Genomic DNA, 72089 nt, shown 5'->3' with positions numbered 1-72089 from the left:
GGGTTATCATCAGTTGAGAATCCGAGAGGAGGACATTCCAAAGACGGCTTTCCGCACTAGGTATGGACATTACGAGTTTCTGGTTATGTCATTCGGACTAACCAATGCTCCTGCAGCATTCATGGACCTGATGAATAGAGTATTCAAGGATTTCCTCGATATCTGTGTGATTGTGTTTATCGACGACATCCTCGTGTACTCTCAATCAGAAGAGGAGCATGAGTTACATCTTCAGATGGTACTGCAACGACTTCGAGAACATAAGCTTTACGCCAAGTTCAAGAAATGTGAGTTCTGGTTGTCTCAGGTGTCCTTCCTAGGGCACATTGTGAGTAAAGATGGGATCAAGGTGGATCCCGAGAAGATTGAATCCGTCAGGGATTGGCCGAGACCGAAGACAAGGATGAGATCGAAGCTTCTTGGGATTGGCTGGGTACTACCGTAGGTTCGTGGAGGGGTTCTCCAAAATTTCAATGCCCCTAACCAAGCTTACAAAGAAGAATCAGCGGTTTATCTGGTCAGATAAATGTGAAGCTAGTTTTCAGGAGCTAAAGCAGAGGTTGATTACTGCTCCGTGCTAGCTTTGCCTTCTGGACAAGGAGAAGTTCGTAGTCTATCGTGACGCATCCAAACGGGGTTTGGGGTGTGTATTGATGCAAGCCGACCGGTTATCGCTTATGCCTCCCGTCAGTTAAAGGATTATGAACAGCGATACCCGACTCATGATCTAGAATTGGCCGCAGTGGTTTTTGCACTGAAGATTTGGCGGCATTACCTTTATGGGGAGAAGTGCGAGATCTATACCGACCATAAAAGTCTCAAGTATTTCTTTACTCATAAAGATTTGAACATGAGACAAAGGCGTTGGTTGGAATTAGTGAAGGATTATGACTGCGAGATCCTCTATCATCCCGGAAAAGCCAATGTAGTGGCCGATGCCCTGAGCAGAAAGGGTCCCGGGCAAGTAGCTAATATGATTCAGATCTCACCTCAGCTAGCAGAGGATATGGTTAGATCCAGCATTGAGTTTGTGGTAGGTCAGCTTCACAACTTAACGCTGCAATCTGATCTATTAGAAAGAATAAAGGTCGCTCAGATGACAGATCCGGAGTTAGTGAAAATCCGAGATGAGGTGTTGGCTGGTCAAGCCAAGGACTTTTCAGTGTCAGATAGTGAGATGCTTTTGTATAAAGCCAGGGTTTGTGTTCCGAGCAGTGTGGAACTTAGAAATGAGATCTTTGAGGAGGCTCATTCTACTCCGTATTCTCTGCATCCCGGCACCACCAAGATGTACCAAGATTTGAAACCGTACTTCTGGTGGAACGGTATGAAGAAGAATTTGGTAGAATTCGTATCGAGATGCCTCACATGTCAGCAGATTAAGGCTGAACATCAGAGACCAGCAGGGTTGTTGCAGCCTCTAACCCTACCAGAATGGAAATGGGAAGATATTACGATGGATTTTGTGGTCGGGTTACCTAGGACCACGGGTTTATTTGATTCCATCTGGGTAGTGGTGGATCGATTTACGAAATCTGCTCACTTTCTGCCGGTTAGAACAACATTTTCAGTGGATCAGTTGGCAGAACTGTACGTCAGAGAGATAGTGAGACTTCACGGGGTACCGAAGTCTATAGTTTCGGACAGGGATCCGAAATTCACCTCCAAATTTTGGCAAAGTTTGCAACGGGCAATGGGTACAAAGCTAAAATTCAGTACAGCATTCCATCCTCAGACAGATGGTCAGTCCGAAAGGACAATTCAGATATTGGAGGATATGTTGAGAGCCTGTGTTATGGACTTTGAAGGCTCATGGAGTAAGTATCTACCGTTGATAGAATTCTCTTACAACAACAGTTATCAGAGTACGATAGGGATGGCTCCCTATGAACTGTTGTACGGTAGGAAATGCAGATCCCCTATCCACTGGGATGAGACAGGGGAGAGGAAATACTTAGGTCCTGAGTCAGTACAGCGGACCAATGAGGCGATAGAGAAGATAAAAGCTAGAATGCTTGCCTCACAGAGCAGACAGAAGAGTTACGCAGATCCGAAACGCAGAGATGTTGAGTTCCAAGTAGGGGAACATGTGTTCTTACGAGTATCTCCGATGAAGGGGATTAAGCGTTTCGGGAAAAGAGGCAAGTTATGCCCTAGATTTACAGGACCTTTCGAGATTCTCGAGAAGATAGGTCAAGTGGCATATCGGTTAGCATTGCCTCCAGCCTTATCAGCAGTGCACAACGTATTCCATGTCTCAATGTTGAGAAAATACGTTTCAGACCCCTCTCATATACTCAGTTATGAGAGTCTTCAGCTTCAGCCAGACATGACCTATGAGGAACAGCCAATGCAGATCTTGGATAGAAAGGATAAAGTCCTTCGGAATAAGACCATAGCTTTGGTCAAAGTTCTCTGGAGAAACAGCAAGGTGGAGGAAGCCACCTGGGAGCTAGAGTCAGATATGAGAGCTCAATATCCAGAGTTATTCAGGTTAGATTTCGGGGACGAAATCCTTTTAAGGGGGGGATAGTTGTAAAGCCCGCTTAGTTAATTTGGAAATTAGCAGTTGTTTATGTTTAATTATGAAATTATTTATAGCTATTTAAATAATTTATTACTGTTATTTATGGAATTCAGAAATGCATGATTATGTCATTAGTAGTTTTTATATTTTGCATTTCCGGTGTCCGGTATTTTGGAACTCGGCGTTTGGCTCAGTAGAAATCACAACTTAGTATGTTAGTAATTTGGGGACGGGTTTTAGACATTGGGAATGTCGGGAATGGCCGGGAATTTAGAATGTCCCAAAAATACCCCTTTAGTATGATTTTCATGATTTTATGGTGGAGGGGCAAAATGGTCTTTTTGCCCCATTAGTGTTTTGTCTTTTAATGACTTTTTATTTGAAAATTTAAATGTTTAAGTGTTTAATTGTTGGCTGAATAAAATGGGATTTTATAGCTTTTATTTCATTTTTTCCCAAACTTAGAAAAAATTACATTTTCTCAAAGAAAACTCTCTCAACTCTCTCTCTCTCTTTTCGGCCATTTGAGGCAGCTTCAAGGGTGATTTTTCCTCTTCAATTTCAAGTAAATTTCAGCTAGTTAGTGTGTCTCTAATCAAGGTAATTCTTGTCTAGCTTTTTCTATTTAGTTTTCTTGAGATTTTTATGAAAATTGATGAAATGCATGCTTGAATAGTTGTTGTTGTTCTTTCTTTGAGAAATCTGGGTTGTTGTTTCCGAGTTTAAGCATGTTAGATTAGGGTTGTTTAAGTGATTTTGAAAGCATATTGGATAGATTGTTTAAAGCTTTGAATTTTCTATGCAAAAGTGTGGTTTTTGGAGGAAAATATAGTGATTCTGTTATTGTGTTGTTGTTGTAGTTTCTAATAGTTTTCAGAGGTGATTTCATGCATATTTGAGTAGAATTAACTAGGTTTGAATGCATGTTTGTGGGAATTGCTCAAGTTTGAGTTTAGAACTCAAAGCTTGAGCTTTAATGGTGATTTTTGATTCTGTGGTTTCTGGGTTAGTTTGAGGCCTTAGAAATGTTCTAGGGAAGGTATAGAGCAGTGTCCGGAAAGTTTGGAACCATTTGGGGTTGAATTGGTCGAGTTATGAAAAATTTGGTTTCTTTGCTGCGAGGAACCGGAATTCGGTTGTGCATCCGGAATTCTGATGAGGGTTCGGTAATTCCCGAACCGGAATTCGGTTGGGCAACCGGTCTCACGGTTGGGGAATTTTCGAACCCTAGTTTTCCTCGTTTTTATGTTTTTAGGGGTATTGCCATGCTTTTTATCGATAGGTAAACTTTTAGTTCCTAGTTTTAGTCCCCGGGATGTGATTGAGCGTGTCACTTATAGCGTTGTGATTTTTATGGTTTAGGAGCCGATGTCCGCCGCTCGGCCCAATCAATCGGGTTGACCGGCACACCCGAAATCGAATCCGGAGTAAGATTAGTATAACAAGATGCATATGTAGATTACATGTTTAGCGTGCATGTAGGAAGCCTGTTAGATTACATTAGTTATGTATATAGGCTTCGAACCATTCAACCTCCCGTCACGTCGGTACGAGTGGAGTATGACCAGCATGCGGAGTATGACCGGCTCGACCGATCAGCCGACATTTGGTTGGTGGTTCGATCTTATTGACCTATCCCGTCGGTACAGCCGGGAGTATGACCAAGAATGGAGTATGACCGGTTCGACCGATCAGGAGGATACTTGTCAATAGTACCGTCCCTGTGAACGTTCAAAACTCAGTACCATGTTGGACATGGCAGTAGTGGCTCAGTACCATGTTGGACATGGCAGTAGCGGGACTCAGTATCGTGTTGGACACGGCAGTTAGAATTATGTATGATATTATTATGCTTTTCTTACTGAGTCTGTCGACTCACAGTTTATGTTCATGTGTAGGTAAAGGCAAGGCTATAGCTGATGGACCGTGAGTGAGCTTATGAGATTGTACATGTCGGGGCGGTTAGGCCTGGAGCGTACGATCCTCGGGACAGCAAGGCTGAATTTTTGTAACTGGTCGTTAGACGACTTTTATTTTTATGTAATAGTTAAACAGTTAAACTTTTTGTAAATATTTTTATAATCGGGATCCCGAGTCTTTTGTAATATGGTTTTATAAGTTTAATTAAAAAGCAAAATTTTAATTAATCACGTTTTTCCATAAACCTCGTTGATTAGCAACGAGCTGCACAGTACGTTTAAAAATCACGTAATACGCCTAAGGTAGTTAGGGTGTTACATGAAGAATTTTCAGCAAGATGACATGCATATTTTACAGTGAAAACATCTGACTAATGCAACCCCAAATGAGGCAGTCATCTTTGGAACGATCACCCAAAGGCATGCTGAGAATAACATCATCAAAAACTTAGAAGGTTTATCTAGGTTCCCAACAACCATCTTTGTTGATAAAAAAATGAAACCTTATATATGATCGTCACCCACTGCTAAGGCTTCTCCCTCTCTCACAACGACTGCCTGAGCATCCGACGGAGGAGGAAGGTCCACGATGTTAGGGTTTTCACCATTGTTGCATGCCATTTGACCGACTGGTTGTACGATTGTGTTTCTTGTTGCTACAATATTTGTAAATGACAAAAATGGTGATGAATTTCTTCAGCTCTCAATGAAAATACTAAAATATTTACTAAGTTTTTCAAAACCAAATATAATGAAGATTAAGCTAAAAAATGTATGACTAGAAGAAAATAAGACAAAATTTTTATGTGGTTGGAGTGCTAATGAGCCTTAGTCTACGAGTCACTGTTATTGGGCTCTTGGTTATGGAGATTACAATATATTTTTTGGTTTTTAAAAACTAAAAATTCGTAACCCTTTGCATGCAAGTTTAATTCTAAATTTATAGGCATTTTTCCTAGATGGAGCGCACTAATCTAGACCCATTAGGGCTATTTTTGTGTAAAAAATCCACTGATAGGGTAACATACAATATAATTTGAGCTATTGGGTTGGATAGATGAAGCGCAAGTTAGTTTGAGCTACCTTGTTGTAATGTTGACAATGACAAGCGATGCATGTGTCATTGTGGGGAGGAAGGAATGTTAGAATAATGGGTGTTCACTTAAAAAACTAATTTTCTTTTTTACATTGTGCCTTTCCAAGGACTGATACATGGGACAAGCTGTTTAATTTCACAAGATCGTGTCAGAAAAGTGTCACATGGGATAGCTTTTGAGACACCAAGTGATCCCGGACACCCCTTAGTATTCCGTTCACGGATGACTCCTTCAGGGGTACCCTCCTCAGGTTCACATTGTTTGCATGCTAAATGTAGAATCATAATCCAACTCTTAATGTCCGAATTCGTTGCTAAGAAGCGATATCAATAACAAACCATATGTCTGGTTTTGCCTAATTAATAATTATTACTCTTGAAATTAACTCATACAAATTTGACAATAAACAAGACTGCCTCTAGTTGAAGAAGCTGATCCTTGTTTTGGAGCTTTCAGATTCATTGCAAGACATGATGTGATGAAGAGGGTGGTGTAACTGTCACGAGGAAGACCAATTATAAATGCCCCATATGTGGGACTCTCAAATAAAGAAAATGAATGCTTTGTATTCAGCTACCAAGAACTTGGCATAAGTGGTAATCACAACACAACATAGTTGAAAGTCTGTATTATTCTTTTTAGTTGATTGGGTTTCACATCTACTGTATGCAAGCGAAATTGACTGAAATATTGTGCAAAAATCTATATATAATATGGCAGGGTTAACGTTCACATTACCCAATTGCAACCGTGGAAATTTTTATGAACTAAATAGGAAGGAATTTACATTACATAATTTCAACCGTGGAAATTTTTATGAACTAAATATGATGGAGTTTACTTATATAGTACATATGACGTGTTTAACACCTACCAAATGTGTTCTTAAAGACATTTTTCCTTATGTACAATATATAATATATTTGACGTATCCGATGCTCGATTCTTGCCCTCATATGAATGAGAATGAGTACTTTGAGTTTGAGAGAGAAAAAAAATACCATTGAGAATGAGTCAAAATGGAATAGGCATTATGACTTTTTATAACTTTTAATTTTATTTTTAGTTTTATGTGTAGACTTTTGGTTTAGGCTCATGAGTGTAGTTTTTGGAAATGATTCCCTCAGATAAAAGCTACTATTGTACTTATAGGAGCAAATTGAAGTTTAAGTGTGAAGGAGAGATTAAATTCAATGTTAAAATTAGTAGGTGGTAGTGTTTTGGATTTTGGCTGTACAACATATAGGACAAGATCCGGACTTATCTTTGTGAGAATAAAATACAATTCTATATATTCCTTCGTTATTCCTTGCAATTATGGTCAATGCTTTAAGAAATTATTTATTTATTAAATTTTCTTTTTTAAAAGTTGACACTAGTAAAATCAACATTATCCTCACACCACCACATCAACAAGGTACCTCATTTTTTGGTTTTCCTTTTCAGAACAGGTACACAAAAGAGAATCTGGCCAAAATCGATTGTGACATCTGTCCTAATTATATTTATATGCTTAAAAAAAGATTAGGACTTAAGCACTTGTAATAGGAATTTGGAATACTGATACAATTTTGCAAAATATTATTTTAAAGCAAAATTATTATAGAGACAATCAATTTGATGCCACAACTTTTTGGGCTACAAAATATTTTAACTCGATGTTTTCACCCAAAATTAAATAAAAGAAATAGTTGATTATTATATATGTCTTTATTCTAATACTTTGAATCAATAATCTGTACTTTAACTATTATCATATAAGCCATATGGGCATTTTTTTAACCAGAAGTCTAAATATATTTCTATTTGAACATATAAATTACATAATGGTGCCTAATCTTTACTACTTTGAGAAGAACATTATGATTGAATACCCCCAAAACTACAACACATAATATGTAATATCTAAAAGGTGGTATAATCAAGTCAAAAACAAATAGGATGTATGATTTTTCTTTATTTCATTAGGTTTGACTATATTATGTGGTCTTCAAGCACTGCCTATTCGTCCAATTGTCTAAATTTGCTTAAGATTTTATTTCTTTACCTAACCAAGGCATATCCCACTAAGAAAACACAATCAGTTGTTATTATGTTTATCTGGATGCATGGCAAAACAGTCACTCTCACAAACAAAATAATGGAGAGAATCTTATAGACAATGTAAATCATTAAAGAGCCCACCCTTTGATGGCTCCATTGCAATATTTTTATGTGAATTGGTAATTGTTTGGTGACAGAGGTGAATGAAAATGATGGAACCCCTCATTAAATAACAAACGATATTTTTTCTTATCTTTTTAATCGTATTAATTATGATTCTACTTGTTGTTTTTTAGTACACTCTCACTGATTAGCTTTCAAATCTTATTAGGGGGAGTAATTCTTTTTCTTTTGTCGTTTTTATTAGTAGCATAGAGAATAGAATAACATGTGCATCTTCTAATTAATTTCATTGGCTAGTAGCAATAGTAGTAGTCACATGGCTTAGCTCAAAGCAACACAATAAGCACTTGGCCCCATCAAGTATAACCATTCCTGTTGAAGATTCCTTCATAGACAATGATACCTTTTGATGGGTGATGCTATAATTTGGAATTATTATAAAGGGGATGCATGCAATGTAATATTGCACATATTCTACAAAATATATATTTATTAGAGAGAGAGAGAGAAAAATAAACAACACACTGCACAACCCATTTGGTAGAAGGGGCCAAGCCAACAAATTACACCAACAACTAGATTTGATCCCGATTTAGATCTTTTTTGCTGACTTGTTTTTGTTTATCTAATTCCTAATTAATTGACATATTATAACCGAAATTGGCTCTACCATCTCTCCCTTGCAAATTTTTGTTTCAAAACAGTACTAATTTCGCCACAAAGTCTTCTGGAGTTAAGAAAAGAAGAATTTCCTGAATTCAATATTTCAGATAGTATTTGTTATTTTTTTTTTTAAAAAAAAAAAACAAAGAAATGCTTCCATTAGTATTCTAGGTGTAGCTTGTAAGATGGTTTAGAAAATCTTAAATAATCAAAATTCTAATAAGTCATGTTTAAAGAATTATGCTTGAGAAAGGCACATGGCTTAGAAATCAGATCTTGTAATGTAGACTACTAAATTAAATTCAATTTTTTTTTTTGACTTATTTGTACCGCAGATCCTTAAATTATATATCTTTTGGTAAGTTAGTTCTTAAACTTTATTTTTTTAAAAAAAAATTGCTTCCAATTTACATAAATTTTGGCAAATTGGCCCTCAAATTTTATTTTTTAAAAAATTGGTCCCCAAACTTTTATTTTCTTGGAACCATAAAATACTCACTCTTAAATGATGATATTTTATTATCTATATATTTTAAATCGTTTTATATTAATATATTATCAAATTAAATAAATATATTTTTTTTATTTATATGTATTTTTTTTAAATATGGCAAAATAAAAAAAAAACAATTGAAAAAATTTAAATAATAATATTATTATTTTTTTATAAACTATCAAAGTAAATTATATTCAAAAGTTTATTTTTAACTTATGCTCAGCGATCAATCCATAAAATTTTACTAATTTTGATGTAAAATTTAAATAATTAATAAATATATAGTTAAAAAATTATTAAAATTATAATACTATACATTCATAAATCAATAATAAATATAAATATAAAAATATAAAAATGTGAGGGACTAGCCATTAAATGAGTCCGCTACTGATTACACTTTTTTTTCTTATTAAAATATATTTTAAATATTTTTTTAAAAAAAAAATTAAATATTATAGTTATATATACTATATGAATATTTAAAAAAAAATAAAAGATATATTAATATAATTATTTTTTATCAAAGTATTGAAATTAAAAAAAATGAAGTTATTTGAATTTAACACAAAAAATAAATTAAAGTATGTAAAATAAAATAAACTAAATATTATCGTATTTTCACAACAAAAAATAGGAGATTTTGTCAAAAATATAACTTTTATAATAATAGTTTACAAAAATATGACTTATACTAATTGTTTATAAAAGGGAAATTTGCGGCAAAAGTCTCCAAAAAGTTCACGTTGATGCTGATTAGTCCCCAAGGTCCAAAAATAGCGGCAATAGTCCTCAAGGTCACACTTTTTATTTGTCCGTTGGTCTCCAAGTTAACAGATCTGTTAAACCCAATTCAAATGCCACGTGTCGAAATATTATTGGTGGGTATTATTATTTTAATTTAAAAAAATAAAAATAAAAATAAATAATTTTAAAAAAAAATTCCTTTTTCTTTTTTTTTTTCTTCCTTTTTTCTTTCTTTTCTTCTTCATCTTCTTCGTATTCTTCTTCTTCTTCTCTTCTCATTGCCAGCACCACCAACCACCAACCCCCAACTCTCAACCCCAAACCACCACCACCACCGCCCCAATCGTAGCCGACGAAATATTAGAATCCCCAAACCCCGACCGACGACTTACTGTGGATTTTTTCTTGCCGGAGATGAAGCCAGTGGTGGAGATGACAGTCGCCCAGTCGCAACCTATCAACCAGCCACCAAAAGCTCATCCTCTCGATCTCTAATTTGTGGGTTTTTCTGCTGTTTGTTTTTTTATTTTTATTTTGGCGATTCTTTGTGTGAATTTGGTGTTACAGATCTAACAATTTATGGGTTTTAATTTGGGGGTTTTGATTGAGGGTTTGTTGATGGAAAATAGAATGGGAACCTTAGATGTTACTGAAAGGGGTGGCTGGGAATGGGTGTTGGTCAGTTGAACGGGGGTGAGGGTGTGGTCGCAGATGAAGAAGACGAAGATGGTCAGAGAAGACTGGAGATGAGATTTTTTTAGTTTTGTTTTTTTAATTTAAATTATTTTTTGGGGTTTCGGGATTTTTTATTAATGCATTGGAAATTTATTAATGCATAGGAAATTATTTAGGGGTGGTGGTGGTGGTTTGGGGTTGAAAGTTGGGGGTTGGTGGTGCTGGCAGTGAGAAGAGAAGAAGAAGAATACGAAGAAGATGAAGAAGAAAAGAAAGAAAAAAGAAAAAGAAAAAGAAAAAAGAAATTAATTTTAAATTATTTATTTTTATTTTTATTTTTTTAAATTAAAATAATAATACCCACCAATAATATTTCGACACGTGGCATTTGAATTGGGTTTAACAGATCTGTTAACTTGGAGACCAACGGACAAATAAAAAGTATGACCTTGAGGACTATTGCCGCTATTTTTGGACCTTGGGGACTAATCAGCATCAACGTGAACTTTTTGGAGACTTTTGCCGCAAATTTCCCTTTATAAAAATATGATTTTTATAGTGATTGTTTACAAAAGTATAAGAGTTCAACTTTTTCCTTTTTTTTATAACTTTTTTTATTTGAAAATTTTTTAATAGATGTTTCATTAATTTTTCTTTCTATTTGTTATTTCTTTATTTTTTTTCTTTTTTATTTTTCTCCTGTTTTTTTTTATTATTATTTTACTATCATTTTATTTTTTATATATATTTTTTCATATGTATTTTTCCTCGTTATTTTTCTTTTATTTTTTTTTCCTCTCCTTTTATATTTTTTTTTTAATTTTTTTTTTTTGTTGTTAATCATCCACTCTTTGTAGTTTATTTATTTATTTATTTTTCTTTTATTTGTTTTCAAAATTTAATATTACATAGTTATATTAATATTTATTTTTTATTACTTTATTTTTTTTCTTATATTTGCTTAATTTTCATTAGAGATGCCTTTGATGCTATTCTAAAGATTCACTCATTGTAAAAGCTTCACCGTTCAGTATTAGTAGCTGGTTATTCAAAATATAAATAATTGATTACTTAAAATATTATAGTTACCCAAAATATGAGTATCTTGTTATCAAAAAATATAAGTAGCTGATTACCTAAATATAAGTAATCGATTACTTATGATAGTATAATTATCCAAAATAAAAGTATCTTGTTATCCAAATTATAAGTACCTAGCTACCTAAAATAAGAGTACTTAGTTACACAAAATATAAGTACCTAATTAGCCAAAGTATAAGTACCTAGTTACTCAAAATATAAGTAATTGATTATCTAAGATAGCACTTAAAAAAAGTACTTAGTTACCAAAACATATAAGTACCTATGTAATTCCCTATTATTTAGACACGCTACAGTGACTTTCTAATTACTGTGCTCACTTTTACTAATTAAAAAGTTTCTCGAAAAATGTATCAAATTTAAACTTTTTACTTAAACTTTAAATTTTTATAACTATATACTTATATTCATGTACAAAGTCAGGATCTCGCTTTTAAAACATTTATTCATATTTAGAATACTCTTTACAAAAATGTTGCTCAACGACTATAAATAGAAACCTAAGTCGTCCCGAGACCGAACTCTCCAGGTTAAACCATCTTGACATGTACAATCTGTTGGAAATTATTTTACCAGGATCTTAGATCTACACACAAGTATGTTTATTAACATCCTAAATATGAACTTTCTAAAACGATGAAATAAACACATATAAAGTTTAGGAAACCTTACATTGGTTGCAGCGGAACATAATGACTCCTTCCGTTCAGATATCTAGCCCTTGATTCCTTTCTGTAGCAGAGCATTATCAATATCTGAACCTGGATCTCTTTCTCTGAATCTTTGATGCTGAAACTCCTTTTGCTGAATGTCTTTCTTCACGATCTTCCTCACTATGATTGAGGTATTACTTGCTGTGTGTGGGCACTACTCTCACACTAAGATTTTCGAAATTGAAGAGGGAAGGAGAAAGAGAAGGGTCAGCCAAAGATAGGGAGAGAGAAGGCTCAGTTTTTTTTTTTGAATCAGAAGTGTAGAAATTTAAGTGTAAATTTCCTGAAGCCTTCACTATCTATTTATAGCATTCCATAGGGTTAGGTTTGAATTATTTGGCATTAAAATAATGAAAAAATCAGTTTAAATTTCCTACAAAAGTGGCTGGCCCTATACAAGTGGATTTGGGCCTCACTTTTTGCAATTTTGTAGTTTTATCTTTTCTGCATCTGATTTTCTCAAAAACGCCAATTTTCTAATTCAACCATTTAAATGCCAATTCTAACTATTTAATAACTATAAATAATTATTAAATAATATTGTCATTTATCATATTTATTAATTGAACCATACAAAGTATCATAATTAACAAATATGCCCCTATAAACTCTTTCTTTACAATTTCGCCCTTACTTAGTGAAAAATTCACAAATAGACATATTGATTAATCAAAACCAATTACATGAGTCTTACAAGCAATATTATCTCAACTAGTGGGGGGACCATGGGTCTATATAACCGAGATTCCAATAAGTAGATCAAGAATTTAGCACTAAAATTCACTAACTTATTAATTCTTCGTTGAATCCACGCATAGAACTTAGAATTGCACTCTCAGTATATAGAATTCTCTATATGTTCCACCATATAGACACATCATTAGTTATCCATTGTTATAATCCTAATGTGATCAATGATCCTCTATATGAATGATCTACATTGTAAAGGGATTAAATTACCGTACACCCTACAATGTATTTATTCCTTAAAACACATGACCCCGTATAAATGATATTTCAGCTTATGTGAAATGAGTACTCCACCATTTATGTTCGTTTGGTCAAGCTCGAAGGAGATCATCCTTTGCTTACTATTCGCCAGATAGAAGCTATAGATTCCATGTTTATGATAGCGCTCCCACTCAATTGCACTACCGTGTTCCCAAAATGTACGTATCACCCTGACCTAAAAGTAGGCTTAACTAACAAATCAAAGAACACGAATAGCCTTTCAAGATTGAGTCTAATCATATCAGGATTAAGATCATTTGATCTAGGATCAACTAGGTGATATTGACTTGAATAGATATTACGGTAAGTTTAATAAATCTAAGTCAAAGTTCAATATCGGTCCCTTCCGATGCATACTCCATGCATCCAACCTGAGCTTTGCTTTAACCAATACTCTGGAAAGAACATAGCACTTCTCCAAATGCAAGTAAACTCTGTTGTAGATTATCATATCAGTAAAACCCTATGTCTGATAAATCTAGGAAACTTTATTCACATAGTCATGTTTACTTTCCAATGTGTTGACGGCACAATAAACAGGATCAAGTATGTGAAAAGGGTTTCAAATGAATTTATACATTATGTACATATAATCATGAAATAAATCATGTGAACCATGCAACATTAAATGTTATTTCTGATCTATATTAATAAGTAAATCTGATTATATTGAAATGAGTTTTATTTAGGGCATAAAACCCAACACAATCATCCTCGAGCTCTGGACTCACTGCTGCTCAGCCTTAGTCTTTCCTTTACCAACACATGTAAACAATATCTGTTAGTCGACAGACTCAGTAAGAAAAGCATATAACACATAATATATTAGCGACTTATATTTAGGCGTCCATACACCTATTCACAAGGCTTAAAAGTGTTAGGATTTTATGCCCAAAATAAAACTTATTTCAATGTAATCAGATTTACTAATAAATAAAAGTCCAAAAATTATTTTATGTTGGATGTTTCACATGATTACTTTCATGATTATATGTTTAATATATAAAATCTATTAAATCCTTAACATATAGCTATTCATGATTATAGTGTTGTCTACACAGTAGAAAATAATCATGATTAATTATATGCTTCAAAGTACTTAGTCCCATGATTTATCAGTGTGATGACCGCATGATAGATTATGGATTAGCAAAGACAATTAGCATTAGTTATTGACATTTTATAATTATATATGATTTTATATTTGTTGTGGGCCTCATTTTTAGAAATGGGCATTAGAGTTATAATTTTTCAATTTTGGAGATTTAATTAAACTCTAAGAGTATTGTTTATGTTAATTATAAATTATGCAATTTTTATAATTTTTGCTCAACGACAATGGAAAATGTGATGGATGGCCATTAGAGTCACATGGGTATGTTCAGAACCTATTTCTTAGCAGGACAAACATAAAAGAATATTTTGAACGTCGGGTTTAGGCGAGGTTATAGTTATTGACCATTTTACCCCTAAGCCTATATGTTTCTTAAATTGGATGTAAGGGCATTTTGGGTATTTTATTTTGAAGTTTAGGTGGCTGGTTTGTAGCTTGACAACTGGCCATTAGGTGTATTTCAGCTTTGGTTTATTGAGTAACTAGGGAACTAAGCCGCGCTTCGCACGGTGTTGTTCATCTTTTATATTTTTTTTATTATATAGATATATTGTGCTTGATGAGATATAATTTAAAATATAGTATCTTCATATGTGTAAGTAACAGTATTGGAATTAGAAATATATTAATTTTAAAATCTATAGAAAGATAACACTTTGTGATAAATATTAAAAATAGTAAAATTAACAAAGAAATTGCATGTGTTATTATAAAAGAATAAATGAAAAAGAAAACTATTTTTAAATTTAATATATTGGATTTGTGAGTGATGATGTAGTTCTTTTTGAAAAACTATTTAGACCTATTTTTTTCTTTAATAGAAAGAAACAATATAACTATTATTTATGAAAGTTTTTATATTTTGTTTCATAAGATGACTACTGTAAAAAGGTTTTAAAAACAAAAAAAATATGCGGAATTTATATAAAAATATTAATGATAAAATTGGTCTATATGAAATATTTAATAAGAGAATTAATTTTAATAAATTATGTGGAGGTGAAATGTATGCCTTAAATTATAATGATGAAAAGGGAGGTCAAGATTGATATGACTAATTACTTCTATATAGAAATGTATATTTGTCTTGCTATTTTTTAATAATTAAGATAATAAATACAGTATGAAGTTAGTTGTGCAATCGCGTGATCATTATAATTATATAGTGCATTGTACAATCATTATAATCAATGAAAATCAAATTTAATAATGATTATTTTTTGTATTTTTTTATTTTAGAAATTCATATATTAAGTATTTTTTTTATTAAATGAGTATATAAATATATTAGATAAATATATATATATAGTTGATTTGAGAACTCAAAATATTAAAAAAAAAAATTATAACTAATTGGGCAATATCGAGTGATAAATTAGCCATGTACGAATTAAAATAAATATAAGAATACTTTATTTATAATTTAGAAGTATACTAATTATGTATTTTTTTTAATCTATGTGGGATTTTAATTACAAAGAAAGCAAAAGTTACTAAGAAGCCATATTTCTCAATATTTACAAAATAAAATATAACGATACACTGAGTCTAATTGTAATCATATATTTTACTCTAATTTTAAAACTTTTTCTTCCTAACCCTCATTAACAATTGTTACCCAATTTTTAATCTATCTTAATTGTAATTATTTTCACTAATATTAAGCTTATGATATTATTATATTTCATGTTGTAAAACATAGGGGCTAAATTATCATTTAACATTGGTCATAGACATAAGTTAGTTCCACTACACTCATACTAAAAAAGAAGATGCATCTTAAGTTCAAATACATACTTTGGGACAAATTAAAATAGCATGAGAAAAAATTATTTATAGTGTATATGTAATGTCCCACTATACTTTCTAAATAATGTGAGATTATTACAAAAAATAAATTGAATAATCATGTTTTCTTAGTACATTAACACGGTACTATCAAAAAAATAATAAATTATGAAGAAAAAAAATTATAAAAAGTCACCTACATTCTTGTGTGCTTTCCTTTATATTAATATATAGAAATCATGTGAAAAATAATATAAAATTCTCATAAAATTAAAAAAAATAAGATGAAAAATATATTTTATTTTTATATAAAATATAAAATGTATATTATTGTAATAATAGATTATAGAATAGATAATTTAATCAATAAATGAATAAACTAATTTAATCAATTAGTCAAGAAAAAAAATACATATTTTGAGACAAATTAAAAAAAAATTAATTATTGAATAAGACTAATTTAATCAATTAGTTAAGGAAAAAATACATATTTAGGGACAAATTAAAATGCTATGAGAAAAAATTTATTTATAGTGTATATGTAATGTGCCACTATACTTTCTAAACAATGTGGGATTATTATATGAAGTAAACTTAGTTGAATAATCATATTTTCTTCGTACATTAATATGGTACTCTCAAAAAATTTAAAAAAATATGAAGAAAAAACTTTTAGAAAGCTACTTGTGTGCTTTCTTTTATATTAATACAAGATTAGATTAAATAATAAAAATATTTTATTCCACCACTGCATAAAGTTAAAAAAACTCATTTTATTACAAATAAAAGTGAAGATTAATAGACCTTATTTATACTATATAGTATAACACCCAACATAATCCCTAAACAATGTGGGACTATTTTGAAAACATGTATCATTAAACTTTCTTCACAACATCCTAAATGAGTGAAAATAGAATGAAAATCATATAAAAGGCCACCTAATTTATTTTGTGTTTTCCTTTATATAAATATATAAATTTTTCTTAGTGTTTAACACACTTTTCTTAATACTAAGATTTTGACAAAATAATAAATAAAAAATTATAAATAATTAAGTTGATTAAAACTAATTTTATTACAAATAAAAGTGAAGATTATTAGACTTTCTTCATACTATATAGTATAACATCTAACATGATTCCTAAACAATGTGGGACTATTTTTAAAACATGTATCATCAAATTTTCTTCACAAAATAGTAAAGTCTCACAAATGAGTAAAAATAGAATGAAAATTATAAAATGCCACACAATTTCTTTTGTACTTTCCTTTATATAAATACATAGATTTTTTTAGTGTTTATCACACTTTTCTTAATGCTAAGATTTTGACAAAATAATAAATGAAAAATTATAACTAATTAAGCAAGATTATATTAAATAATAAAAATATTTTATTCAACTACTATGAAGGTTAAAAAAACTAATTTTATTACAAATAAAAGTGAAGATTATTAGACTTCATTTATACTATATAGTATAACACCCAACATGCTTCCTAAACAATGTGGGACTATTTTTAAAACATGTATCATCAAACTTTCTTCACAAAATAGAAAAGTCTTACAAATGAGTAAAAATAGAATGAAAATTATAAAATGCCATACCATTTCTTTTGTACTTTCCTTTATATAAATACATAGATTTTTTTAGTGTTTAACACACTTTTCTTAATGCTAAGATTTTAACAAAATAATAAATAAAAAATTATAACTAATTAAGCAAGATTATATTAAATAATAAAAATATTTTATTCAACCACCACATATGAAGGTTAAAAAAACTAATTTTATTACAAATAAAAGTGAAGATTATTAGACTTTATTTATACTATATAGTATAACACCCAACATGATTCCTAAACAATGTGGGACTATTCTTAAAACATGTATCATCAAACTTTCTTCACAAAATGAGAAAGTATCACAAATGAGTAAAAATAGAATAAAAATCATATAAAATGCCACATAATTTCTTTTGTGCTTTCCTTTATATAAATATAACACCCAACATGCTTCCTAAACAATGTGGGACTATTTTTAAAACATGTATCATCAAACTTTCTTCACAAAATAGAAAAGTCTTACAAATGAGTAAAAATAGAATGAAAATTATAAAATGCCATACCATTTCTTTTGTACTTTCCTTTATATAAATACATAGATTTTTTTAGTGTTTAACACACTTTTCTTAATGCTAAGATTTTAACAAAATAATAAATAAAAAATTATAACTAATTAAGCAAGATTATATTAAATAATAAAAATATTTTATTCAACCACCACATATGAAGGTTAAAAAAACTAATTTTATTACAAATAAAAGTGAAGATTATTAGACTTTATTTATACTATATAGTATAACACCCAACATGATTCCTAAACAATGTGGGACTATTCTTAAAACATGTATCATCAAACTTTCTTCACAAAATGAGAAAGTATCACAAATGAGTAAAAATAGAATAAAAATCATATAAAATGCCACATAATTTCTTTTGTGCTTTCCTTTATATAAATATATAGATTAGTGAAATTAGTTATTTAATAGAGAAAGGAAAAAAGCCCAATTTTTGCTCCTCCTCTCTTCCATTTTTGAACCTAGCTCAAACAGCAGCAACCCGGGATTTTTGTATGAATTTGAGGAGTTTTAACTGAAATCAAGTGGTGTAATTGTTACGAATTTTATGTTTATTACGCAAGTATACGCAATCAAGTAGTATCTCACGCAAGTGAGGTCGAACCACAGGGAATTGGATTAAGTACTACTAAACTATACTTATGATTCTATTTGGTAAAACAATAAGTTTGCAGTTTAAAAGTAAATAACTCAGAAAATTAAAGAGAAAATAAACGAAGATTAATCAAGATGAGAGGTTAGGGAGGTGAATCCTGTTGATAAGCTACCAATGTTAATACCTAATTGCTACCCTTATCTCAATGTGAATGACAGATTATAAATTAACCTAACTCTTTTCAGATCTTTTAGGTTCTAAATAATATGTTCTCTAATTAACTTCTTAATTAAATCAACACAAAATCAACATTAAGCAATAATCTATTCGTCACTGAGGCTATGTAAATACTTTCGTTTCACATCAAAACCTAGACTATCCAATTTTAGCATTCTCAATTCTCACTTTTCAGATTTCGAATTGAGATCATTAAACATGTAAAAGGTGATCAAGCTTGCACATGGAATTAAACACAAATATAGATAGTATTCACACATAAGATGAAGGAATGGCAATTATTTATTAACTAGGCATAAACTTAAACAACATTCATCATCCTCCCTTATTGGGAAATTTAGTTCATAATAACTCTAAAAACATCCATGATTAATTCAGAAACAAAACTAAACATAAAAGAAGAAATTAAGGGTAAAAAAAAGAAACTAGAAGGTCATATCGCTCTAGGTCTTCAAGATAGCTTCCTCTCCACTTGCATCCACTATTTAGGTCTATTTCTGCTTGCCTTGACCTTCAGTGTCATATTCCTTATATAGGGATGAGAGATGTGCCTCCAATTTGAGAAAAAAATCAAAAATTAGGTCAAATCTGCGATTTCCGTACCTAGTCGCGACTAGCACTTAAGCTGGTCGCGACTACAGGCAAAACTCGAAAAACCGAGTTTCTGCCAATTCTCGAAGTCGCGACCAGAGTCACAACCAGGAAAAAGGGTCGCGACCTGGCTTTCTGGAGGTCGCGACTACTGACGCGTCTGGAGCCGAATTTTCTAATTTTTTCCAAGTTTGTCCCAGTTTTTTGCCATTTGACTGAATTTGAACTTTAACACCCCGGGAACCTGAAATAATGAAAATCAAGCGTAAAACTGCTCCAAAAGACACCAATAGACGAGATAATGCTAACTTTAAAGACCCGAAACATAGGCTAAATATAACCTAACAGTAATTCAAAGGTAAGAATTGTTAGGCTAAAATTATTCTAAGTTTCGAGTCATATTTTCGATTAGTTTTCACTCTTTGTTTCTAGTTTTAGGGCTATTTTACGCTTGATTCTTTTGTTTCAGGTCCTCGGGTGTTTAAAGAAAGTATGTACAAGAATTGAGGACAATTGGTGAAGGAATTGAGAAGAAAAACCAAGAAAATGTGTGCTGCCTAATCCCGTCGCGACGGGAAATGTCCCAGTCACAACGGGGATTGGCAGAAAGAATTCGAAAAAAAAATGTTTAACCCCGTCGCGACGGGGGCATTGCCAGTCGCGACGGGGACCCAGTGGGGACCCAGTGACGGGATTTTTGGGCAGTTTCGTAATTTCACGAATTTTAAAGATGAGACTTGGTTTAAATAGAGAGAGTTCGTGAAAATTAGGGGGATTCAGACTAGGAGCCCTAGAAACAAAGGAGGAGGCTAGAAGAGCGGCTTGTGGCGACCCGGATCAATTGCTTCAACTAGTTCTTTCTCTTCTCTTTAATTTTCTATGTTATTTTCTGTTTCAATGTTAATTATGGATTTGATTATGGATGTTATGAACTAAACTCCTATTTAGAGAGGATGATGAATGTTGTTTTAAGTTTTGCCTAGTTAATGATTAATTGTCATTCCTTCAATCTTGATTTGTGAAATTATCTATATTTGTGCTTAATTCCATGTGTAAGCTTGATCACCTTCGACATGTTCTATGATCTCAATTCAAAATCTGAAAAGTGAGAATTGAGAATGCTAAAATTGGATAATCTAGGTTTTGATGTGAAACGAGAGTATTTGCATAGCCTTTGTGACAATTAGATTATTGCTTAATGCTGATTTCATGTTAGTTTAATTAAGAGATTAATTAGAGAACATGTGATTTAGAACCTAAAAGATCTGAAAAGAGTTAGGTTAATTTATATTCTGTCATTCACTTCAAGAAAATGATAGCAATTAGGCATTAACAATTGTGGTAAACTAACAACAGGATTCTCCTCCCTAATATCTCATCTTGATTAATATTCACTTGTTTCTTTAAGTTTCTTGAATTTCTTTCTTCCTTTTTCAATCATAAATACTTTTGATTTACCAAATATAATTATAAGTATAGTTTAGTAGTAATTAATCCAATTCCCTGTGGTTCGATCTCACTTGCGTGAGTATACTACTTGATTGCGTGCACTTGCGTAGTAATTAATAATTTTCGTAACAAGTTTTTGGCGCCATTGCCGGGGAATTGTATAAAGATTAATATTACATAAAATTATACTAACTTCTACTTTGGTTAATTCTTTTTTGCTTGTTTCTAATCTGTTTCTTTTAGATTAAATTTTGTAATATTATTAAAAATTAAATTTTGTTCTAATTTAGTTTTTCTTTTTAGTTTTAGTATTAATTTTGTTGTTTCAAATTTTTATCTTTTAATTACTAATTTAGTTTTATTATTTTTTTAATTTTACTAATGTAGTACTTATGAGTTTGACCTGTAAGATAAATCCAGAAGCTATATCTTGAGGATTTTGTCCAACAACACAATGAACCATTCTATTCTGCTTGGAGGAGATTTAAAGAGCTTGGAGAGAGATGTTATCACACTTTCTCAAGTGGATGTTTTACATGGCTCTTTTATAATGGACTTAACGATGAAACAAGAAGGTGGGTTGATTATGGAGCAGAGGCAACTGGAGCGCCTCTATTAATGAGAGGTTGTGATGTAATAAATCTGTTGAATTATATGGCAGATTTTGATTACGATTGGCATTGGGATCCATCACTTCAGGGTTGGAGTCACCAATACCCACCTTATTGCCCAAATTCATCCCAACAAACTGAAAAAGAGGAGCAACTACTATCACTTCTACAATCACTTCCAGGAGAGATTAATCGCTTAACTAACATGGTGAGATCCTTATGTGATAATTCAATGACTCATGATTCAGAATGTAATAACTCCAATGATGAAAGTTATGAGAGTTGTTGGTACAATGAAGAAGGGTCATTATTTGAGTACAAGAAAGATAATGAGCCTACAATTAAAGATCAAGATCCTTGTGAAGAGGAAATCATTGAATATGAAATCACAAGTGAGGGTATGGATAGCCAAGTGGAGAGTGAACAACAAGAAGAAGAGTTGTTAGATGAAAGTGTAGAAACTGTGACATTGGAGGATGAAGAAGAACATGGCATCATTGATTCGACTTCATCAATGATATTGACTGATAAACCACCAATGAATCCATATATTCCATCAACATCATATTATATCCTCTACGAGCTACGAAAGGCTTCTCCCCAAGCACATCATCCAAAGTCTTATGTTGTTGGTGCTGATTTTAGTTCAAACTCATCACTTGCCAAGCTTGAAGGCAAGTACAACAATAATTTTAAAGTTGTCTTGCATGACGCTTATTACGAGCGTCAACCGCTTGTTGATGTGGCGCTCAGGTAAGTATCTCTCAACTACAATTTTATTTTAACACATTGGGGACAATGTGCATCTTTAGTTTGGGGGGTGAGATTTAATTTTTTTCAGTTTCTTTCAGTTTTTTTTTCGTTTTTAGTTAGTCTTTGTTATCTTTAGTGTCATGTGTTGATAGCTAAGTTGGAAGATTGATTGAACCGCTGTTATTTACTTGTGCAGTGGATTGGAATCTTAACCGTGTGCTTGAGTCGTAACTCTTTGAATTAAATTGGATGTGTGTTAGAAGGTTGTTCATTTAGATGTAAAACATTTATTTTTGACGCGTATCACTTTTGTTCTATTTGGATTGTGGAATGATTGGCTTGACATGGAATAGAATTTGTTTGACATACTCTCTTGAAGCGAAGCTGTTGTTGATTTCTGTTTGGAAAGTGATTTAGGCAAGTTTTCTTTGGAACGATTGAGCCTTTCAAGCCTACCTAAAAAGTTTTATCCTTAGTTTACCCAAAGTTGAGCCTTAGCCTATTTTAAAAAAAGTTTCACCACTTAACTAAGCTTAATTCGCTATCTTTAAGTACTTTCATCCTCACGTACCTTATTATGCCATAAGATGTGTTGTGTATCGGAATGGTACGTTTTACATTTATCAACTCGCAAGCGCACGAATCTTTATTGTAGTATGGAGATTGTGAAGAACGAGGTCGAACCCATGAGAATTGCGTGAAATCAAAGAAAATACTTATTTAATCTAAGCTAATAAAACTCTAACCTAGTTCCGAAAATGGTGACGTTTTTGGTAACAAAATAAAATAAAGTGTTTAAATGATAAAAATGACAGTAACAGATATTTTCAGAAATATTTTGGGATATTATTAAGGGTTCAGAATCCACTTAAGTGTATATAAAAATATTTATGTTTATATTGATTCTCATAATTTAATCAGTAATCAAACCAATTATTTTCTAATAAAAAATAGATTTTCCTTCGCTTTAAAATTATAACTTCTAAGCATTAAATGTGAAACAATTTAATGTAAATACAAAAAATCAAAGAATATTATTTTTAATAAAATATGGAACCAAGCATAAATAATTTCTAACTATCAAAAATACTTGATATTAAAGATGAAAGAAATTATTTTAAGAAGCGAAAATCATAAGCATATATTGTACTGAGAATCAAAATAAAAATAAATACTTAATTAAATACACTAGGTTTCATCGTCATCCTTAATAATAAGGGAACTTAGAAAACCATAAGAAAATTAACTAAGAAAGCGGTAAACTAACACTGAGTGCTCTGAGCGTTTTCTCTGGATTTTTCTGTCTAAAACTGAAACTGTAACTGAATTCTAAAAACTTAAGCTTCTATTTATAGATGGGTAAAAGGACTAATACACAATTAAACTTATTACAAATTGCATGTGGGTAAAATTATAAATACAAAAAGTTAATTTCGGAGTGCCACGTGTCGCATTTTGATTGGCTGACTTGGGCAAGGCGGTGCCACGTGGCAAGCTTCTGTTGGCTGAAAAAATAGCAAATTGAGCCTTTGAGTGACACTTGGCGCATGCAGAAAAGAGGAGAAAGCTTCCTTTTTGAAGCTTGGTGACCAAGGTGGGACGAGGCCCACTCGCGCGCCTGGAAGGTGGCGCGCACGCACGGCCAAGGAGAAGCCGTGCGCATCACGCGCGCGTGTGAGCAGAGGGGCTGCTGGTGCTGGCGGTGGCAGCTGCGGGCGAATGGGAGGAGGCCACGTGGCTGCCTTGTCTGCTGGGAGAGAGGGATTTGGGCCGATTGGGCCTTGTTTCTTGGACTGTTTTGGCTCTTCAAAAATGCCATTTTTCATTGCTTTGGATCACATTTTTACTATTTTTCTTTTTCTTTTCCTTTCTTTTCACAAATGTCATTTTCTTAATAAACACAAATAAAATTAAATCCAAATAAAATATTTTCAACACAAAATATATCACAATAATTTAAATGAAAATATTCATTTAAGATCTAATTAATTTGTATTTCTTTAAATAAAAACAATGCATTTTCTTAATTTCTTTTTTTATTTATTTCTTTCTCTTATTTGTGTCATAAAATGTTATTTTCTTACAAAATTAACTCAACACTACAATATTTTCAAATAAAAATATATTACATTAATTTCATGAAAATATTATATAGAATTAATTTTATTTTGTATTTTTACACTAATAAATATGCATTTTTGACTACTTAACAAGATGTTAAGCAAGTTTGGAGGGGAATGAATTGTTGTAAGTGGGGGAGTAATTTTGAAAGTAAGAGATTGGAAAAAAAAAAATAGTTGTTATGTGTTGTGCCTCTATTGTAAAAAAAAAAAAGAAAGAAGAAAACAAAACAAAAGAAAAAAAAAATAAATGTGATAATTTCTTCTTGAGAATTAAATGTGAACAATGATATGGGCACATAGGAAAGAAAAAAAGAAAAGTGTAATCTCTTACTAGTTTCTTTGGCATGAAAGAATGGATAAGTGTGGGTGCTTGTTTGGTATAATTGTGCTTATGGTATAATGTAGCCTAAATGACTTCTTATCTACCCGTTTTACCTAAGCCATGCTATTATAACCGAAACAGACCTTTTGATTTCGAGCAAGAATTGTCAACATTAGTGGAGAAAGGTATGTCGTTCAAGCTTATTGAACATGGGTTAGCGGAATGTCGGAGAGTGTAGAATGGTTGTGATATGGGTGTCAAAAGTGGTGTTTTGTGTCTATATGAATTGCTTACTTCTGAACTGTGCATCCAAGTTAATTCTTAGAGTTATTGAGTTCAAATTCTGGTTTTTGATTTGCTTGAAGTTGTGCAGGTGGTAGTGGTAGTTCAATCATTGGAAGGTTTAGTTATCTATTACATTGTTTAATTTCAGTTTGAGTTTTAGCTTACTCGAGGGCGAGTAAAGATCTAGTTTGGGGGAATTTGTTAGGCTAAAATTAGTCTAAGTTTCAGGTCATATTTTAGGTTATTTTTCACTCTTTATTTCTAGTTTTAGGTCTATTTTACGCTTGATTCTTTTGTTTCAGGTCCTCGGGTGTTTAAAGAAAGTATGTACAAGAATTGACGGCAAGTGGTGAAGGAATTGAGAAGAAAAACCAAGAAAATGTGTGCTGCCTGATCCCGTCGCGATGGGAAATGTCCCAGTCACGACGGGGATTGGCAGAAAGAATTCGAAAAAAAAAAAGTTTGACCCCGTCGCGACGGGGGCATTGCTAGTCGCGACGGGGACCCAGTGACGGGATTTTTGGGCAGTTTCGTAATTTCACGAATTTTAAAGATGAGACTTGGTTTAAATAGAGAGAGTTCGTGAAAATTAGGGGGATTCAGATTGGGAGCCCTAGAAACAAAGGAGGAGGCTAGAAGAGCGGCTTGTGGCGACCCGGATCAATTGCTTCAACTAGTTCTTTCTCTTCTCTTTAATTTTCTATGTTATTTTCTGTTTCAATGTTAATTATGGATTTGATTATGGATGTTATGAACTAAACTCCTATTTAGAGAGGATGATGAATGTTGTTTTAAGTTTTGCCTAGTTAATGATTAATTGTCATTCCTTCAATCTTGATTTGTGAAATTATCTATATTTGTGCTTAATTCCATGTGTAAGCTTGATCACCTTCGACATGTTCTATGATCTCAATTCAAAATCTGAAAAGTGAGAATTGAGAATGCTAAAATTGGATAATCTAGGTTTTGATGTGAAACGAGAGTATTTGCATAGCCTTTGTGACAATTAGATTATTGCTTAATGCTGATTTCATGTTAGTTTAATTAAGAGATTAATTAGAGAACATGTGATTTAGAACCTAAAAGATCTGAAAAGAGTTAGGTTAATTTATAATCTGTCATTCACTTCAAGAAAAGGATAGCAATTAGGCATTAACAATTGTGGTAAACTAACAACAGAATTCTCCTCCCTAATTTCTCATCTTGATTAATATTCACTTGTTTCTTTAAGTTTCTTGAATTTCTTCCTTCCTTTTTCAATCATAAATACTTTTGATTTGCCAAATATAATTATAAGTATAGTTTAGTAGTAATTAATCCAATTCCCTGTAGTTCGACCTCACTTGCGTGAATATACTACTTGATTGCGTGCACTTGCGTAGTAATTAATAATTTTCGTAACAAGAATCCTAGAACTTACTCTTTTAAGTTTTGTTAGTTTTTTTTTTTTTTTTTTTGGGTTTTGGACATATAATTTTGGAATTTGGCTCTGTTCAAATTAGGGTTAGGATTTTGTTTGTTTCTTGTTGTTTAGTAAGGTTGTTTTAGGCTTGAATTTTATGGTTTTGGTGCCTAATTCTTGTGTTGAGCAAGTTTGAGATGGTGTTTTGAATTTTTGTGATTAATTGTTGCTGTTTCTGGTTAGAATCTACTGTTGGATGTTATTATAGGTGGTCTGGTAGGTTTTCTGAAGTTTCGGAACGATTGGAGTGAGTTATGAATTTTCGGAGATTTTTAGTACTCTAAAAATTCTGGTTTACCGGTTTGGACCATTTTTAGAGCCTTAGTTTTGGTGTTTCCTCGATATTTAGGGTATTGTCTTGTTTTTATTGATAAGGAAACTTTTTGTTTTGAGTTTAGATTCTAAGATTAGGTTTTCGCAAGTTGTTTACCCATTTACGTAAATGTGACATAAGGCCTCCATCCATCGCGTGATTTTCTATTCAGGTCGGCCGACACACTTGAACTTGAAACGAGGTAAGACTAGCATAGAATGTATCTATATATGAATATGTGTATGTGTAATACATGCATGCTATTTGTGATCCGTATGCTATCGACACTAGTACGATAGTGATACTGAGTGCATTGGTATAGTGTATGATGTTCAATGAGTACAATACGGTATTAGCAACACTAGTACGGATAAGTGCGTAGTGTATGTGGTATAACACTTAGTGGTACTCGAGGTAAGGTGCAAACCCTACCAACACTTGTAAAGACTGCTTAATTTTAATTTGGAATTAGCAGATAATTAGGGCTTAATTATGAAATTAGATTATTAATTATAATTTATGAATATATAGAGATTTATTTGAAATCAGGGTGTATTATTTATGCTATATATGAAATTACATGTTTTTCATGTTTTGTGCCCGAAAATAATGGAACGCACCGTTTGGTCAATAGAATCATATTTTAGTAATTTAGTAATAGCGGGGAAACCTAAATAGGCATTAAAAATGTCGGGATCAGTTAGGATTTTAGAAATGACCATTTTACCCCCTAGGCCACTTTACTAGTTAAGCTTTATGAGAAGGGCATTTTTTGTCATTTTGACTTGCGTGAGGTGGCTAGTTTTTAGTGTGGCAGCTGGCCACTATTTGATAAAATAGTCTAATTTTATCTTTCATTTAGTGAAATATTGAAAATAGGAAAAAATTAAGAAAAAACCACTTCTCTTTCTCTCTTTTTTGAACCCTCAAGGGAAACCAACAATATTTAGGGATATTTCAGCTGCAATTCAGAATAGTTTAGCAAGGCTTTTGTGATTCAACTCAAGGTAAGATGTTTTAACCTCTTTCTTGGTGATTTCTTAAGCTTTCAGTTTAATTTGTGCATGTTAATTGGGAGTTAGGGTTCTGAGTTGTTCACTAGTGTTTATTTATGTCTTCTGAAGCTACTTAAGGTTAATTATGTTGGTTTGAGCTTGGTTTGTGGGCTGTTGTGATGTTTGAGCAAGCTTTGAGTTTAAGAACTCAAGCTTTGCTCTTTAACGGGGATTTTGATTCTGGTTGTGTTGGTTGGTTTTATTGCATGAATTATGTTCATTATGGTGTAATTAGGTACTCTAGAAGGTTTGGTTGCATTTGGATTCGAATTGAGGTTGTTGTGGGGTTTTAAGTGTTTCCTGCACTGAACCGGTCGACCTGTTCAGTGGGACCTGTAGGAGCCAGAATTCTAGTTGGTCCCCATGAAACCCCACAGAACCGGTCTTTTGGTTGGGGAACTGGTCTGTCAGTTGGTAGGGGGTTTTCAGACATCCTGGGCGTGTTCCTTCGGACATGCTCTGTCTGAATGCGCGTGCACATGGGTGATCACCCGTGTCCGCGCGCGCAGTGGGGTGACACCACCTCCAATTTTTTTTTTTTCAAAAATTCATAACTAATTCAAATAAAATCGAAATTGAGTTCTGTAAAAAAGTGAATTGCTTAATTTTTTCCATACTATCCAATAAAAATAATTCCAGAATGAAAATCTAATTACTTTATGTAAAAATTTTGCAAACATCAATCAATCACCAATAAACACATAGATCAACATGAATCACATCCAAATCACACATACATCGTTTTAAATCCATATTAGTTGAAAGTAAATCAATTACTATGGCTCTGAGGCCAGTTGTTGGACTATATTTTATCAGGATCTAGATTTACTAACTAATATATTTTTAACATCCTAATATGAATATCTAAAACGATAAAAATAAACACATAAAATGTATGAAAAACCTTACAGTGGTTGCAGCGGAATTAAATGACTCCTTCCACTCAGATCTCTAACCCTTGTATCCTTTCTGTAGTAGAGTATCACCAAGATCTGAGCCCGATTCTCCTTCTTGTTGTTTGGATTCTTCACAATCTTACATACTATGATTGAGGACTCACTTGTTATATGTGGGCATGCACTTAATCACTAATGGCTGAATTTTGTTTTGTGAAGAAAGGCTATGGTATTTCGAATTAGAGGAAGAAGAAGGAAGAGGTCTCATAAACCTAGAGAGAAAACTAGGTTTTTAGCTTTGGAGGCATTAGTTGGATAATGAGACCATAGCCTTCCTTTTATACTAATTTCCACGAGGGTTAGGGTTGAATTATTTGGAATAAAAAATTAAATAGAGCAAAATTAGCACATAGTGGCCGGCCACTTAATGGGCCCAACACTAGTTTGGTTTTTGCCATTTTTATCAACTATTTTATCTATTTTTCACAAATACTACTTTTTTCAACTTCAACCTTATAAATGCCAAAATTATTTATTTAATAATTAAATAATTATCAAATAAAATTGTCATTTATAATATTTATTAATTAGACTCTACAAAGTCTCTTAATTAATAAATTAACCCTAAATATTATTTCTTCACAATCAAGCCATAACATAGTGAAAATTCATAAACTAGACATAGTCCAATTTTAGAATTAAAATTGATTAACTAAAATCAATTAACTGAGTCTTACAAGCAGTATGTCTCAACTAGCTAGTATGGGGACCATGGGCCTATATAACCGAGTTTCCAATAAGTAGATTTAGACTTTACCAAGTAAATTCTCTAACTTATTAATTCCTCGTTTAACCACTATAGAACTTGGAATTACACTCTCAGTTACATAGAACGCTCTATATATTCCACGATATAGATATGTTATTAATTATCCATTGTTATAATCCCAATAATCAATGATCCTCTATAGATGATTTACATTGCATAGGGACAAAATTACCGTTACACCCTTTCAAAGTATTTTATCCTTAAAACACTTAGCCACCTATAAATGATATTTTAGTGAACTAACATAATCACTAAAATAAGAGCTCTATCATTTATCTCTATTTAGCCAAGCTCAAAGAAAATCATTGTTTCACTTCTATGTCCGGATAATAGCTATAGATTCCATACCTATGATAAGTGCTCCCACTCAATTGTAATATCATGTTCTCAAAATGTACGTATCACCCGGACCAAAAGGTAGGCTTAACTAACAAATCAAAGAACACAAATAACACTCTTGAGATCGAACCTAATCATGTCAGGATTGAGATCATTTGATCTAGGATCAACTAGGTGATATTGAATATTTGAATAGATATTACGGTAAAATTATCATATCTAATTCAAATTCAATATCGGTCCCTTCCGATGCATACTCCATACATCCAACCCAAGCTTACTTTAACCAATACTCTGGAAAGGACAAAACACTTATCCAAGGTGCAAGTAAACTACGTTGTAAATTATCATATCAGTTAAACCCTGTGTAATGATAAATCTAGGAATACATTTAATCACTCCATTTTCTTTACTTTTTCTACTGTGTTGACAACACAATAAATAAGAATATCAGTGTGATAAGGGTTTGGATAAATTTATTAATCAAATAAGTAAATAGATGATCACATGAATCAAATAACACATTAAACAAGTAATGAAATTAAATCTGTTTCTTTATTGATAATTGAATAGAAAAGATTACATTGAAATAGAATTTTATTTAGGGCACAAAGCCCAATGTAACGCCCTAATCTATAGGGACGCCACGTGTGTGATTTTATAAACTAGTTTAATACTAATAGAATAATTAATTATTAAAAACCGTGATAATATTAAAAACTTGACTAAAATAAAACACTAAAAATGGACATTATAACGGCATAAAAAGTGTGTTCCGGGAATCCCTGTTGTAAAAAGTTTTGCTAAAGAAATATGTACGACAACCATTTAAACATAAAATCAAAATACACAGCAGATACAACCAGTCTAAAACAACTCCTGGCAACTCGGCACGCAGGCCGGCGAGGTCAATATGTACATTGCTGGAGAAGACTGCCACCTCATGGTTGATCTAGCTTTTCTTTGCCTTTACCTGCACCACATAGCACCCGTGAGTCACAAGGACTCAGCAAGAAAAGTAATAATAACAATCATATAGCTTATTATTCAAATATTGTCATTTATACACAATAAAAATCAAACCATCACACTTTGTTCATAAGATGAAATCCAAATCACTACTGGCATCTGCCACGAATAAATATTAGTATACAGATATTTGGTAATACAAAACCATTATACCAATAATGGAATTCATATTCATTTAATCATATAAATAATATATATGTTACCTCATAAAGCAACCATCTTCATGACATCATGTTGCCTAATTAGGCAAGTCGATGCTTTAATCTGATGATCTTGTATTGTATCGCCTAATCAGGCAAGCCCATGCCATAGCCTGGCACCCATATGTCGCATAACTGCATCACCTAATCAGGTGAGCCTATGCCCAAAAACCTGCACCCATATATCATACAATTGCATCACCTAATCAGGTGAGCCCGTGCCACAATCTGGCACCAATATATCGCATCGTCTAACTAGACGAGCTCGTACCTACGCCCGGTACTTATCATGTCACTGACGCCTGTACTTACGCCCAGTACGTCGCCAGGAAAATCGCATCACCTAATCAGGTGAGCCCGTACCTACACTCGGTACTCATCATATATCACTAACGCCCGTACTTACGCCCAGTACGTTACCAAGAAAATTGCATCACCTAATCAGGTGAGCCAACATATCACATGCATAATATTATCACATTATCAATACTCAACCAATCAATCTTTTCAATATATAACAATATTAACTATATCTCAATATTAATCAATTCATAACAATACTAATTGTATTACATACAATGTACTATGCAGTACAATATACTTTTCAATATATAACAATATTAACTATATCTCAATATTGATCAATTCATAACAATACTAATGGTATTACATACAACGTACTATGCAGTACAATATACTTTTCTTACCTTTAATCCAGGTTCATACATTTCAATCAATCCAAGTGGAGAACTATCCTCGATGATCCCGGCCCTATGTCACAACAACGATAAACTAATAAGTGTTTATCCTAAAACACTGCTTATATTCACATAAGACAATCTAGGGTTTTCTACCAAACCCCGCGGTATAAATACACTAAAATAAAACTTATATTTCAGCTCTAAAACATACACCATATTGTAGAGCTCGTCTCAAGCTTCGAAACGGTATATAGAATATCCAAAACAGACACTCGAGTCAAAAGTTATGACAAAAATACGATTTCTGATCTCTTAGGAATTTCTATAAACTGTGAAATACGAAAATTTCAATTTTCGCACTCACCGAAACACTACCAAAACTTATCCAAATCACTCCAAACTTCACAGGGTGCATGTATGCCATAAATACTACCATCCTTACGTAACAGAAATAAAAATCGACCCCTTAAATGAAAAACGCCATTAACGTTCGGACTAAGCTTTAAAAAGTTCCAAACTCGATTTCTAACTCAAAAATCACTTCTAATTCAACAAGAAAATATCGAAACTAGTCCCATGACTACCCGAGAACAATTCTATAAGGTCAGAACCTTCATAACTATTCTAATTCACACACCCCCTAGACGAAACCAATTGTTTTTAAACTTAAAACGAAATTAAACCATACCTTAAGCTTCCCTCTTCAAAGATTTGCTATCCTGCTACTACCAGAGCTTAGATCGCTAAGTTTTGGATTAAAAATTGAAGAAAATAGATATAAGGGGAGAAGGTTTTATCGAAGGAGGGAGAACGAGGGTTTCGTTCGTCGTTCGTTCTATTCTGTTTCACTGATAACTTAATATATATATATAAAAGTTAACTTACGTTAACTTATATATAAATAATATTATAATAATATAATAATAATAATAATAATAATATAATATAATATATTAATAATAATAATATAATAATATTAATAAAAACTTTATTATTAATAATTATCTTATTATTTCTTAGTCACTAAGAAATTTCTATTTTTAGGGTATTTGGTCAACTTCGAGTACCCTAAAATACCCCAATATTTCTAAAATCAACTTATCCCAATAATCTCATCAATATTTCTAACTAAAACTGTTGTGACATTTTTGGCCTCCAATCGGGTCTCCAGGGTCGCCAAACTTGAAAATATTTTTATTTCACAAATAACTCATATTATATCCACGTATTTCAAATAAATCCCCGTAATTAACAAATTACGCTTATATATCCACTTATTGAGTCTCCGGGGTCGCCGAACCTGAAATATTTTTATTCCACATATAGCTCATATTACATTCACACATGCTATATAAATCTCAGTAATTAACAAATTACGATTATTTACTCACTTATAGCAAAATTTAAATTTTATGCTGAAATAAATTAGTAGGATCATAATCCCACTTATTACCTGATTAATTCATAATATTAATATAAACCCTAATTATTTACCATTTAACTTATCGGGATATTACAACCATCCCCTCCTTATAGAAATTTCGTCCTCGAAATTTATTTAAACAATTCGGGATATTACCCCAATATTTATGATTCTAATTCTCAAATTGCTGCTTCTATCTTACTGTTTTTTTTTATAGCACTTTCTTAACTAGTAGAATTGTCTCATTTCATCTTTCTAGTCCAAAACCTGGACAAGATATTTTTCTCATATAATAAATTTGTCTGAAGTTTAACATCGTCACAACTCAGAACATGGGTCGAGTCTGATTCATATTTTCTCAACATGGAGACATGAAACACATTATATACTCCGGACAACGCAGGAGTTAAGGCTAGCTAATAGGCTACCTAGCCTATTTAATCCAGTGAACATGTATATAATAGTTCTCTTGTACCACACTTATTAAGGTACCTAACCAGTGGTACATTTAATTATCACTTTTTAAATAAACACCTCATAAGGGAAGATATTATTCTAAGATATTCTAACCTTTATCAAATATGCTCACAGTATATTTCTAATATTCTATTGATCTTCGCAGGTTACCCACCTTTCAAGAATAAAGCATTATACTATTTTCGCTTTAACTTCCATGGTTCTCAATAACCTTCTTTAATTCTTAACATCATAGCCAAAAATATCAACCTTGGAATTTTACAAGATTAGACTATTCCTTTGTATGAATTTTGTATTCTCATTTATAGTATAAATTGTCTACACTGATAGACAACATATTAACTCTGTATGTCCAATCGTTACTACTCGGTCAAAATCATAAGATCCCATAGTACATAATTCATAATTATGTCTTTCTATTCCTTCTATGAGATCTCCTAAGCTGATCTACTGACTTAACTTAGTAACAAGTTAAGTATTCATTTCTGATAGATATTCAATTAGAGCACTTCTTATTTCCACTCACTTACTTGTCTCAATACCTTGTAAATTTCTGCTTATTAACACATCACTTCCTCTTAATAATTTCTGGAACGACTACCGATTTTGCATCCTAATATGAATCTTTCTAGCGTACTTTGTCCTCACTCATACACTTCCCGGGGTGACTCCCCGAAGGATTTCCCATCTTGAGATTACCCCAACTTAAATATGCTTAACTCCAAAGTAAACTCATGGTTGGTTATCAGAAAGTAAATGCTTCTTTGTCGTTCTTAATTGTATTTCTTGCTTTCATTCTTTCATTAATAAAATTCAATTGCTATCACTCCCTTCATAAACCTCTTGCAATTCCTCATCGGTTTTTGTTCACTTAAACTCGAGGAATTCCCATCTTATTGTCAACTTAAATCTTGTTCATCTCCACTTATTTTAACTTGTATCAATTTCCCTTGAATTGACAGAACTTTTAATTAACTTTTTTTTTCCAATCATTTACGATTAACCACCATTATAAAGTAATTTGATTAAACCTATACAGTAGAGGCAACACTGCTCATACCAGGTACCCACAACTAAACTGGAAATACCCATTATTCTCAACTAATAACAATTAATTAAAGATCATTCCTTGATCCTGAAGTTTCTTTTCATCATCACCACTAAGGTTTCACTCCCTGATTCATATGATACCATTGCTTCTCTGCAATCATCACTATCTTCATACTTCGTTAACCACTTTAAAACTTATTCTACACTCAATTATATAACTCGTTGTTTAATAAACAACCTACTTTGTGATCCAACATCCACCAATCACTCAATTACGTGTCTATTAAATTGCATCTCAATTCATAAGCTTTTCTCCATTCTGGGTGAGTATGCCTTTCCATAATTGCACAATAAAGTAATCTTTTCCCAAAATGTCAATGGTCTCCTTATATACCATATTGACTATCCAGTCAATTATAAAGTACTCTCCATCATTACCGTATCACCTTAAGTAATTTAGGTAATCTTCTTTACTTCAGTAATACCACTACTCTTCCTGACGTTCTTTTATACGTTACACACTTTATGCCTCCATTGGGCCCTTACGCCCATAGAATGATGGCTCTTATACATGACTCCATCACTGTAGTTGTTTCTTGGACTGACGACTGGTCCCACGAACCAATCCAAGTGTTTCTAACGTGCTTTTCTCTGACTCGCACGCTTCATAGGAAAATTTCCTAAATGAAACCACCCCAAGTCAAGGACACTCAACCATGGAGTTCCTTCATGCCGAGCTACCAAAACAAGATGCTTCTTGCTAACATAGGTAGTCCCACGACTACATAATCTCAAAATTACTACACAATCATCACCTTCAATTCATCTGGGATTCCAGACAATACTCATAAATTGTCCCACCTTTGGTAACGCTAGATCACTTCTAAACAAAAGATTTTGTTATTTGAATCAATTAGATCGATGCCTCCATTAACTACTCATTTTCTATATTCCACTAGGGAATATCAACAATTTAACTCATATTGTCATCTTTCTAATCTGTCTATCCTGTTAAATGGATTACCATTAAATAACATACATGCACAGTCCATTCAGATTTCTTGATGTCTCTAACTAAATGTACAATGTTTAATATCAATAGTAATTATAATATTGCCCATAAATTCTAACTTGAGTTGGCCGAAGGACCGATATCCCTGTCCCCTTGAGTCATAACCAGCACTTGGGCAAGACCCGTACACTTTTCTCCTTTAACATAAGTCTTTCTTAACTACGTGTAGGTTCTTTTCAGATGACCCGCTACCCCATAAAAAAACAAGATATGGCTCTAAATTGGCTCAAATGGCGCCTTTTTGCATCTTGAACACTCAGGATAAGGTCACCATCTCTTATACTCACTTTGACCGCTATCATGGTCACCCTAGAACCTTTCGTTTTATCCCATAATTTGTGGTTCATTTAGTTTTTGCTTCTTGATCTATTAGTAAGGTGGCTTCATATATTCCACCACATCTAGTGGTACAACAGGAAGTCTCGGTAGTATAAGAACAGACACAAGATGAGCCTGCTATCTTTTCAAATCTTAGATTTATTTTTTTCTCCTTGTCGTCTAACCATGTCCTGTATAACAGAATTTACATGTTCCCAGCATTATGGTCATAAATAATTCTCTTCCATATTGTTTGCCCTGAGCCCAAATAGCTCGCTAATCAGACTATTTGATTGCCCTTACTGTATAACTTATCACATATTTAGTCCACGTCTTCTAACTATTTAAAACTCAGACGGATATTAATATCAATATGCATATACCATACACATATTCTTATCAAAATTATCAGTATGTTACTTTTTCCAACATACTTTATAATTGCCTAGGCAGGTAATCCAATAGCAAATAATATAAATACTTACTATATACCATGAGTCGACCTGTCCTCGCAGCAAATGTACATATTCGACCAGTCTTCAGGACCTTTAAAACCATGGCTGCTCTGATACCAAGTTGTAACGCCCTAATCTATAGGGACGCCACGTGTGTGATTTTATAAACTAGTTTAATACTAATAGAATAATTAATTATTAAAAACCGTGATAATATTAAAAACTTGACTAAAATAAAACACTAAAAATGGACATTATAACTAAGCATAAAAAGTGTGTTCCGGAATCCCTGTTGTAAAAAGTTTTGCTAAAGAAATATGTACGACAACCATTTAAACATAAAATCAAAATACACGAGCAGATACAACCAGTCTAAAACAACTCCTGGCAACTCGGCACGCGGCCGGCGAGGTCAATATGTACATTGCGGGAGAAGACTGCCACCTCATGGTTGATCTAGCTTTTCTTTGCCTTTACCTGCACCACATAGCACCCGTGAGTCACAAGGACTCAGCAAGAAAAGTAATAATAACAATCATATAGCTTATTATTCAAATATTGTCATTTATACACAATAAAAATCAAACCATCACACTTTGTTCATAAGATGAAATCCAAATCACTACTGGCATCTGCCACGAATAAATATTAGTATACAGATATTTGGTAATACAAAACCATTATACCAATAATGGAATTCATATTCATTTAATCATATAAATAATATATATGTTACCTCATAAAGCAACCATCTTCATGACATCATGTTGCCTAATTAGGCAAGTCGATGCTTTAATTTGATGATCTTGTATTGTATCGCCTAATCAGGCAAGCCCATGCCATAGCCTGGCACCCATATGTCGCATAACTGCATCACCTAATCAGGTGAGCCTATGCCCAAAAATCTGCACCCATATATCATACAATTGCATCACCTAATCAGGTGAGCCCGTGCCACAATCTGGCACCAATATATCGCATCGTCTAACTAGACGAGCTCGTACCTACGCCCGGTACTTATCATGTCAATGACGCCTGTACTTACGCCCAGTACGTCGCCAGGAAAATCGCATCACCTAATCAGGTGAGCCCGTACCTACACTCGGTACTCATCATATATCACTAACGCCCGTACTTACGCCCAGTACGTTACCAAGAAAATTGCATCACCTAATCAGGTGAGCCAACATATCACATGCATAATATTATCACATTATCAATACTCAACCAATCAATCTTTTCAATATATAACAATATTAACTATATCTCAATATTAATCAATTCATAACAATACTAATTGTATTACATACAATGTACTATGCAGTACAATATACTTTTCAATATATAACAATATTAACTATATCTCAATATTGATCAATTCATAACAATACTAATGGTATTACATACAACGTACTATGCAGTACAATATACTTTTCTTACCTTTAATCCAGGTTCATACATTTCAATCAATCCAAGTGGAGAACTATCCTCGATGATCCCGGCCCTATGTCACAACAACGATAAACTAATAAGTGTTTATCCTAAAACACTGCTTATATTCACATAAGACAATCTAGGGTTTTCTACCAAACCCCGCGGTATAAATACACTAAAATAAAACTTATATTTCAGCTCTAAAACATACACCATATTGTAGAGCTCGTCTCAAGCTTCGAAACGGTATATAAAATATCCAAAACAGACACTCGAGTCAAAAGTTATGACAAAAATACGATTTCTGATCTCTTAGGAATTTCTATAAACTGTGAAATACGAAAATTTCAATTTTCGCACTCACCGAAACACTACCAAAACTTATCCAAATCACTCCAAACTTCACAGGGTGCATGTATGCCATAAATACTACCATCCTTACGTAACAGAAATAAAAATCGACCCCTTAAATGAAAAACGCCATTAACGTTCGGACTAAGCTTTAAAAAGTTCCAAACTCGATTTCTAACTCAAAAATCACTTCTAATTCAACAAGAAAATATCGAAACTAGTCCCATGACTACCCGAGAACAATTCTATAAGGTCAGAACCTTCATAACTATTCTAATTCACAAAACCCCTATACGAAACCAATTGTTTTTAAACTTAAAACGAAATTAAACCATACCTTAAGCTTCCCTCTTCAAAGATTTGCTATCCTGCTACTACCAGAGCTTAGATCGCTAAGTTTTGGATTGAAAATTGAAGAAAATAGATATAAGGGGAGAAGGTTTTATCGAAGGAGGGAGAACGAGGGTTTCGTTCGTCGTTCGTTCTGTTCTGTTTCACTGATAACTTAATATATATATATAAAAGTTAACTTACGTTAACTTATATATAAATAATATTATAATAATATAATAATAATAATAATAATATAATATAATATAATATATTAATAATAATAATATAATAATATTAATAAAAACTTTATTATTAATAATTATCTTATTATTTCTTAGTCACTAAGAAATTTCTATTTTTAGGGTATTTGGTCAACTTCGAGTACCCTAAAATACCCCAATATTTCTAAAATCAACTTATCCCAATAATCTCATCAATATTTCTAACTAAAACTGTTGTGACATTTTTGGCCTCCAATCGGGTCTCCAGGGTCGCCAAACTTGAAAATATTTTTATTTCACAAATAACTCATATTATATCCACGTATTTCAAATAAATCACCGTAATTAACAAATTACGCTTATATATCCACTTATTGAGTCTCCGGGGTCGCCGAACCTGAAATATTTTTATTCCACATATAGCTCATATTACATTCACACATGCTATATAAATCTCAGTAATTAACAAATTACGATTATTTACTCACTTATAGCAAAATTTAAATTTTATGCTGAAATAAATTAGTAGGATCATAATCCCACTTATTACCTGATTAATTCATAATATTAATATAAACCCTAATTATTTACCATTTAACTTATCGGGATATTACACCCAACACCCTCGTTAGTTGGGTGGGCCTGGAGTTTATAAAAGCCATCTTTAAACTTGTCCCCCTTTTTGGGGACTGATAGGAGTTCATAAAAATATAAAATCTCAACAAGACTGGGCGGGGCCTAGTTCCAGGCAACGTAAAAAATATACAAGCCTGATAGCAGGCGGTAAGCTTGTGGTATAAGCCGGTAGGGCGAAAGGCCAACGAAGACCAAAAAATCAATAAAGTAGTCCTGGAGCGGAAGCACAGCCCCGAACATCAAGTGGGTTCGGCTCCACGCCCCGAAGCCATTGTAGTTATGATTAGGTGTCTCTTCGTCCCTCGAGAGACGATGGTAAACCCCTGAGATGGAAGGTTTAATTTCAACAACAATAATGATCTTTTCCAGCTGGTGGGCGCACGTCAGTGTCGAATGTAGCTCATCTGCTTCCCAACCATTGGAGCAACAGGTGAACTTTTTGTAGATCACCGGGCCCTTCATTACTTCCTCCAAGGTGATCAATTTCTTTGGCCCTTTCTTCGAAGATTTTGCTCCAGTAGGGGTGGGGGTTGACATGGTATGGACCTGATGGAGATCTAGGATTTCTTGGTCGAACCCGAAGAAATCGTGAGAGTAAAGGTCGTGGAGAACTTCACTCATCTGAAAAAGAAAATCCAACCGTTAGCCCCCATATCAAACCCTAAGATTAGAAAAGGGAATGGGAGTCCCCTAACCGCTGGAAAGAGGCCCCCTCCGGATGCCTTCCAAAAAAAGAGAATTCAGAGATTCTCCAAGGCAAGCATCAGGTGAAAAACATCCTAACAAAAAGAAAGAAAAAAGAGAGAAGGAAAAAAAGGGTATGGAAGTCGCTTCGAACACCCAGAAGTAAGCAAACAAAAAACCACCACTTTCTACTCTCAAGAAAGACGGCAGTGCACGGACAGAGAAAGCAGTTTAAAGCATAAAAAATAACAACAAAGGACAGTGGTCATCGAACGCCCCATTTGGGGGGGGGGCGTCACAGTGACATTCACCGTGGCCACCGTGCCACAGAAAACAAGCACAATCAAATGAAAATATCATCAATTTTATTTTGCCCTAACAAGCAGAAGAAAAGAAAATAGAAAACGTTTGAATAGAGACTTACACAAAGGTAGTAAGGAAGAGGTTGACGGCGTTCAGTGGTAATATTTCGTCTGACAGCGGTGAAGGAAAAGCAGGAGATAGTCGGAGGTGTCTGGAATTTTTCCAAATGTGTTGGATGGAATAAAAATCGCAAGGTCATGAAAGTAACCCAGTAAAGGAAAGTGTTGGCTTTTATAGGCCATTAAGGGTGCAAGGCAGCATTGATCAAGCACCATCGTACGGTGAAGATTCGTAGCAATTCGAATTCTGTGATCCAACGGATGGGATGAACGGGTGTGAACAGAAGAAAGGGCAGTTGAAACGTTTGAGTACCTCTCTGACACCAGCATTAATAGAAAAGTCTATCAATGGATGGGAAGCAAATCGTTGCCTGCAAAAGGAAATAAAAATCAATGATGACGATCATAAATGTTACACACGCGCCTGGGGCACGTGCCACTCTATTTATTAAGACCGGAGATGGCTCACAAGTCTCATTTACCTAGTACTAAATAAGACTTGGGGGTAATTGTTGCCCTAGTTTTTTCCTAAAATACGTGGCAGCTGCCATGTATGACATGTGGACAGAAGAAGACACCTCACCCGGAGATTAGTTAAAGGTCGCATAGAAGAGACAATAAGTAGGGTTTGGAGAGTTAACTCCCAGACAAGGGCAAAAGGCACGCTTTCTTCTTCGGGAGTTAAGATATAGTAAATTACCTCCGGGTCAAGAAGAACCATTCGAACAGTCACATCTCATTTAATGCAGCATGGGGAAAACGTCTGTGAATACCCATAAGAGGACTTGTCAGACATCGTAAGCCTGATTTAGGGCGATTACACGATAATCAAAGGGACTAGTGACAGCTCCATTATGATGGATCACATCAATCAAGGAAGGATAAAGGCTAATCTCACCTAACCTCTATGATACCTACTATATAGGTAATGCATGCCCTAGTTTGTATATTTTAGAAACTTGTGCTTATCCATAGCAGGCACTCAAAGACAAGTTATCCTTTTTTAGCTATTCCCACCAATCTCTATAAATACCCCTGAGAAAATGGGAAGGGGATCGGAAAAAAGAAAGAGAAAAACAGACCAAAAACATTCTCTATAAAAGAAATACTCTTATTAATAATAGAGACTCGTGGACTACAACTCATTAATGCCAGAACCACATAAAAATTATCTACATTAATTATCCCAAAGCTCTTATCATTATCTCATTTAATTGGTTGTCGAAAACCTCAGTCAACAATGATGATTAATAATATTATTAAAAATGATTAATGATATATATGCTTTTAATAATTTGTACACTTTATTATAACCACACTCTTTTAACTACAAATTATAAGAGAATATATATCACTATTATTATTTTTTAAAAATATATATTTGAACATAATATATAAAATGTATTTTAAAAGTAATTAATTCTCTAATCAAGCTTAAATTTTATCAAAATAATTTCTAATATAATCCTTATATATAGAGAGATCAATATAAAATATGTATAACAATATATGAAATTTATTCTTTTATTGTGCATCTAAAATACGTATATATAATCACTTCTAAAGAGCATGCTAATGTAACCGCTATATCTAAAAAAAATTCTCAAAAATTGAAATCTCAAACCCTATTTTAAAAATTAAAAAATAAACATACATTACCTAAATAAAAAAATTGAACATATATATATTGCACTTAACATTATTTAATTAAAACTAATTAAAAAAAAACTAATAATACATGTAACATTAACCTAGTAAAATACATATTTATATTATATTGATTTGATTAAAAATTAAAAGTGATTTACTCAGGGTTAGTTCAAGGTGGTACAACCGGGACCTAGACCCCCAAAAACCATAATTTTGGGGGTCAAATTAAAAAATAACACATATTATACATATAATAATAATAGTAATAATTTATTTACATTACTAATCACTATTAAAAGGAGGCAGAAATAGTTAGAGGTCTTTTGTATTTGTGGGAGGTTGCATGTTTGAAACTTATTGAGTGCATTTCTTTTTTCAATTTATAGTATTTATGCTCTACTTTACTTATATTCGGTGTTTAGTAAATACTAATGACTAGTTTAAATTGTTTAATCTTTAAGAGCTCTTTTTTTTTTTTTAATTTAAAACATAAAGAAAAAGAAGAATATACGTTCACACATATAATTACTAAATTCTTCTTTTCTTTAGCATATACATTTATATAAATGCCAAATTCTTTGCCCAAAAAAAATTATTTCTTGATGTAAATTTATATAAAACTATAATAGTAAAATCTATTAAAAATCTATAAAGTTATCTTATAAATTTAAATTTATAATTAATTTTACTGTCATATTTAATTTATACAAAACTGTATGATTTAAATACCACAACCACAACACAACACAACACTTGGGAAACATTCCAACCTCATAAAAAAGGTCAATCTGAAACCCAATACCAACGGTCATTCATACAAAAGTAGTCCCTATTTGAGAAATAGATGGGTACCAATGGCCAAATATAGATTCATGATCAATTTATAGTTAAATAACTAAACTTGAAGAGAATACAGATTATAAAAAACTTAAACTAAAATAAACAAACCTTTCATTTCACACATTTATTCCAAACCAAGATTATCATAATGGCACAAGCACAACCGGAGAGGAGCAAAGACGGAAACTTTAAAGAAACCAGTAGTCCCCGCTTTAGATTCAATGCTCAGGCCCCTGAATTCGTTCCCAGGTCACAAACCCAGATGTCAGTTTCAGGATATTTCTACCCATGCTTCCATTTTCCTGATTGGGTTTATGTTGGTGACTCTGAGCCTCCTTCTTATTGGATATCTAATCCAGATACCACGCCCCATTCGAAGAATGTCCTCCCAGACGAGCTTCAGCAAAAAATCATCAAACAGGCGTGTTGAATAATTTTTATTTTCTAATAAGCTCCATTTGGTGATTTGCTAATTGGGTTCTGTTTATTTTAGTTTAATCCTCCATATTAGTTTTTCCTTCCTAATGTGAATGTTATTTCGTTATAGGACTGAGGTTTGTGATGGAATTATGGATGTTTTGTTAATAGATAGTCATTGTTTGAAACAGGTGGAATACCAGTTTAGTGATATAAGTTTGCTAGCCAATGAAACGTTGGCTAAAAACATTAGCAAAGATCCTGAAGGTTATGGTAAGAATTATTAGAAAGTAATTGGTGATTTTTATTTTGATTAAACACGGATTTTAAACATGTGTTTTTGATTTATAACAGTTCCAATATCTGTGATTGCTTCCACAAAGAAGATTAAATCTCTTACTAGTAACAATCATGTGCTAGCTGAAGCACTTCGATCCTCTTTGAAGCTTGTAAGATATTTATTGTACAAAATTTGAAAGATATAATGGTCTAGTTGTGGGAAAATCAATCTTTACATCATTGATTTTGTTTATTATAAGTTTATTCTTAATTGTTGATCATGTTTTGATAGGTTGTAAGTGATGATGGGAAAAAGATTAGGCGAAAGCATCCTTTCACAGAAAAAGAGAGAGAGGAGTTGCAGGTAGAACAATGATTATTCAAAATGTTTTTTTGGAATTAATACAGGAATAAATTATGCTAAATTTAACTCTGGTCTTGCAGTCTCGTACTGTAGTAGCAGAGAATTTGCCTGATGATCACTCTCATCAAAACCTCGAGAAAATATTTAGGCTTGCTGGAAGGTTGTTTCTTTAGGAACTACCTTCATCATTTTCTTATTTTAGTGTGATCCATTACTTATTGTATACTGATCTGAAGATATCACTTGCAGTGTGAAAACAGTTCGAGTATGCCACCCTCAAGAACCTAATTCTTCTCGTTCTAAAGGTGATTTCTTTGTCAGTAACAAGGTAAAGATTGAAACATTTTCATTATTTCTCCGATAATTAGATTAATTTGAATAGTCTTCACCCGAAAGTAAAATTTTTATTCTTGTTGTTTGCTCTCACAGCTTCATGCACTTGTGGAGTATGAAACAACACAGACAGCTGAGAGAGCGGTAGAGAAGCTAAATGATGAGCGGAACTGGAGGAAAGGTCTCCGAGTAAGGTTGTTGCTCAGATGCTCGGTATGCCTATCCCTTGTCATTATGTTATGTTTTTTTCCTTGTTTTTAGATAAAAAAAAGTTGTTAATTTTCAGTTTAATTTATTGACTATTCTATAAGAAATCTGACTATTATTAGAAAATTTATTGCTCAGCCGAAATCTGTCTTAAAGAACAGAAGATCAGAATTCGATGGAATTCTAGAAGATGATGATATTCTTCCATGTGAATCAGCTGAAGAGGCTTCTCAGTCAAGCCATGCGAATTCCATCATTGTAAGTAATGTAAGATTTTATTTTTACTGAATCAACTTGTTACATCTCAAGATGATGGATTTATATGTCTTTAATTATACAATTAAACAAGCAAATAGGCTACCCCAGTTGTTTCAATATCACAAAAAAAAAAGGCCTGATTGTAAGAAAACTTTATCCAATATCTCATCATGGGACCCCTATGGTAGGCTGAAGAGAACTCTGGTGGATCAAGGAAGGGGTGGGGACGAGGGAGGGGGAAGCCTCGAGGACGGGCCCAGAACCACAGTGGGCAAGGACTGATTGTTCATTCTTTGCAATCAAGCAGTGGCCCCTATAGTGAAGGACTTACGAGGCAGAATTCTAAGGGTCCAAGAATGCCAGATGGAACGAGGGGATTCACCATGGGAAGAGGCAAGCCATTATCCACCCCAACTCTTGCTAATGTTTCCAATTGAGCTTAGTAAGAGCAATGCTTGGCAGCCTAGTTTTGATTTTTTTTTTTTTCTGGCAATGAATCCTTACTACTAAATGTGTCCACCTCTTTCAGAAACTTGAGAAGGGAGAGATTTTTCAAGTAGTATTAATACGTTTACGTTTACACTAATAATTTGAGATGTATAGTATAGTAATAGTATATCATTCATTTATATAGCATGGCACAAAGGGCAAATGATGACCGAAATTGTTTTCTTCTCTCAAACTTATGTATTCAAATTAATCAATAATGAAAATGAGTAGAAATCTCTTCGTATTAATCTTTCTTTTACTATTTAATTTGATTAGAAATTAGAAGTGCTTTACTCAAGGTCAGCCCAAGGTGGTGCAATCGAGACTTAGGCCCCAGGCGCCAGAATTTTGAGGGTACAAAATCAAAAAAATAACACATATTATACATATAATAATAACAGTAGTATTAATATATTTATATTACTAATTATTATTTATTAATGTACAAAAAGCGGTAGAAATGGTTAGAGGTCTTTTATATTTGCCCAATGTTGCATGTTCAAAACTTGCTCAGTTTATTTTTAATTTTCAATTTATAGTATTTATAATCTACTTTAACCTATAATTGCGTTCTTGGAATTAATAAACATCAGTTAGACTTCACGGTCATTACATAACAAGTTTACAGGAATGGTAAAAATCGGGATACAACCAAACGTTTCAACTAGTGCTTAGGCTAAATTATATAGATTAAAAAGAATAAAATATTGGACAAAATTCACTTTTTGGCGACCAATCTCTAGTTACAATTTTGCCACTTTATTTCAACCACTTATTCTTCTTTTCAATAATACCATATTTTCTAATTTAATCATATAAATGCCAAAATTATCTATTTAATAATTATAATTAATTATCAAATAAAATTGTCATGCAATTTATTAATTAGACCATACAAAGTGTCTTAATTAACAAATTGACTCCAAAACCTCTTTTGTTCACAATTAAGCCCTTGCTTAGTGAAAATTCATAAATAAGACATAGTCTAATTTTCAGAATTATAAATGATTAATTAAAATTAATTAACTGAGTCTGCAAGCAGCATTATCTCAACTAATGAGGGGACCATGGGCTTATATAACCGAGCTTTCAATAAGTAGATCTAGAATTTACCGAGTAAATTCTCAACTTATTAATTCCGCCTTGCGCCACTATAGATTTGGAATTGAATATCACTCTCAATTATATAGAACGCTCTATATGTACCACGATATAGATACGTTATGATTATCCATTGTTACAATACTAATAATCAAGGATCCTCTATAAATGATCTACACTGAATAGAGATAAATTTATTGTTCTATCCTTCAATGTATTTTATCCTTAAAACATTTAGTTACTTATAAATGATACTTCAGTAAACTAATATAATTACTGAAATGAGGCATCAATCATTTATCTCTATTCAGCCAAGCTCGAAGGAAATCATCGTTTAACTTCTAAATACTTATAGAAGCTATAGATTCCATATCTATATTTAGCGCTCCCACTCAAATGAACTACCATGTCCTTAATCTGTATGTCACGAGAAGATCCAATTGGTCGACTTTAACGAACAAATTGAAGAACATAAATAATACAACCATGTTGAACCTAACCATATCAGGATTAAGATCCATAGACCTAAGATCAACCATTGATATTGACTTAGAAAGATATAACGGTAAGTTTATGATATCTTATCTAAAATCAATATCAGTCCCTTCCGATGTATACTCCATACATCTGATACTGGTAAACTTTACCAATGCCCTAGAAAGGACATAGCACTTATCCAATGTGTAAGTATACATTATCGCGGATTATCATGCCAGTCTGAATTCAGTGAATTGACAAATCATGGGAATTAAACTTTTAAACATATAATCATGATTATATTCTACTGTGCTGACGACACTATAATCATGAATAAATATATACATATTTATATATGTTCTGGACTTAATAGAATTTATACATTAAACATAATCATGAAATAAATCATGTGAACCATGCAACATAAAAGCGGTTTCTGATCTTTATTAATTAGTAAATCTGATTATATTGAAATAGATTTTATTTAGGGCACAAAACCCAACACTTTAGGGTTTGTAGGTGTCTGCACGTTTGGATCCATGGCCATTGGATCCATAGTTTCAGTCTAATTTCCCCTTCGTGTTGATATAGCCATCTTGTGTTCTGAAAAAGACTTAAAATGAAGATTTGTGTTTCATTGCTCTCAATGAAAGTACCAAATTGTTGACCTCACTTTTAGCCAACGATAATGAGTCAAATTAAAGCAATTTAAGAATACTTAAAATAACAAATATAAATAATATAAAGTAAAGAAAACACCAGAATTATAGAGGTTAGCCCCTTGATGATGGTAATAGCCTACTCCCTTGTAATTGTATTGACTTGTGAGTAGATGAATAAGAAAATATCAATCTCTCTCTAAAGCTCTTACAATGATCTCTGAGTATTTTACTCTTAATCTAGATTTCTCTCTTGAGTGCTCTCTCTGAATGAAATTGTTTCCCTCTATAGTGAGATGAGTCCACTATTTATAGGGATTAATTACATCAAATTAGTTTCCCAAAATTAATAAGGAATAAAATAGAAAAATTGTTTACTTTATATAATTACAATAAGCAGAGTGGGAAACTAGGTAGGATTCCTTTCTTCTTCAATTCTACGAATCTATCTCGTGAATTTAGGGATAGGTTCTGTGACTTGCAAGCTTGGGGATATATTGGATATATCTCTGAAATTGTCTAACTCGCACCCCTTGGTCGGTGTATGCGAGTCACCTACTTGATGGAAGCTAGGCAGATTCTTTGCATGCTCTGCTCGGATGTCCCAACTTCTATTTTATGATTTCAAGTATCAATTCTCCCTACACGACTCTTTATAAGTGGGATTGCCCATCCAAGTTATGGAATATGTTCCACGTGTCACCCAGATAAATGCCACGTCACCCTGTGTAGAAATTTGGATAACAAGTTCAATTCCATATTTATAGTAGAGTAATCATGGAATTAATAAATAAAATTATCTGATTGATAAGATTCAATAAATAAATCTTGTTTATTGGAGCTTAGAATTATATGTCCATAGTCCTCGAATCGCCACCGTGAAACACTTTCAATGGGTGGGATAAATATTGTACATGGAAGTTCAGAAAAATCTATTTTGAATTAGCAAAATAGTAATTATTTATTTTTGTAATAAATAATTTATTTTTCAAATTAATTACATAGGAAAACAGATAAAAGTTATCGAGACAAAGTTTTCAGGACAAAAGGCACATTGTCTTAAAAGAGACAAAGAAGGTGCCACATGCACTGTCTCCAGACACACTGCATGCACCCATGCTATGGGAGTCCTATTGTTTTTGTCTTTTTAGATTAATTAATTTAATAGATAAATATTTGAATTTAAAAAGTAGTTGAGACGTTCTCTCAAGTAGTTGAAAGATTCTCTCAATCGGTTATTAAATGTAAATATCTATAACTGAATTCGGTTATATTATTTATTCAAATAATTAAATATGATTTAATAAATAGATTTTAATTTAAATAATTAATTAAATAAAATTTTTATTGAGTTTATTTAAATATACCATATAACAAAGGTTGAGAGATAGATTTTGTACGTATCTTTTCTGAAAGCCTAAAAAGGGTTCTTACCAAAAACATTTTTCTATCTATCACATAAGAAATTGTTCTTGTTCATGTGTTGAGATTTATACAAACACTTCATATACACTTTATCCTAGTAGCCCACACTATTCCTTGTGTGTGGTGGATCGATCTAAAAGACTACGGTGTTAGTATATAATCAACCCGAAAGAATACAACTTACGAAAAGAATCAAGAATACCTTGATAGGCTTTAAGATCGGTAGTTATTTCTTTCATGCAATTTATATTTTGATTTAACATATATACATCTAGAGATCATTGGGACAAAACTAGGTAATTTGGCTAAGTGTTGGAAGAGGGAGTAACTCTTGGTATTTTGGCTAAGTGTTAGGAGAAAGACGTAGCAAATGAGCTTGAAGAGAGACCAAGGGAGCGGGGAGATCCCTTGGCGCATGTGGAGAGTGATGGGAGTGGGGAGCAAAGGGTGAGAGAGGGAGCGGGGAGGTCTCTTAGAATTTTGGGGAGCAAAAAGTGAGAGAGGGAGAGAGGAGCTCCTTTGGAAGAAAGGGGAGCAAAGGGTGAGAGAGGGAGCGGGGAGCTCCCTTAGAAGTCTGGGTTGCAAAAAGTAAGAGATAGAGCTAGGAGTTCCCTTGGAAGAGAGAGAGAGAGAGAGAGAGAGAGAGAGAGAGAGAGAGAGCTTAGGCACGAGGAGCTCAACCCGTGCCTTGGCCCCTCCTCGTGCTAGCTCTTCCTCTTGTGTGTCGTCTCACCATGCTAGTTGGCGTCCCATTTTCTTGCCCATACACCTTTACTTAAATATATTTTGAAATCTTTCCTCCATTCATGTGGTCTCCAAATATACTTAGTAACTTTAGGGGTTAACAAGCTGTAATCCTCATTAATTAGATATATCTGTAATGAGAATTTACAAAAGTTGTGTAATACTCATTACAATGAAATTTTATTAAAAAAGTTAAATGCTAAAATGATAAATCAAACAGTATAATTGTAAAATCAAACATTGTAATATGTGTATGTCAAAGTTTGCATGTACTTTATGTGTACATGTCATTACTATTTTTATATTCTGAATAGGAAAAAAAACAATAGAACTAATTATTTTCACCATTAGATCTATGAAGACACTAAATAATATATATAATAAAAGGCAAATTAATCAAAATTTAATTATCTCCAATTTTTAAAAATGCTAATGAACTATATTATAACACATTGACTCATCTCTCACAAGTAAAACTGAAAGAGCAATAAGATATCTCCATCATGTAGGCTTAAAATAGGCTATTATAAATTTTCTCCCTGTATATTTAATATGTACACCTCTCGAAGTTGCCTAGAAGAATGATATTATAATTAGTAGAGAAGAGCCAAGCTTTCTGAACCTGCTAATATGAACTTTGATAATCATCCTACACAGACCAAAGTTGAATTCATTGAAATATACTTCCAAGCTTCCAACAGAAGACTAAATGTTCCCACCATCACTGAAATCAGAACCATTTTCATCAGAATCACATGAACTCCGGAAGCTCATGTCTTCAATTTGAAGTGTAGTAGTGTTGCTTGAGATTTCACCACCTGGTCTAAGAGAATCTTTCATGTCTACTAAAATATACGGTTCTACTAGTTTCCAGAACCAGGTTGAGTTGCTTCCCAGGAAACCAATCCAATAAACACTCCCCTTCCTCTTCACTCGACACTCCAGGGACCTTGCTTTCAAGCTTTTAATAACCTTCTCAACACCATCCTCATTGCCCTTGAGCTTTAACACAATGTCTCCTGATGAGGTCCTATGTCCCCCATACATATACCAGTATGCAAGAACACATGGAGACAGCCACCGATGGATCAAGTTTGGAATTGTTCGTCTCCCCTTTGGCCAAAACTGGTCCGCATAAAAACCAAAGTAAGAGTGTGAGATGGTGACAAATCTATATGGTACATCCTCATTACCATTATTGGTCTGGCACGAAGGATGCAACCACTCGTGATATAGGTAATGAATATGCCTCTTCAAAAGATAATGTGGGCCAGAATTCTCCCTGAACTCAAAGCGGATTATGTGATTCTTTCTATCTTCATCTGAATCAATTTGCAACCCTCCTAGCAGCAGACCCACCAAGATCTCTCGTTGTTCTTTGCTTAGCTTTATGCTTACTGGTCTTTTAATATTTTTTCTGGTCAAGCTGAGGACAAAATCAATCTTTTCCATCAACGATGATTCAATGTCATATTTTTTTTGGCACATCAAATCATATATCTTCTCTGCCTTCACATGATCACCGGATGAAAGGTATCCGCATAATATGGTGTTGCACGACCGAGCATTAACACCAATAGCAACATCATTCTGCATCTCACAAAAGATTTCCTCAGCTTTGCCTAGGTTACCAACTTTGACCAAAGAATCCAGGTATATACTATAAACAGTACAGCTAGGTTGACATCTCTCAAGGCACTGCGTGAAGGCTAACTCTACTTTGTCATGGAAGCCTAAATTATAGTACATATTCATTATATAAATGAAAGATGGAACAACAGGCTTCAAACCGCTGCCCATGAACTCCTTCATGAGGGATTCTGCAAGTTCAATTTCTTGAGCTTTACATAAGATCTCTATGATTTTATGATATGGTGCGACATTGTTTGAACCCAAATGCTCCTTCATCTCTCTGAATATATTCAATGATTCTGTAGGATCTCCAATATTTCCATAAATTTCCATCATATACACAAAAGCCTGAGACGGAATAGCACCACCAAGATTGAGAACTTTGGACCAAGTCTTTTCTGCTTCCTCCACATCCCCATCCTTTGAGCAAGCCCTCAAGATGGACACAAGCACTTCTCTTCCCTCCTCAATACCTGCTTGATGCATCTCTTTCCTTAACGCTGTTATCCTTTCTTTATCGATGGTGTCCTGATAACTATGTAGCCAAATTAAGCCAGCATATATATCCTTATGTACCTCAAAACCAGTTGTTACCAAATTGTGAAAAATAAATTCAGCTTGCTTCAAATAATGTTTTGCAGAGCTTCCAGGTTTGTTAACAATAGATTTGAATAGAGAATTGTGTAAGCCAAGTCGCGGCTGGTAACCTCCTAATTGAATCATTCGATTGTAGATGCTACATGCTTCTTCTAAGCAACCTTGAACGGGAGCACTAAGATAAGCAACAACCAATATGTGAAATGTAGACTCACTAGGAACTCGCCCCTGCTTGATTATATCATCAAATATCTCCCGACATTTTGAGAACTTCCGTTCCTTGCCCATGTAATCAGCTAGTTTGGTGGCAAGAGCAAAATCAAATCTATACCAGTGTTGTTGCATCATCCATTTGTACACCTATAAAAATTAAACTGAATTACAAAACAGCAATTAATTCGAAATGTAGTCATTCTTGTTAACCCAAGATAAGCAAACAAAACGGGTTGTGATCACATGATAGAGGGAAACCATTTTGATGAACCAAAAGAGATTGATTAACCTGTTATAATGATTAATTCAGAACAGAAGTTCCCTAAACATTGAAACATTAATAGAAAAAGCCAGGATCCCTACAAACGCAATCACCCTTCTTTATACACTCATGCCATTATAGAATAAATTGCAACCTAACACACACACACACGCTTTCCTACCATCCGAGTGCAACTAAGGAACAGTATAACACACACATGGTTATCTTGAATCCGAATCCACTGGACTAACATTTGGCTTCTGCTAAGAACCAAAAGAAGAAGGTAATCCTAACTAACCATAAGATAAGACAGAAAGAGAGCATGGAAATGGACACTCATGACAACCAAAGTAATACCTTGAACCCAGTTTCATTCTCTCGAATCCTCATACAATGGACCGCTAAGTAAGTTGTGTCTTCTTGAGTCAGCCACTTCTTCTGCGCATTCAGTATCCGAACCAACGTCCCCGTCTTATGCGCGGGCAACTCCTTACACAGCCACGCCAGCTTCGACCTTCGCCACTGCTCCGGCAGTTCATCGAGCTCCTTCATCTCCAGAACGGGCGCCGAAAGGTGCTTCATATCAACTGATGAGAACTTTTCTTCGGAGTCAAATGGGTCACTTTCAGGGAAACTACCGAAACCCCCACCATCATCTTCCTCCGTTGGTTCGTTCTCCAAGTGTTCGACAAAAGTACTGGAAGAAGAAACCGAGGGGAATTGGCGGGGCATGGTGACGCAGAAGAGTGGGGAAGTGGAGATTGGTCGAACAAAGCGGTGGCTGAAGCAGGAAGCATGGCGGCGGTGGGAGAGGGCAAGAGAGCGGAGGAAGAGGAGAGAGGAGAAATGGGAGGCGCGCATAGGAAGAGATGGGAGGAGAGTTTTAGGGTTAGAGGAAGGGAGGGTGAGAGGGAGAAGGGAGGAAGAGAAGTCTGGTTCAGGAGGAGCTCTGCTGCTCAGCAGAAGCATGTCTTTGAGTGAGGCCACTTCGTCTTTGCTTTGCTACTCAAAAACAAAGCTTTAAGATTGAGGCTGTCGTTTTGTTTATGCCTTATTCACATTTCTTTCTATTACGTGTCGTTTTACAGCACAGGCTACAGTTAGAGATAGAGGTCAATAAGAACGGGCCAGGACCCGACTGTAGTGTTGTACCAAATCGACACTAGCACGACCGTATAAAAAATATATATAAGTTTGGGCACAATTATAACAAAATGATATAAATTATCACGACATGAACCATATAAACTTATTAGATAATATTATATTATTGATAATGTGTGAAAATATTAGAACATATATAAGATTTATGAGCTACATGTTAAAAATTTTATAATTTGATAATAGTAAAAAAAAAGTTTCGGTGTAAATCTCCAAATTATTAAGTTTGGTATTGTAAAATTCTTTTTGGCAATTTAGGTGTTAAAATATTGGGTTAAGATATAAAATGGCCCTCAATTTGGTAATTAAGTTAGTAAATATTTACTTTTTAAAAAAATTAAGAAAATGGTCAAATCTAATAAATTGGCTAATAAAAATTATAAAAATATATATAATAACAAAATTAAGTTACATAATTTTTTTTAGTATTGCATATTATTATATTGTAACAAAAATAAATAAATATATTAGATCATTTAAATATATACAGCAGTATTAGATATATCGTAGTACAGAAAATTAATATACCGTAGTAATAAAATTATATACCATGCACAAAGAAATTATAACAATACTAAATTGATACTCAAAAAATATATATATCATGCTAACAAAATTATATATACCACCATTAAAATATGAATACATACCAAAAAATTTCTATATAAGAAAATAGAAACTAAATATCATATTAAATAAATAATATATTATAGACAACAAAATATAAGAATATTTTTTATTTAAGGAAATATATTTCTATTTAAGGAAATAAAATAAATAATTGATTTTCTGATAAATGAATATTTTATATTCATTGAATCTGGACAAAATCAATTATGTAATATTCTATATATGGTCAGATTTCTATATTCATTACCTGATTTGATTTCCTGAATTAATTGTCAAAATATTCTGACAATTAATATGGCGCAGATACTGATGGAGTATCTCACCTATAAATATAGGGTCTCGGTCCCCGAGCTCCTCATTCATTCTGTTCATAACAGCAAATTCCATCTAAAGAGAGTTGAGAGAGCGAGGAAGCCCGATTACCCACATCAATCGGTTTCTTTTGCAGATCAAGCTTATGTGGGACTAAAGCTCAAAGATTCAATGGCTGGAGGTATTTCGATCCTTAAATTATAGTGCATATATGATTTATTAATTCCGCACTTTATTCATAATCATGTATGTTTTTAGTCTATACAAATAATTGTCTAACAGTTGGTATCAGAGCGAATTATATATCTCTGCCTTGATTTAGTTTGAGTTTAATATATATATACGTATATACGGTGTTCATATATATATATATATTATATATTCGTTTTCGGGTTCGTATATACATTCATATTATATATATTCATATTATATATATATATTTTCATATGTATATACCTATATTCATTCAGTTTATATATATATATATATATTCATATACATTCTGTTTATATATATTCAGTTTATATATATATATTCATATACAGTTTATACATATATATAGATATTTTCTTCATTTCATTAGGTATATATATTGTATATATATATGTTCATATATTCATTATTTCATATTGTTTATATACCTAAATGCTATATATAAATATATACATATATACATTTTATGATTACATATATATACATACTGTACATTATTTTATTTTCTGTATATATATATGTATATATGTTTATATATACATCATACATTCTGAATCAATACATTCATATATTAATATAGATTGTTCTAAAGCATGAAAATTCATTTTGAAAAACAAAGAAATCTCCAAAGAAAAAAAAAAAAATTCGGACCCGAAATTTTTGGTAATTTTAAAGTCTTTGTTTTACGTGTTTTCGATGCATGAAATCTATATGAATGGCTTAATTTTTTCATTTAGATCATTTTGGAATTGATTTCATGAATTTTGGTCGTCGGTGTCGTTTTTCAAGGTAGTTTTTTCAAAAAAAAAAAAGGAAAATTAAGAAAAATTTAAGAAAATTCAAAAATTTTATTGTTTTGATTTATTTTTGGAATTTTATTTTATTTCCTTATTTTTGTTGATTTATTCAATTAAATTACATTTGTTTTAAACTTTCTATTCTTATTTAACATATATCTTCATATATTATATGTTTTTTTTTTTTTTGAAAAAGGGGAAACTTTATTCAAAAAGACAAACAATACACACAAAGGCAAAAAGCCAACAAAAGAACCAGCTGCTGCCGAAACCAGAAAGAGGGAGCAGCACCCAATTACCAACTGTTAATTACATTTATAAAATACATATTCTTCCTGCAATCCTCAAACGGACCCTTACCCAGTAACCTCAGCTGAACAATTTTACGCACATCCAAACTAACTCTTCTAGGGGCGGCACAACAAAGATCATATATTATATGTTATTTAGTAATAAATTATTATGAAAAGTTTTTAACTTGGTAAATTAATTACATGCTTTATTTTTACATATAATTATAATAATTGTGATATTTTAAGAATGTGAATATCTAATTATTCTACAATTAAGTGCGCAATTATTATATTTGTTTACCAATTAAGTAATTTACTGATTGAATTAATTGATAACCTGCCATTAAGTACATTCTTTAATTTTGCATTTAATTCATTTCATATAATTAATTGTACTAATTTGTATATTTACCTTATTTATACAAATTAATTATTAGTGCAAATATTTAAGATATTATATGGTCATAAATGCATTTAAAGGTCTTTACAAGCAATATAGTAGTGACTTTGTTTTAAAATTAGCAAAGATCTTTATGTTCCAAGCTTCTTTTGAAACTTGATTTAGACACATTTAAAGGTCTTTACTATAAAATGATGTCACTCATAAAGATATGCAAGTTCAATCTTACAATAAGAAATGTGTTATTAATAAGAATTCTTCTACATTATAGCACCAAAAATTATGGAACATATATCCATAAATAGAATAAATGTTAGTAAATGGTGGGGATATTCATTACACTAATTTTACTAACTTTATTTAGAACTTGTGTGAAATTCATTAAGAATATGTATTCCAACAAGTCAAAATCGGTGCATATTAGAATTCTATCATATTAGAAATCATACAAGTCAATTAATTTTGAAGACATGGACTCAAATTTTGCATCTCTTTTTTAATGATTACTCACATAAATTATTTTTCTACAAAAGTATAGATTTATATGTTTCAAAGACATTTAAATCTTAAGTAGAGAAATAATGTATTTTGCATATTAAGATAGTGAGATGAAATATAAAATGGAGAATACTACATTAAAATTCATGAGTATGGATAAATTCCCAGTCCATTTGTAAAGTTTCTTTAAAAGCATGAATTCATTGTCCAATACATATGCCTGGTACACCTAAATCATAGTGTGTGATAGATTTAAGAAACTAAGCATTTTTTTGGACATGGGGTGGAGCCTACATAGCAAACTCCAAACCTTCCTAAATCTTTGTCTATTGATACTCTTAAATGGGGGTGTACATATCGAATCGCGTTATAACCAAAGTTGTTTCTCAAACATATTTTGAGTTGTGATAAGGTTGAAAACCGACTTGATGACATGTACACATTTTATAAATACCCATATACAGTTAGAGTACAATTGTCAAAGAAAAGATATGGGCCCAAATACCATAAATAAGCATTTCATCATAAAAGCTATAAGGTCTAAGGGTTACATATTTTATTATCCATCTCACAATACTAGAATTGTGGAATTAAAAATTGACTTGATCAGTGGGAGTGATCAATCTAGGAACCTAGTTTCTGAGAAAGATCATTCATATTTTCTCAAACTTCCACCTCAAGTATTAGATTAATTGTGATTTAGTACAACAACCCTTAAGGTTAATGGTTATTGAGAATTCATAACTAATCATTAATAATCTACAAGTCATTGATAAAATTCTAATAAGTTATGTTATTTAGTAATTACTTATAATTTCTAAAATAACATGCATATTGAACCATTTGCTCTTTTAAGAGTTTGTTGGTCCATCCTTAAGATGACTTATTAGAACAATAAAATCAATATTTTCTAGTGATTACATTTTGTACAATAAGAGTTCAACTACAATATTAATTTGAGACACAAATTAAATTATAGAATGATAAAGAATTGAAGTTGTAGTACAATATGCCATGAATGGAGAAATGAATATCTTAAAGAGCAATAAAGTTTATCTTCAGTAAAGTTGCCTAATAGGGTGGAGAACATTAATTAAGCATAAGTTTTTTCACCAATAATATTCATTAGGCAACATTGAGAAACATAAAGATATAAAAGAATATTCATTGCTAAGAAGTTCATTTTGAAATAAGAATCAATAACAAAGGAGATTTACATTCTCACTTGTTTTTATAAATGATTCTATTATAGATCTTGGCATTTGTTGCTCGTTTCAATTTATTAATCAATTTCAAACAGTGAACTAGAGGAGAAGGTATACAGACTGCCATAAAGATTTTTCTCTAATAGTGGTGAACATATGCAAGCTTAAGGTGTCTACTTATAGATTAAAACAAACATCTCACAAGTTGGTATTATATCATCTTTTCCTTTAGGTTTGAAAAGAGAATTATGGAAATAATTACATACCAGAAGGTTAGTGGGAGTAATATTTGTTTTATACATAGACAATATATTACTTGCAAATGATGATAAAAGTTTTCTATATGAGGTGAAATAATTCATATCTCATATTATTATTTTGAGATAATGAATATAAATAACATGTATAATTTTAATTAATTAGAGAGTAGCCACAGCATCTCTCTGATTAAATAAAATTATGTATTATTCATCTGATATAACTTTTATCTTTAAGTGTGATAAATTTAACTCAAACCAACATCTGAAAAATGATTTGGAATGAAAATAAATTAAGAACATTCATTTTCTTCTATTTTAGAAGCCTAATGTATTCTTAAGAGTCTGAATAAGACTTTGCATTACATTTGTTTCAATATCGTTAAGTAGTATTAGAATAACTAAAGTTAAGACCACTTTATTCTTCATACAAAGTGATGAGGTGTCTTTAAGATACTAAAAATTATATTCATACATATTTTGTTAAGATGAATTGACCATCTGGAAATATAGTTAACCAATTAGATTCTAACGTACTTCACTGGTTATATTGATTCACGTAAATCAATATTTTTTTACATCCTTAAGATTGCCAGTAAGTTGTATTGTAGAGAATCTTAATTGTTATTTCAACTAGAGAAGTCAGATTCATTTATTATTTTGAGGATACATCTCGCATGATGTATTATAGAGTTTCATAGTAGGCCTAGAGTTCAGAATTACAGTTTCATTAGGCCATTAAGAAAATTTTGCGATAAATTCAGCTACAATATTTATGGCTAATAACTATAAGAGTACTGGTCGAAGCTAGCATATCGACATTAAGTATTTAGTCATAAAAAGGCGTGATAAATGGTCATTAATCACGCAAACTGAATTGGGTAATCGCATATCCTTGACTAAAGGCATGCCGCAACACAAATTCAAGGATCATAAAGTAAATATGGGATTCAGTTAACCCATATGGAGTTTTTTATTTGTACAACCAAAAATTATTCAATGAAACTCTAATTTCGATATTTTATCATATTTATGTGCACCTTAATTTCATCTAAGAAAATTATCGTAAGAGGACCTGAATAAACATAAGGGTTAAGGTTTATTCGCTTAAGTACATTGCCACATAAAGCACATTGTTATATAATAAATATATCGTAATACATGGAAGATAATACTCGACTTATAATGAGGACATTTCGCTATGATTCGTATGTTTATTATATAATGAGGAACGTTTGGGTTTGAATGTTTTAGTCTAAATGCTGACCAAGTGGGAGAATATAAGAATATTTTTTATTTAAGGAAATATATTTCTATTTAAGGAAATAAAATAAATAATTGATTTTCTGATAAATGAATATTTTATATTCATTGAATCTGGACAAAATCAATTATGTAATATTCTATATATGGTCAGATTTCTATATTCATTACCTGATTTGATTTCCTGAATTAATTGTCAAAATATTCTGACAATTAATGTGGCGCAGATACTGATGGAGTATCTCACCTATAAATATAGGGTCTCGGTCCCCGAGCTCCTCACTCATTCTGTTCATAACAGCAAATTTCATCTAAAGAGAGTTGAGAGAGCGAGGAAGCCCGATTACCCACATCAATCGGTTTCTTTTGCAGATCAAGCTTATGTGGGACTAAAGCTCAAAGATTCAATGGCTGGAGGTATTTCGATCCTTAAATTATAGTGCATATATGATTTATTAATTCCGCACTTTATTCATAATCATGTATGTTTTTAGTCTATACAAATAATTGTCTAACACAAAAATCATATACCATACAATAAAACGTATATACCTATAATAAAAAATAAAACAAAATAATATAATATTATTAAAAAAATATATATATCATATTTATAAAATTATATATCACATTTATGTATACTAAAATAAAAACTAAACATGCATTATCTAAAATAAAATGATATACTATACAATAAAACTTATATACCATATAACATAAAATATATACCTTACAATAAAAATATATATAATAATAACAACAAATAAAAATAAAAATATATACGATGCTAATAAAATTATATATCATGTCAACAAAAGTACAATAGAAAAAAAAAGTTAAATATTATTTAAAAAAATTATATACCGTATAACAAAAAATACATATACCATACACCAAAACATATATACAAAAAATAATAATAATAAAAATATAGATTACTAATACATATATATATGTATACTATACTAACTAAATTATATACCACAATTAAAATATATATACCATCACCATTGTATATAATAAAATAAAAACTAATTAAATATTATTTAAAATAAATAATCATACAATCAAAAAATATAAAAATAATAATTAAATATATGTAGCATGGCAATAAAATTATATACATACATTAAAATATTTTTATTATGCTAATAAAATTATATACTACTATTATACATATCATAATAAAAAATAAATATCATCTAAGAATAATAATATATCATACAACAAAATAGAAATATACCCTACAACAAAATCTATATACCAACAACCCAAAACAACTCATAAAAAATTAAAAAAAATTGACATAACTTTAAAATAAAAAAGATTTTAATAAAACTAATATAGATATACCATAATGCTTAAATAATTTGCTTCCAATTCTAAAAAAAAAAAAATTGAAATGAGGACATTTACTAATATAGTCTTATGATTTAGGGTCATTTGCTATATTTTTTTGAAATGAGGACATAAACTAACATACTCCTATGATTTGGGGCCATTTACTATAATTTCCCTAAAATATTTGTTTATCTATTGTGTGATTTCTATGTGCAATTAAACTGATTTTATTTTCATGATATTGTGTCTTTATTGCTCTTTTCTATCAAAAGAAAGAATCATTTTTCAGTTGTCTATTTTCTTGTTTTGGAAACTTCTTGTAAGAGAAGAAATTCTTTTATGAAAAGTTGGTCTTATTTGGAAACTTTGACCATTTCTTTTCCTCTTTATTGTGATCGATTGTGTCTTGATAAGATCAAATCAAGCACACTGTTTTTGGCAGGAATGAAGTCCATGTTCATGATCGAGCACCTATTTGGCAAGTTTCCTTTCTGGTATGGTTTGTTGTTGCAGAAACCTGATTCTAATGCTGCAAAACAAATTTTTTTTAGGGAAGTTTGAATAGTTGTGGAATCAATTTTGTGGTCGTCTCTAAGGTTCCTATGTTCTACAAATAGAACCTAGGGAGCAGCCAATCGGTTCAACTCTTCTAGCTTTTGTTTTTATTTTTTTGCATATTTTCATTAGTGAAGAGAGAGATCTTTTTGTAAGAACCTAGTTGTTCATCTAGGTTTTAGTGTTTATATATTTGTTCTTATACTGGTCTTAGGATTGGTTAGAATATCTTGACTGAACAAGAGAAAGGTCTTTGGGAGAAGACTTGTTCAAGCCTTACTTCGGGAGGAAGTAAGCACTCACACCTCAAAGACGAAGGGAGTTCGTTGTTTGATGGTGGTTCAGAAATCAAATTCGTGAAGTGTATTACAAAGGATTGTGGCAAAGATTTAAAAGGAGTCTAATCTTGAATAAGTCAATTATCTTTTAATTTTTTGAGACTTTACTAATTGATTTCTCTCTGGGCGTGGCCCCGTGGACTAGGAGTGTTCGAAAGAACACTGATACCACGTACAAATGTCTTGTGTCAAGTGATTTTATTTTCTGCTGAAATTTTAATTTCTGCTGAATTTATTTTTCTGGTATCGCTTTGTTTCTGTAGAACTGTGTTCTGCTGTAACAGAATTATATTCTGCTACTACAGACTGTGACAATTAATTTTTTTAAAGTTTTTCTGTAATAATTATTAGCAATAGAAAAAACTCGGTTTTTTCAATTGGTATCAGAGCGGGATACTAAACTCTTAGTGTGGTCCTTTAACATTTCGTGTGTTTTTGTGCAATATGTCATTTTTTACAGAAGGAAGTGTTGGAAATTATTTTACCAGGATCTTAGATCTACTCTCAAGTATGTTGATTAACACCCTAAATATGAACTTCTAAAACGATTATGAAATAAACACATATAAAGTATTAGAAACCTTACATTGGGTGCAGCGGAATATAATGACTCCTTCCGGTCAGATATCTAGCCCTTGATTCCTTTCTGTAGCAGAGCATTATCAATATCTGAACCTGGATCTCTTTCTCTCCTTCTTTAGTGCTGAAGCTCCTTCTTGTTGAAAGTCTTTCTTCACGATCTTCCTCACTATGATTGAGGTATCACTTGCTGTGTGTGGGCACTACTCTAATCACTTAAGTGGTTTCGAAAATTCTTCCTGGCGGCTAGGTATAGAGAGAGAAGGCTCAGGTTTTTCTCTGAAGGAAAAAGTAGAAAGTTAAGTGTAAATTTCCTGAAGCCTTCACTATCTATTTATAGCATTCCACTAGGGTTAGGTTTGAATTATTTGGCATTAAAATAATGAAAAAATCATATGATAAATGCTATAAAAGTGGCCGGCCCTAGCAATGTGGATTGGGGCCTCACTTTTTGCAATTTTGTAGTTTTATCATTTCTGCATCTCATTTTCTCAAAAACGCCAATTTACTAATTCAACCATTTAAATGTCAATTCTAACTATTTAATAACTATAAATAATTATTAAATAATATTGTCATTTATCATATTTATTAATTGAACCATACAAAGTATCATAATTAACAAATATGCCCCTAAAACTCTTTCTTTACAATTTCGTCCTTACTTAGTGAAAAATTCACAAATAGACATAGTCTAATTTGAGAATTATAATTGATTAATCAAAACCAATTATATGAGTCTTACAAGCAATATTATCTCAACTAGTGGGGGGACCATAGGTCTATATAACCGAGCTTCCAATAAGCAGATCAAGAATTTATAACCTAAATTCACTGACTTATTAATTCTTCGTTGAATCCACGCATAGAACTTAGAATGGCACTCTCAGTATATAGAATGCTCTATATGTTCCACCATATAGACACATCATTAGTTATCCATTGTTATAATCCTAATTTGATCAATGATCCTCTATATGAATGATCTACAGTGTAAAGGGATTAGATTACCGTAACATTACCATTACACCCTACAATGTATTTTATCCTTAAAACACTTAACCCCGTATAAATGATATTTCAGCTTATGTGAAATGAGTACTCCACCATTTATTTTCGTTTGGTCAAGCTTGAAGAAGATCATCCTTTACTTACTATTCGCCAGATAGAAGCTATAGATTCCATGTTTATGTTAGCGCTCCCACTCAATTGCACTACCGTGTTCCCAAAATGTACGTATCACCCTGACCCAAAAGTAGGCTTAACTAACAAATCAAAGAACATGAATAGCCTCTTGAGATTGAGCCTAATCATAACAGGATTGAGATCATTTGATCTAGGATCAACTAGGCGATATTGACTTGAATAGATATTACGGCAAGTTTAATAAATCTAAGTCAAAGTTCAATATCGGTCCCTTCCGATGCATACTCCATGCATCCAACCTGAGCTTTACTTTAACTAATGCTCTGGAAAGAACATAGCATTTCTCCAAATGCAAGTAAACTCTGTTGTAGATTATCATATCAGTAAAACCCTGTATCTGATAAATCTAGGAATCTTTATTCACATAGTCATGTTTACTTTCCAAAGTGTTGACTGCACAATAAATAGGATCAAGTATGTGAAAAGGGTTTCAGATGAATTTATACATTATGTACATATAATCATGAAATAAATCATGTGAACCATGCAACATTAAATGTTATTTCTGATCTATATTAATAAGTAAATCTGATAATATTAAAATGAGTTTTATTTAGGGCATAAATCCCAACAAACTCCCACTTGCACTAATATAAAACAAAAAGTGCGTTTCAAATAATCTCAACACCTTGATATACAAATCAAGTGTAGTAGTAGTAAACTCCTCGTAATAGGATCTGAAAGGTTGAATTAAACACAACCTTTTCTCCACCATTACTCTTCCTTTAATCACAAAATCATTGATAATGTGAAATTCCTCTCTATATGTCTACTCTTTTGGGATACTGGATTCTATACCTTTGGCAACTACTTTTGGTTAATCATGAAATAACACTAGTAGTTTAAGCAATTCGGAATGGTGCCAAAAATGTATAGAACTTTCCTTAGACTGAATAAGTACCTTTCCTGCAACTTTAACATTCAGTCCCTTTCTGGTAGACCTAGAGACTTCAGATAGGTTTTTACACTTCTCTAAAATTACTATTCCACCCCCAGAGTAATCACCATCTTATCAGAAAGATTTTCTAGCACAAAGGCAAATCTCGAAATCTGATGTGGTGTAGTCTAAGAGTTTAAAATACACCCTTATTGACTAACATATAGTTCCTCTTCTTAATCTTAAGATTTACTTGATTGTCTTTCAATGTTCTTCTCCTAGATTAATCTGATACCTACTCATTACTCCCACTCAACAACAGGTGTCTGGTCTATGGCATACTATAGCATATCTGAGACCTCTCACTGTTGATATAAGAAATTCTTTCATGGCTTTATCTTTTCTGAAATAGTTGAGACTTTTCCTTAGATAAATAAAATCTATGCCTAGAAGTCGAGAAGCTTCCATAGATTGCCATTAGATAGAAAATGCTTCAGCATCTTACTAAAGTAAGTTGCTTGCATTAGAGTAAGTAATTACCAGGTATACCATAAGCCATAGGTTTAGATAAACTCAAACCTATGATACTAGGAACAGGAAGTCTTGTTAAGTCCATTGAATAGACTTATACACGAAATTTCCTTTTATGTCCTTGTAATAGAAAGTTTAGGTTACTCCATGTGAATGGATTAAACCATAGTTCTATTGGCTTTTCTTCTTAGTTTCTTATCTTGACAATCCATTACTTGTTTAAACTCACAATGGATTTTAATCACTAGTGTCTTCCAAGTCATAAGAAGGTGAGTTTCTAGAAACTCTCCCACTACGACAAGGTACCGTGAATTATGTCTAAGAAAACTAAATGGTATAGATCTCTTCGGTTGTGACAAGACAACAGAGGCAGTGGGATCATCATATGTCAAATAAGATGATAGAACACTTTTTGAATCAAGAAATAAATATCTCCTTTATTTGCTACTTTATTTTCAGACTTAGTCATTTTCTTAGAAAAGTAGTATTTGTTTAAACAAACACTTACTTATCTATTGACTATGGGATGGTCCACCCCTAATCACTTAGAATAGCTAACAAACATGCAAACCATGGTTAACAGTTCTAGCTTTTCTTAAGATTTTGATTAGGTCATCCATGAATCTAGTAATGATTTACATTAAGTATACAACCATTACATCATTTTGAAATTGTATTACCATAGAAAGACTTAGGCAACGACTAGTAACTAATCATCAATATGCAAATCGAAATTTCTGGGGAGGTAAGTTTGGATATAATTCAAAAATTAATTTAATGATCTTTGAACTGCATATCTATTGACTATTTCTCCACCCCTATCAGTTCGCAAGATCTTTAACCACTTACCTTAATGGTTTTAACCATTGCTAGAAATTTATGAAATTTTTCAAACATTTCAAATTTCTTTGCATAAGGTATAATCTAGAGTGATCGTTTTAAGGATACAACGAAAAACTCATATCTATCCCCGAATGTACATCCATCTACGATTGAGATGAACAACTTTCAGTGGATGTAGGCATATTAACTCTTTGCAGAGATTGATCTTGTCAAAACCACTATGAACAAGATACAAATGCCATAGATTAATAAAAATGTGGTTGTGTCTTTTTGATGACTTAGGTTTAGTTACATCAAAGAGTTCTTAGAATAGTGCAAGTGGATCCAGGTCACAGAATACTAAACTTATATTCCATACAGTTTGAATCCATTGATAGAAGATGGATATTAAACATTTGTGAAGGTGTAACTGCATTGCATCCTGGAATTAGAAATATAAGAAAATTTCTGTTTAGAATCTAAAATTAAAGTCAAAGACTTAAATTTATACCAAATATACATGAGTAATTCTTTCTTGGACCACCACTACTAATTTTAACTCTAAGCCATATTTGCCCATACAAGTAGGAGATTTCTAAGATTGAGGATTTATATCATTTTGGGATAGAATTTTGGGATTATAATCATATGCGTCATTAAATTTCTTAAGAGAAAATAGAATGACATGAAATGATTTATAGACCATTCATCCAATGATATGTTATTGAGCTAATTCGAAATGAATAAGCTAAGAGGAATTAGGATAATTTCGTTGTTTAAATAAGAATCCAACGATGCTTCGATTAGCGAAAGTCAAAGTAATCTTATTTATACAATCTTCTTGTTTCATATTGTAAAAATACTAGTCTAAGGTGTCATCAATTGATGAACAGCTAGATGTTGTGTAAAGCCCGCTTAGTTAATTTGGAAATTAGCAGTTATTTATGTTAATCAGGAAATTATTTATAGCTATTTAAATAATTTATCATTGTTAATTATGGAATTCAGATATGCATAATTATGTCATCAGTAGCTTTTATGTTTCGTATTTCCGGTGTCCGGTATTTTGGAACGCGGCGTTTGGCTCAGTAGAAATCACAACTTAGTATGTTAGTATTTTGGGGACGGGTTTTAGACATTGGGAATGTCGGGAATGGCCGGGAATTTAGAATGTCCCAAAAATACCCCTTTAGTATGAATTATGTGATTTTATGGTGGAGGGGCAAAATGGTCTTTTTGCCCCATTAGTGTTTTGTCTTATATGATTTATTAAATGGAAAATGAATAATTAATTATGTGATTATTTGGCTGAAATGGATTTAAAAAGATGGTATATTATGATATTAATTTCTTTTTCCAACACTTAGCTTTTTTTTTTGAAAAGAAATTCCACACACACACTCACTCAAAGCTCTCTCTTTCTCCCTCATTTCGGCTGAATCTTGGGCTGCTAGGGCAGAGATTTTCCTCTTCAAAGCTTGTGATTTTCTCCTCCTCTAAGTGTAATTCAAGTCTAGGTTTGATCCCTTTTATTTCCCTTTGTGTTCTATTCAAGAAAAATGATGAAAATGGATGAAATGCATGTGATTGTGAAATGTTCTTGTTCTTTGTGATTTTGTTGTTAATTTATGGATTCAAAGCATGATTTTTGATGTTAAATGAGTTGTGTGAAGCATGAGTAGCTAGGTTGTTCAAGCTTTTAAATTAATTGTGAAAATTGATGATTTTTGTGAGAAAATGCCATGTTTTGTTTCTGTATATTTGCTGGATGTTATTGTTAGTTTGCAGAGGTATTTTAATGCTTAGTTAAGTAGAATTAACTAGGCTAGGGTGCATGCTAGTGGGTTTAACCAAGTTTGAGTTCTTGAACTCAAAGCTTGGTCTTCAATGGTGAATTTTGCATGTGGGATTTCTGGGTAGGTTTGATGCTCTAGAATTGTTATTTGGGACCTATGGAAGAGGTCTGGAGAGTTTGGGATCAATTGGGTTCGAATTGGTCAAGATATGAGAATTTTTGGTTGCTGCCTGCGAGGAACCGGAATTCCGGTTGTGCATCCGGAATTCCGGATGGGGGTTCGTATTTTCCTAACCGGAATTCCGGTTGGGCAACCTGTCTTCCGGTTGGGGATTTTTCAGAACCCTAGTTTTCCTCGTTTTTGGGTTTTTAGGGGTATTGCCATGCTTTTTATCGATAGGGAAACTTTTAGTTTCAAGTTTTAGTCCCCGGGAAGTGATTTAGCGTGTCACTTATAGCGTTGTGATTTTTATGGTTTAGGAGCCGATGTCCGCCGTTCGGCTTCGGCCCGGTCGGGTGGCAAGCACACTGAAATCGGAATCCAGGTAAGATTAGTATAACAGTATGCATATGTAGATTACATGTTTAGCGTGCATGTAGGAAGCCTGTTAGATTACATTAGATATGTATTTAGGCTTCGAACCACCCAACCCTGTCACGTCGGTACGAGCCGGAGTATGACCAAGAGGAGTATGACCGGCTCGACCGATCAGCCGACACCGGTTGGTGGTTCAGTCTATTGACTTATCCCGTCGGTACGAGCCGGAGTATGACCAAGCCGGAGTATGACCGGTTCGACCGATCGGAGGATACTTGTCAATAGTACCGTCCCCGAACGTTCAAAACTCGGTACCATGTTGGACATGGCGGTAGTGCTCGCACCATGTTGGACATGGCGGTAGCGGGACTCGGCATCGTGTTGGACACGGCGATCGGTTTTATGTATGATATTATTATGCTTTTCTTACCGAGTCCGTCGACTCCGCGTTTACGTTCATGTGTAGGTAAAGGCAAGGCGATTGCCGATGGACCGTGAGCGAGCTTATGGGATTGTACATGTCGGGGCGGTTAGGCACTGAGCGTACGATCCTCGGGACGACGGGGCCGAGATTTTGTAACGGTCGTTAGATGACCTTATTTTGATGTAAAAATTGAATAGTAAAAGCGTTTGTAAATATTTTATAAATCGGGATCCCGAGACTTTTTGGTAAAATGGTTTATAAGTTTAATGAAAAAGCAAAATTTTAATTAATCACGTTTTTCCATAAACCTCGTTGATTAGCAACGAGCCGCACAAAGACGTTTAAAAATCACGTAATACGCCTAAATTAGTTAGGGTGTTACAATTTGGTATCGTAGCCGCTGGTTGTCTTCCGAAGATCGTCACGACATGTACAATCATCATCAGCAGTTAGCTCGGTTCACGGTTCAGTAAGCCTTTATTGCTTTAGTAGTTTATTTTATTCAGTTATGAAAAAAAAGAAAAGCCTGTTAGGAAGCATGTTAGTAGCCTGATAGTAGAATAGGCGCATGTTTCATTTCTAATTTCCAAATTAAGCGGCATTAGTAAGCTCGCCTTGAATACGACCTGATATGCCAACTCTTGGTTTCGCAGGCGGTTCTAACTAGATGGACGCCAGGCGGACTACCAGGAGTCGAGGCAACTCAGTGGGGTCGAATCAGGGAGAGGGAGCTCGGTTTCCCCCACCTGCTAGGGGCCGAGGTAGAGGTCCCCGAGGCAGGGCTCGTGGTCGGGGTGATGAGAACCCGCCACAGTCGCCCAGGCTCCCCACCGATCGTGGAGCCCCGAACCGGGAGTTGCGGTTTGCGGAGATGCAAGCCAGATCGAAGAGCAAGACCTCGAGATTCGTAGGTTGAGACGAGCCAGGTGCTCCCGCAGCCCAGTGCCGGCAGTTCCGGTGGCACCCGCCCCCGCCGCCTGTGCCGAGATGGTAGTGGCGGCCCATAGATTGGAGCCTTTGTATGAGAGGTTCCGAAGCAAGCACCTCCGTATTCCCGGGAGGTCCGGATGTGTCGAAAGCCGAGCAAAGGGCTTACGGTGATCACCGACTCGAACTTTATGGGTGTCACCGGCAACGACAGAGTGGTGTGCGCCACATTTCAGTTCCAGGAGGATGCCCTGGTATGGTGGGACATGGTGTCTCAGATTCACGATGTCACCACCATGACTTGGGAGAGGTTCCAAGAACTTTTCAACGCGAAGTACTACAATGAGGCGGTTAGAAGCGCCAAGAGAAAGGAATTCGTTCACCTGACCCAGCGGGAGAACATGAGTGTCACTGAGTATACTACTCAGTTTGACCGGTTGGCGAGGTTAGCCTCGGGAATTGTGCCGACCGACTTCAGCAGAAAGGAGAAGTACCTGGACGGGTTGAATCCCAAGATCAGGCATGACCTGATGATTACCACGGGACGACAAGACCACCTACGCTCGGATGGTGGAGAAGGCACTGCGAGCTGAGGGCGCAGTGGGGTGCATGTCAGAGTCAGCTAGTACTCCGATTAGTGGCGGAGCTCCTACCCCTCCTGCATCAGGATTTAGCAGGGGGAGTAGTGGTTCGGCCATTGATCAGAGGAAGAGGGCACCCACCGCTTCGGCGGCTCGAGTCGAACAAGAGGTTCCGGGGAACCGGAACGAGAGGAGTCGTCCCGGTGGTAATGAGACTCGCTTCTCCTATCCCGAGTGCCCTAGCCGCAAGAGGCACCATCGGGGAGAGTGCAAGGGGCGGGGATGCTTTCATTGTGGCATGCCCGGCACTTCAAGAGGGAATATCCCCGGCTCCGCCGGAGGCACCGAGAGCTCCAGCCGATGCCCACTCCGGCCGGGGTATTCGCGATCACGCAGCCGATGCGTATGCCGGCCCATCGGTTGTTACGGGTCGATTCTTATTAACGACTCGTTTTATTCGCGTCGTTTGATTCCGGGGCTACACGTTCTTATGTGGCGGCCAGAGTCTTTAGTAAGTTGGGTAGACCCTTTGATAGCTATGAGTCAGGGTTTGGAACCCCGTTACTCCGGCGAGAATTGGTTATCTCCAATAGGTGGATTAGGTCTATGCCGATCAGGATAGATGGTAGAGAGTTAAGCGCTGATCTGATAGAGATGAGCTTAGTCGAATTTGATATTATTTTAGGAATGGACTTCCTATCTAAATATTCGGCGAGCATTGACTGTAAGAGGAAGATGGTGGTCTTCCAACCGGAAAGTGAAGAACCGTTCGTATTTGTGGGTTCGGTTCAGGGATCTCGGATCCCGGTGATCTCGGCTATGTCAGCGAGAGAATTATTGCACGGTGGGTGCTTAGGGTTTTTGGCCGTGGTGGTGGACACCACTCGGCCAGACACCATTCGGCCAGAGGACATCAGAGTGGTTCGGGAATTTTTGGACGTTTTTCCCGAAGAACTTCCAGGGTTACCACCTCATCGGGAGATCGACTTTGTGATTGACTTGGCACCAGGGGTGGATCCGGTTTCCAAAGCCCCGTATAGGATGGCTCCAGCTGAACTTAAGGAATTGAAGATTCAGCTCCAAGGGTTGCTTGACCTAGGGTTCATTCGGCCCAGTGTGTCACCTTGGGGAGCCCCGGTTTTGTTCGTGAAGAAGAAGGATGGATCTATGAGGATGTGCATCGACTACAGAGAGTTGAACAAGCTGACGGTGAAGAACAAATATCCATTACCTAGGATCGATGACTTGTTCGATCAGCTTCAGGGGAAGACGGTCTTCTCTAAGATTGATCTCCGTTCGGGTTATCATCAGTTGAGGATCCGAGAGGAGGACATTCCAAAGACGGCTTTCCGCACTAGGTATGGACACTACGAGTTCCTGGTTATGTCATTCGGACTAACCAATGCTCCTGCAGCATTCATGGACCTGATGAATAGGGTATTCAAGGATTTCCTCGATATCTGTGTGATTGTGTTTATCGACGACATCCTCGTGTACTCTCAGTCAGAAGAGGAGCATGAGTTACACCTCCAGATGGTACTGCAACGACTTCGAGAACATAGACTCTACGCCAAGTTCAAGAAATGTGAGTTCTGGTTGTCTCAGGTGTCCTTCCTAGGGCACATTGTGAGTAAAGATGGGATCAAGGTGGATCCCGGGAAGATTGAATCCGTCAGGGATTGGCCGAGACCGAAGACAGTGACAGAGATCAGAAGCTTCTTGGGGTTAGCTGGGTACTACCGTAGGTTCGTGGAGGGGTTCTCCAAAATTTCAAT

General features: G+C 33.4%; 2 protein-coding genes across 3 annotated transcripts; one reads left to right on the top strand and one right to left on the bottom strand.

The window, feature by feature from the left end:
* The first annotated feature begins 43239 nt into the window (after positions 1–43239).
* Positions 43240–45909, top strand: LOC115704965 (la-related protein 6C). 2 transcript variants are annotated; one of them, XM_030632193.2, is made up of 9 exons: positions 43240–43735; positions 43923–44004; positions 44086–44180; positions 44303–44374; positions 44455–44534; positions 44624–44702; positions 44804–44920; positions 45053–45172; positions 45361–45909. In XM_030632193.2, the coding sequence occupies exons 1-9, from the start codon at positions 43463–43465 to the stop codon at positions 45607–45609; spliced, it is 1167 nt and encodes a 388-aa protein (XP_030488053.2). In that variant the 5' UTR covers positions 43240–43462; the 3' UTR covers positions 45610–45909. The 2 variants fall into 2 exon arrangements, with proteins under 2 accessions (XP_030488053.2, XP_030488044.2); XM_030632184.2 differs by having other exon boundaries at positions 45053–45181.
* A 4512-nt stretch (positions 45910–50421) lies between these two features.
* On the bottom strand, positions 50422–53823 carry LOC115703235 (pentatricopeptide repeat-containing protein At2g15820, chloroplastic). The gene is made up of 2 exons (XM_030630751.2): positions 53129–53823; positions 50422–52656 (listed from the first exon to the last, which is right to left on the bottom strand). Exons 1-2 carry the CDS (start codon positions 53738–53740, stop codon positions 50773–50775), a joined length of 2496 nt encoding a protein of 831 aa, XP_030486611.2. The 5' UTR covers positions 53741–53823; the 3' UTR covers positions 50422–50772.
* Between the last annotated feature and the right edge of the window lie 18266 nt (positions 53824–72089).

This window comes from Cannabis sativa, chromosome X (genome assembly GCF_029168945.1).
Source record: "Cannabis sativa cultivar Pink pepper isolate KNU-18-1 chromosome X, ASM2916894v1, whole genome shotgun sequence".
Taxonomy (NCBI): domain Eukaryota; kingdom Viridiplantae; phylum Streptophyta; class Magnoliopsida; order Rosales; family Cannabaceae; genus Cannabis; species Cannabis sativa.
Note: the sequence above shows the minus strand (reverse complement) of the source record. Positions and strands in the feature narration are given on the sequence as shown.

Bases quoted from the DNA above. Each gene is read 5' to 3' on its own strand.
- LOC115704965 (XM_030632184.2), top strand. From the start codon at position 43,463: ATGGCACAAGCACAACCGGAGAGGAGCAAAGACGGAAACTTTAAAGAA. The intron at 44,181-44,302 runs GTAAGATATTTA...ATGTTTTGATAG, and splicing joins TTCGATCCTCTTTGAAGCTT to GTTGTAAGTGATGATGGGAA. The intron at 44,921-45,052 runs GTATGCCTATCC...TTTATTGCTCAG, and splicing joins GGTTGTTGCTCAGATGCTCG to CCGAAATCTGTCTTAAAGAA.
- LOC115703235 (XM_030630751.2), bottom strand. From the start codon at position 53,740: ATGCTTCTGCTGAGCAGCAGAGCTCCTCCTGAACCAGACTTCTCTTCC. The intron at 52,657-53,128 runs GTATTACTTTGG...TAATTTTTATAG, and splicing joins AGAATGAAACTGGGTTCAAG to GTGTACAAATGGATGATGCA.